This window comes from Piliocolobus tephrosceles, chromosome 1 (genome assembly GCF_002776525.5).
Source record: "Piliocolobus tephrosceles isolate RC106 chromosome 1, ASM277652v3, whole genome shotgun sequence".
NCBI lineage: Eukaryota > Metazoa > Chordata > Mammalia > Primates > Cercopithecidae > Piliocolobus > Piliocolobus tephrosceles.
The window spans coordinates 190,388,244-190,458,426 of NC_045434.1; the positions used below are offsets into that span (position 1 = coordinate 190,388,244).

Below are 70,183 nucleotides of genomic sequence, written 5' to 3' on the forward strand. Positions count from 1 at the left end.
ACAGGCTTCAGGCTGCATCGCACGATGATCCTGGGGCCGACTTGTGCCAAGGCTGGGCTAAGAGGGAAGATGGCCTGGATGCACAGCACGATCCTGAGTCCCCTCTCTGTGGATGACAATGAGTTACCTTTGCCCTCCTTCCTGAGATCTCTATGGTTCTGCCCTTCATTCTCCAAATAAAATCGCCGTGGCCTCACTCTGGCTCTCTCTACTTTGAGGGGATGATCTCGGTTTTTCCCATTGACACACACTGAGTTGGCCAAACCTACAGGGCTGGGAGAGCCTCTGCCATCACCCCTGGACCTTCCCACTATGCCCACCCCAACCATGAGCTCCCGGGGAGGAGACTGGATGAAAGAGGGCTGGTTCCTACTCTCCTGACTCTCAAAGTGCCACGGAAAGAGGAGACATGCACCAGCTGAGTACAGTGTCACAAGAGGGTGACATTAGTTTGGGGCACAGTGGGTCAGGAGAGTCTTCTGGAGGGGTCCCTGGAGCTGGATCTTGACAGGTGGGCGGGCACTGGGGTGGGCATGCCCGGGGAGCCGCATTCCAGGCAGAGGGGGCAGCGTGGAGAAAGGTTTGAGGATTTGTGAGACTGGCAGCCAAGCGGGCTCTCCCTAAAATAAGGCCAGCTAGGGCATCGCTTGAAAGACCTTGAAAGCCAGTACAAGGGGTTATCCAGGCAGAAACAGGGAGCCATGAACAGGTTTAAAACAGGGGAGGGGCTGGGTGTGGTGGCTCACGCCTATAATCCCAGCATTTTGGGAGGCCGGGGTGGGTGGATCTCTTGAGGTCAGGAGTTCGAGACAGCCTGGCCAACACAGTGCAACCCTGTCTCTACTAAAAATACAAAATAGCTGGGCTTGGTGGCATGCACTCGTAATTCCAGCTACTCGGAAGGCTGAGGCAGGAGAATCACTTGAACCCAGGAGGTAGAGGTTGTAATGAGCCAAGATCACGCCACTGCATTCCAGCCTGGGAGATAGAGCGAGACTCTGTCTCAAAAAAGTAATAAATAAATAAATAAACAAATAAATAAAGCAGGGGAGGGACGCGGTCTGGTGATTGGTCCCCGGCCCTCAGTTAGGTCCGAGGCCTAGCTGTCCTTGCACCCTCTCTTACCCACTCTCCCAGGTCCTGTCCAGGACTGTGGCCTGGAGGGGTTCCCCCCAAGCCTCCGTGCAAAGGTCTGGCAGAGGTTGCTGATGACTAGAGGAAAGAGCTGCCCTGACTTACCCACTCACTGCTCAACAGAAGCCCCCCTCCCCCACACATAAGACCCCCGCTATGGGCCGGACGCGGTGGCTCATGCCTATGATCCCAGTACTTTGGGAGGCCAAGGCAGGCAGATGGCCTGAGGTCAGGAGTTTGAGACCAGTCTGGCCAACATGGCAAAACTCTGTCTTTACTAAAAGTACAAAAATTAGCCGGGTGTGGTGTCGGGCACCTGTAATCCCAGCTACTTGGGAGGTTGAGGCAGAATCACTTGAACCCAGGAGGCAGAGGTTGCGGTGAGCCAAGATCACGCCACCTGAATCCAGCCTGGGCAACAAGAGCAAAAGTCCATCAAAACAAAACAAAACAAACAAACAAACAAAACCTTATGACCCATCCCCTGCCCTCTGCGGGGCTCTCAGTCAAATAAACAGGTAAGATTGGCAGCCAGGTGGGCTCCTCCTCAAACAAGGCCAGCTCAGGGCAGCCCCATGCCCAGCTCTCCAGGGCAGCCCCATGCCCAGCTCTCTGGAGCAGCAACCATGTCCCTCCCTCCTCCAGCCCCTCTCCCTTCACGCAGAACCTAGTCCCCATCTCTGGGGCTCTCTGCTCTCAGAATGTCTCTAGACTTCATCCTCTCCTCTTTTACCCTCTTCCCTCGCCTAGTTCAGGCCACCATTGCCTTTGTCTGGACAAGTCCAACTGACTTTTCCCTGGGTTTCCTGCCTCCAACTCTGTCCTCTCTGATCTGTGTCCATGGGGCCTGTTTGTCTGTTTTACAGGTCCCTATGGGACATCCAGGGTGCCCTCCAAGTTCACTGGGAGTTCTGGACAGAGATCTAGGCTGGAGATAGACTTCAGAGTAGCATATAGATGAGCTCACGGATACGGGAGAGAGAAAAGAGAGAGAGAGAGAGGGTGGTTGGGGGTCTCATTTTTTCTCTCTCTCCAACACAGACTTCTCTCTCCAGGCCATAGATCTAATGACATCCCAGAGCCACCTCAGTTTCACCTGGCCCAAACCGACCCCTCTGTTTCCACGCACACGCCGCTGCTCTTCCTCAGGCTTCCTCCGTGGCACTTGGCACACCCTTCCGCCCATTTTCCCAAGCCAGACCTTCGGTCCCCCTCAGCCCTCCGACCTCCCCAGTCCCACACTGAGTCCTTCCCTGAGTCCTTCAGCTGCTGCTCCTGAATGTCCCCCCATGCTCCTTTCCCTCCTTTCCTCTGCCTTTCAGCGGCATTTAACATGGTGGATCACTCACTCCTTCTGGAAGGCGTTTCTTCCCCCAGCCTTGAGGACACCCCTGCTCCTGGCTCACTGGTCATCAGCTGATCCCCAGTGGGAGTCTAAATGTCTTCTGCCTTCTTTTTTGTTTGTTTCTTTTAGAGATGGGGGTCACGCTACGTTGCCCAGGCTGGTCTCGAACTCCTAGGCTCAAAGTGCTGGGATTGCAGGCGTGAGCCGCCGCACCCAGCCTGACTCTGCCTTTCTTGAGCCACTCTTTCTAATGGATCCGGTTGAGCCCTTTGGCTTCAAATTTGGGATCACCCCAAACAATGGGGCTTCTCCTCTGTAGTCCAGACTCATATATCCACTAACTGCCAGCCTGATGTCTCCATGGGGACTCTAATAGGCACCTGGAACTTCAATTCCAAGGCTACCCTCTTAAGCCCCAGCACTGACAGCAGGGAGAACGCTGAGCTCAAGACACCTGGGTGCTGGCCAACTCTCCCTTCCGCATTGAGTTCAGGCCCCATCATCTCTGGCCTCGATTACTGCAATAGCAGGGAAAGACAGCCAGGCAGAGGGGACTGCCTGTGCAAAGGCAGAAAGGAGAGTAAGGTTATGGCCTGGCCAGAAGCCCAGAGTATGTTGTGGGGCTCAGATAGCAAATACCTTAAATGTAAGGCTCGGGCCTGGTCCTGAGAGCAATAGGGAACCACTGAACGGTTAAAATCCAAGGGGAGCACATTTGTTTTTACATTTCTGTCACGCCTTCATTCATTCCTCCTGTCGTTTACTTTGTCTTTCAACAAATAGCTGCTGAGCACCCTCTATTAGAAAGTGACCCTGAGACAGTGGAGAATGTCTGGAGGGGCAGGACTGCTTGGCAGAGAGATCAGTGAGAAGCAGATGACATAGCCCAGCCCAGGTGAACGAAGGGTCTTCCGCAGTGCGGAATGGAGAGGAGCAATGAGCTGCGATCAGTCCAGGTTCCTGGCTTGGGCAGTGGAGGACGTAAGTAAGGTGTGAGAGGTGCCGAGCCCAAAGCCCAGAGCAATGGAGTCTGTGGTGGGAAGAGCCAGTCCTTCCTCCTGGGGACTCTGGAAAGCTCCTTGGGAGTGGTTTGATCTGGGTTTTAAAAGAAGAGTAGGCCGGGAACAGTGGCTTACACCTGTAATCCCAGCACTTTGGGAGGCTGAGGTGGGCGGATCACCTGAGGTCAGAAGTTCAAGACCAGCCTGGCTAACATGGTGAAACCTCGTCTCTACTAAAAATACAAAAATTAGCTGAGCGTAGTGGCGGGTGCCTGTAATCCCAGCTACTCAGGAGGTTGAGGCAGGAGAATTGCTTGAACCCGGGAGGCGGAGGTTGCAGCGAGCCAAGATTGTGCCACTGCACTCTAGCCTGGGTGACACAGTCAGACTCCATCTCAAAAAAAAAAAAAAAAAAAAAAAAGAGAAGAGAAGAAATTCAGAAAGTAGAGAGGAATGCTGGGCAGAGGAAACAGCATGTTCAAAGGCCCTGAGGCAGGACAGAGCTCAGCACTCAGAGGAACTGAGAAGCCAGTGAGTTGAAGCTCGGCAGGCTGAGTGGAGTGCTATGACTTGAATGTGTCCCCCCAAAAGCATGTGTTATATTCCTGGCATATTCCCCAATGCAACGGTGGTGAGAGCTGAGGCACTGGGGAAGGGTCGCCAGGGATATGATACCTCTTTGAGTAAACAGAAGAGGAGGGGAATTTAGGCCGGGCGCGGTGGCTCATGCCTGTAATCCCAGCACTTTGGGAGGCTGAGGCAGGCGGATCGCCTGAGGTCAGGAGTTCAAGACCAGCCTGGCTAGCATGGTGAAACCCCATCTCTACTAAAAATACAAAAATTAGCTCGGCATGATGGCAGGCACCTGTAATCCCAGCTGCTTGGGAAGCTGAGGCTGGAGAATCACTTGAATCTGGGAGGCGGAGGTTGCAGTGAGCTGATATCACACCATTGCACTCCAGCCTGGGCGCCAGAGCGAGACTCTGTCTCAAAAAAAAAAAAAAAAAAAAGAGAGAGAGAGAGAGAAGGGGAATTTAAGGAGGGGCTGGGAGAGGACAGAAAGATGAAGTATGTGTTTGGGTGCAGGTGGGGGGCCACTCCACATTATATTTCTCTGGAAAAAGGTACTAAAAGGAGGTCCCAGGAGGACACTTACGGGGTGCAAGAGGAAAGGGAGAGAATCTTCAGGATTCTGAGAAAGAGGCACATTCCTTTCTCATTAAGAAATTAACTGAGGCCAGTGGCTCACACCTGTAATCCCAACACTTTGGGAGGCCAAAGTAGGAGGATCACTTGAGTCCAGGAGTTCTAAGGCCAGCCTTGGGCAACATGGCGAGACCCTGTCTCTATGGAAGAAAAAAAAAAAAAAAAAAAGCTGGGCATGATGGTGTGCACCTGTAGTCCCAGCTACTTGGGAGGCTGAGGTGAGAGGATCACCTGAGCCCAGGGAAGTCGAGGCTGCAATGAGCTATGATTGCACCACTGCACACGAGCCTGGGTGACAGAGCAAGACCCTGTTAAAAAAAAAAAAAAAAAAAAAAAAGGAGAGAAGATAGGAAATAAGGGAATTTATTGAAGCCAAATACATTCCCCCCTGAACAATTCCCATCGTTGGGACAGCCCAGTCAGTGCCTTCACCACCTGCCCCAGAGGAAAGATGATGAAGGGCCACAGGGCTGACTCAGGGCAATCCTAGGCTCCCAGCTCCCCTCCCCAGGGCAGAAAGAGAGGAGAGAGAGAAGACAAGAATGGGAAACTGTTAGGCACCAAGTTTGCGTCTGGCGCCTGCCCCGGAATTTTATGTAACAGCCCTGAGGAACATTATTGAAATCTTCCAGTGTGGTCTGCACCTCAAATGCACGGGTTTTGTGTTGTGTGTGTGTGTGTGTGTGTGTGTGTGTGTGTGTGTTTTGTTTTGTTTTTTGAGACACAGTCTCCCTCTGTCACCAGGTTGGAGTACAGTGGCAGGATCTCGGCTCACTGCAACCTCTGCCTTTTAGGTTTAAGCGATTCTCCTGCCCCAGCCTCCCAAGTAGCTGGGATCTCAGGTACGTGCCACCATGCCCAGCTAATTTTTGTATTTTTAGTAGAGACGAGGTTTGTTGGGCAGGATGATCTCGATCTCTTGACCTCAGGTGATGCGCCCGCCTCGGCCTCCCAAAGTGCTGGGATTACAGGCGTGAGTGACCGCGCCAGGATACTCTGTTTTAAGGGCTTTCCTTGATGCTTCCAATTCATTTATTTCACAATAACCCCACAGAATGAGTCCTATTATCATTCTCTTTTTTTTTTTGGAGATGGAGTCTCACTCTGTTGCCCAGGCTGGAGTGCAGTGGTGCGATCTAGGCTCACTGCAAGCTCCGCCTCCCAGGTTCACGCCATTCTCCTGCCTCAGCCTCCCAAGTAGCTGGGACTACAGGCGCCCACCACGACACCCAGCTAATTTTTTTGTATTTTTAGTAGAGACGGGGTTTCACCATGTTAGCCAGGATGGTCTTGATCTCCTGACCTCGTCATCCGCCCACCTCGGCCTCCCAAAGTGCTGGGATTACAGGTGTGAGCCACCACGCCCAGCCTATCATTCCCATTTTATAGATGAGGATACTGAGGCTCAGAGAGGGCCTAAAGTCACGCAGTGGCAATGGAGCCAGCTCTTTACCACGAACACCACCTCAACACAAGAATACCTCACCCAGCCCTCACAACCACCTGAAGTGGTTCCCAGTGTCTTCATTTTAGAGTGGGCGAGTGGGGCTAGCAAGGGGAAGGGACCTGTCTAGGGCTGCAAAGCTGGAAGGCAGCAGTAGTGTGGGCTCGGATCATCTGGGGGCAGAGGCAGAATAGGAGAGGTAGTGGGATGGGGTTGGGGTGATGTAGAAAGGGGTGGGATTGGGGAACTAGGCTAGGAGGGAATTTCAGTTTCTCTTTTTGATGTTGTTGTTTTGAGACGGAGTTTCGCTCTTATCGCCCAGGCTGGAGTGCAATGGAGTGATCTTGGCTCACTGCAACCTCCGCCTCCCTGGTTCAAGCGATTCTCCTGCCTTAGCCTCCCGAGTAGCTGAGATTACAGGAACATGCCACCATGCCCAGCTAATTTTGTATTTTTAGCAGAGACGAGGTTTCCCCATGTTGGCCAAGCTGGTCTCAAACTCCTGACCTCAGGTGATATGCCTGCCTCAGCCTCCCAAAATGCTGGGATTATAAGCATGAGCCACCCGTGCCCGGCCCAGTTTCTCTTTTGAAGGGACTTCCCCTAAGTGGGGGATTTTGGTTGGAAAGTTGTAAGCAACCCGCATTCCACTGATTTGGCCACTCCTTTCCCAGAGGTACCCAGGATCTGTAAAGAAACTGAAAGTCAGGAAGAGGTGAGGAGAAGGGGGTAGGCTCCGGGCAGCCCAGATAAACTGGGTTGAATTTCTGGTGACCTCATCAAGCCTGGGGGAGGTCAGCAGACAAGCTGGAATTACAGGCTTCTTTGCTATTGGGGAAACTGAGCCCCAGAGAGACAGCTCTATCAGATAGTGGCTGGGCCTCATCCAGTCTATGCAACCACCATACACACACATGCGTGTGCACACATGCACACACAACCAGGGGAAGCAGGAGGGGAAGGGAGAAATGAAAGGTCTGGGTGGCCTAGAATTCTGAAAAGGAACTTTCGAAATCCCTGTCCTTATGATTTGGTCACTGTCTGGATGGTAGCTCCCAGTGAAGGGCCCCTGAGGTGTCCCCGTATCCAGAGCAGGGTTCAAGGCCTGTCACTGGCAGGGACACAGCACACCTGGGTCTTGCTGACAACCAAGCCGGGAGCCAGGGAGCCCAGGCACATGAGAAGCAGCGCTGGTTCTGCGGTGTCCAGCCCCTGGGGCAGGCTCTGCAGCTGCCTTGGCTTTCCTTGTCAGCACCTCTGGCATCTCCTCTCAGCCTGGAGCTTAGAACCCTCTCTGGAAGCCTCCAGCTGACCCTAGCACCACACACACCTCAGAGCTCTTAAAAACCACCTTCCCAGGCCGGGCGCGGTGGCTCAAGCCTGTAATCCCAGCACTTTGGGAGGCCGAGACGGGCGGATCATGAGGTCAGGAGATCGAGACCATCCTGGCTAACATGGTGAAACCCCGTCTCTACTAAAAAATACAAAAAACTAGCCGGGCGATTTGGCCAGCGCCTGTGGTCCCAGCTACTCGGGAGGCTGAGGCGGGAGAATGGCGTGAATCTAGGAGGCGGAGCTTGCAGTGAGCTGAGATCAGGCCCGCTGCACTCCAGCCTGGGCGGCAGAGCGAGACTCCGTCTCAAAAAAAAAAAAAAAAAAAAAAAAAAACCACCTTCCCCTAGTCCTGGCCTTGTTTTCTGCTCTGGAAATGGGGACAGTGGTGGGACACATCTCACAGGGTCAGAGGGAACATATGGAAAGCAGTCAGCACAAGGCTTGCCATACAACAGGCACGCAATCACCACCGGCAGCAATGATGGTGATTACTCTCTGTTCTTCCTGCCTTTAAAAACATTTACTTTTTACTTACTTATTTTTGAGACAGTCTTACTCTGTTGCCCACACTGGAGTGCAGTGGCGCAAACTCAGCTCACTGCAACCTCCACCACCCCGCCATCCCCCAGCCTCCCAAGTAGCTAGGATTACAGGCACACACCACCACACCCGGGTAATTTTTCTATTTTTAGTAGAGACAGGGATTTACCATGTTGGCCATGGCTGGTCTTGAACTCCTGGCCTCAAGTGATCCGCATGCCTCAGCCTCCCAAAGTGCTGGGATTACAGACATGAGGCACTGTACCGGCCTATCTTATTTTTTGTAAAGATGGGGTCTTGCTATGTTACACCCCAGGCTGGTCTTAGACTTCTGGGCTCAAGCAATCCTCTGCCTTGGCCTCCCAAAGTGCTGGAATTACACGTGTGAGCCACTGCACCCTGTCCCTCTTCCTGCCTTTTTCTTTTTTTTTTTTTTTTTAAGACAGATTCTCATTCTGTCACCCAGGCTAGAGTGCAATGGCACAATCTCTGCTCACTGCAACCTCTGCCTCCTGGGTTCAAGCAATTCTCAAGCCTCAGCCTCCCGAGTAGCTAGGACTACAGGCATGCACCACCACACTCAGCTAATTTTTGCATTTTTTGATAGAGGTGGGGTTTCACCATGTTGGGCAGCCTGGTCTCGAACTCCTGGCCTCAAGTGATCTGCCCACCTTGGCCTCCCAAAGTGCTGGAATGCACCCTGCCCCCTTCCTGCCTTTTAAAGATTCTTCCCATTGGTCTGCACTCCGGGCTTTCTCCTGCCCCTAGTCTGCTGCTGGCTTCTTCCCAGAGCCCTCTCCTGCTGCTGCCCACCAATGCAGTGCTCCTGCCACCCAGGCACCTCCCGGGCGTCCTATGCATGACTTGGCTGCCGTTACCCTCTTATTGGCAGTAATCAGAGGCCTAGATTTTCAGGGGTCAGTCCTGACTTAAAACCTTCTGTCCGTTGTCCCTGCAAGGTCACTAGCCAGCCTTTAGGCTCTAGCCTTTGGCTCAGGAAATGTGATCACATGTCTATGTGAAGTATATAGACTTCAGGCTGCCTTCTGGACATCCCCCTGAATCTTCCTTGGACATCGCAAATGTAACAGGACTAGATTCAGCAACTCCCTCCCACGTTCTTTTTCCCTTTGATGGCCTATCTCAGTTGACGGGTCCATTTCACCCACTGTCACCCCAAACAGAAAAGTGGGCGGCATCAGCATCTGGTCCCGGCACCCAGCCAGTTAACAAATCCTAGGGATCCCGCCTCCCAAACCTTGTTCCAGAAAAGGCCTCTGCCTCCCTCTGCACCCTCACACCTACCACTCCTGTTCCCACTTTGTCCTGCTCTGAGCTCTTCTCCATGCTCTTCTTCCTCCAGGCAGCCCACAGGTCCTTCATCTAATGCTAGGTCTGGCTTTCTTCTCCCTAAGATACGGCCTGTCTCTTCTCTCCCTCCCCTCATGGGAAACCCCTGAGGGCTAGGACCCTGCCTGACTCACCACTTACTCTTGATGTCTAAGTGTGAGCAGAAAGAGGAACTCCAGTCAGTATCTGCAACTATGAGTCACAGAGCCCAACCTCTCACTGTACAGATGAGCAAACTGAGGCCAAAGAGGAGAGAGGACTGGCTGATGGTGACAGCAAGAAGAGGCCAACCTGGGGCAAGAACTGAGGTCTCAGGTCCAGCTGATGCTCCCTAGAAGGATATGGGGACTGGGGCTATGCCAAGTCGCCATTCCCTAGGGCCTCCGTTGGAACCTCTGATGATGTCCCTTCCCATCTCGAGGCCTTTACATATGCCGGTCCCTCCGCTAGGAAGGCCCACGCCTCCATCTCTGACTACCTATTGCCCATTCACACCTCCCCTGGCATCTAATCCAGTCCTCAGCACAAGGCTCTGGGGCCTGACAGGCCTCAAAGTAGCCCCTGCAACCTCCTTCATGGGGCATTGGTTTCTGCTGCCCCCTCCCATCTTTAGCCCTGCTCTGCGTCTCTCCAGAGGTCCCAGGTTTCCTGCCAGGGAAATTCATCCCCTGCTGTCCCTGCCTGATTCATGGTGGGGCCGGGAGCATCTCAGACCAGGGCCAGGGCCACAGCCCTTACTAGGAGAACTGGGACAGATGAGGAGTTGTATGAACGTGGGGTCTCTGGTCTCTACAGCTTCCCTTCCCCCATCCATTTCAGAGTCACCCTGTCCTTTCCATTCCTCCTTTCCCTGTCACTCCATTCTGGCAAATGCCCACACCTCAAAGGTTCTAACCACCACAGCCACAGCCTCAATGACACACTGAGGCACACACAGCCCCCCTCAGGAACACTGACCCAGACATAAAGGAGCCGCTCTTTGCTCCACACACTCAAATGTTCCTGAACTCTGGGCTTAAGCAAGCTTCCCGCCCCAGCCTCCCAAAGCACTGGGATTACAGGCGAGAGCCACCACACTGGCCCACTGATATTCTCTCATACAGCCACACACTCACAGTTTCACACCCAGTCAGACACAGTCACCAACAGTTTCAAGGAAGGGCAGGCACATACCCAGCAAGTCTCAGTTACCAGGATCACCAGGCTCTCTCCTTCACCCTTGAATATACAGGGCCAAACAAAGATCCAGGCGCACGCAACCACAAATGTGCACACCTGGGCACGCGCGCACACACACACACAGCCAGAAAGTCTCACACACACAGACACAGAGCAATACACACAGTCACACACAGAGAGAAACAGATACACGCAGTTGCACACAGGCTCCCGGAGACACAGAACAATGGGCGCATTGTCTGGGTTGGCAGCAGCTGCGGAGGAAGGAGCCGCCGTGTGGACCGAGGAGGCCATGGGGCTGCTGTACCCTCCCACCCCCACCCTAAAGCATCCTAAACCTCTTGCCTCTTCCAGAAGTCAGATTCTGCTGGGACCTGGATTTGCTGAGGGATGAGGCTCCCAGGCGCCCCCTCCCCAGCCTCCTGGGATGTCTGGTGGGGATGCAGGGCCTCCCCAGGGGACCAGGCTCCCTCTGGGGCTCTGGGGACTCAGGGTCTTTCACCCTGATGCTCCTCGATGCTACTCCTGGGATCCTTGGGAAGATTTGCCTCTCATCCCCGCCAGGCAGTGCCTGGAGATCAGAAGCCTTAGGTTCTGCTCTTAACCTCTGACCCCAACCCCTCCAAGACTCACACACCCTCCCTCCATCTGAGCCCAGCCAGCTGGTGCAGGCAGCGCCTGGCAGCATTGTGGGTTCCCTATTGTGGCTGAGACAGAGAGCAGGTCATGACATCCGTCCCTTAGTGGCAAGCTGTGGAGAAGTCACAGTACTTTCAATGAGCTGCAGTGGGGGCACGGTGCCTCTCCCTGTCCCAAAAGTAGCCCTTGCCTCCCACTCTGACCAGGCAGCTCCAGATCTCAACAGAAATTTCTGCCAGGGGATTCCTTACAGCCCTTGGCCCATGTTATCAAATCTCTCCAAACCTTTTCTCACCCCCAGCTACTGGAGCTGCTGTGTGCCCTTGGGCATGTCACTTTCTCTTCCTGAACCTCAGTGTCCCAGTCTGTGAAATGGGGTGGGGGGTGGAGGGTGAGTGAACCTGAGATAGCTGAGGGTATTCTGTAGTCTCAGGGTCAGGGTGGGGATGGAGGATACAGGAGTGAGTGCAGAATGTAGAAGCCCCTCAGCCCTCCCCGCCCCAGATCTCTGGGGAGTTCCCAAGTTCTCAGGCCCTGGGGTGTCTCCACACTTCACAGCCTCAGGCCTCCCAGGAGGCTTCACCGTAGGAGGGAGGGGAGGGACTTGCTGAGCTGGCTGGGACACAGCCTTGCATTTGCAACACTTTGCTTCCTTCCAGCCCCCATCCCTTTCCTCCTGGGGGCTGAGGGCTGGCAGCCGGACACAGACATCCGGGGCCGGCCAGGACTCTGGGGTTCCCACCAGCCTATCCAGGCCAGCGGAAGGAGAGGTGGCAGAGGACCAGAGCTAGGGAGTCTCCAGCCACCCCCACCCTGCCTCCAGGCTCCCTTACTTTCAGGCAGGGTGGGAAGCTGGGCTGGGCAGCTTTGAGGGCTGTCCTCAAGGGGCTGTCTCTTGGAGGGACCCTTGGTGGCATCCTATCCCTCCCCTTCAGAAACTGGGGTGTTTTGAGGTTTGAGTCCCCGGCTGGGGTTTCTCTGCCGGCCTGGGACACCCTGATGTAGGGGAGCAGAGTTGTGTGTCCAGGTAAAGAGGAAGGACCAGAGTAGGTCAGACTGGTTGTCAATGCCGCTGAGGCTTGGCCTTTCAACGGGGATGGAGATGCCCTTCAAGGTCACAAAATACCCCATGTGGGACTTTGCAGTGCGTCCCAGCTGAGGGCGGGAGGGGCTGAAGGCAAATCTGTCTGTCCCCACTCAGAATGACTGGCCACCAAGGGACTGAAAGGAGGAATGAGGGAAAGGCCTCACTAGTCTGACCAGAGTGACCCCAAGGCAAGTCAGAGCCCTCTGCTCCACGGCTGGCCACGGCAGGCAGGCAGACACGTGGGTGGGACCTCTGACCGCTCTTCAGGCCGGAGCGGGTGCCGAGCCCAGCGCAGTGGCCCTGAGGCTTCTATGACCACATTTTCTAGAGTATATAATTCAGGACCAGTCATCTGACGGGTCTGGTCGTGTGAGCCCTTCGAAGGGTTCAAGCGGGGAGACTGACAGCGGCTGCAGGACCAAGGCGTTCGGGGCCGCTCCAGGATGCGGGGGCGCCCACCGAAGAGGTGGAGCGGAGAGAAAGGAATGACTGCCCGTCCCCTTCCTCTAGGCCCCCCGCCCCGCCCCGACCCGACCCGCCCCGCCCAGCTCGGGGAAGGACCGGCCTCGCTCCTGCCCACACCGGACTCTACCTGCCCCTGGGATTCAGGAGGGGTGGGGGGTACCCGACCGCCAGCGTCGCCTGCTGCGCAAGTGGGGCCTGCGAGCCGACCCCGCCTTCGCCCCTCGATTGGGCGCGTATTTAAATGTCCGGCCCCGCCCCGAGCTCCGAGCGCTTATATATAGGCAGCTCGGCGGGCGGCGGGAGGCATTCTGGCGCGGAGCGGAGCGGCGGCGGGTGCAGCTAGCGGGTCGGCCGCGGAGCGGAGGTGCAGCTCGGCTTCCCCCGGCACCCCTCCCCCTCGGGCGCCAGCCCCACCCCTCCGCCGGCCGGGCCAACCCCGCCGTACTATCCCCTGCGGCGCGAGCCCGGGGCGGCTCCGAGCGCCCCCCAGCAGACCCCCATCATGGGCAGCCAGAGCTCCAAGGCTCCCCGGGGCGACGTGACCGCCGAGGAGGCAGCAGGCGCTTCCCCCGCGAAGGCTAACGGCCAGGTGGGTACGCTTGGCGCGGCCGGCCCCAGCCCCTCCTCTCGCACCTCGCCCCCTCTAGGGCCCGGGGCTGGGGCCGCGCGCTTTGTCCGGCCCGGGACACGCGGCGCCCCCTCCCCCGCCCGGTCCCTTTGTTCTCGGCGCCGCAGCCCCCGCGGGCGAAGCGAGGGGAGGGGCGGGGAGGGGGCGCCGGCCGGGCCCCGCCGCGTTCTTTGTTCACGGCCCCGGCCCCCGGCGCTGCCCCCCGGCCGCCCCGAGTGCCGCGCGGGGAACAAAGGCGCTGCTGGGCCACGCCAAGGGGGCGCCCAGGGGCCGCGGAGCTGGGCCCCGGCGGGGAGCGCACTCCACCCGCAGACCCGACCTCGGTGGCCCATGGTCTTTTTTTTTTTTTTTAAGGGGGGGCCGAGATGTGGGAGAGCCGGGGGGGGGGGGGGGCCGTTTACACAAAGCGGGAGGCTGGGAAAATAGGCCGTCCAGGTGCAGAGAGACAGCGCCCTGGGGCGGCTTCCCGCCCAATGTTGCCTGGAACGGCTCGCCCGCCTGCCCGGGATCCGCACAGCAGATCCGGAGCGGTTCCGCGCGGAATAGAGAGCGCGCCCCGGGGGACGGGGGTGGGGGCCACGGGACCCCAGCGCCTCCTGCCGGTCGCGGCCTCTGCGTGCTCGGTGCCCGCGCGCCCGTGAGGGGCGAGAGGGAGGTAGGTGTTTGACGGGATCCTGGGCCAGACTTTCGGGTTGCAGTAGAATCGAATCGGGGACCCCCTCCTCTAGAAGGGATCAGAAGCGGGCTGGGGGAGGGGGAGCCCCTGCCCTCATTGCTGTCCCCTCTGCCCTGCAGGAGAATGGCCACGTGAAAAGCAATGGAGACTTATCCCCCAAGGGTGAAGGGGAGTCGCCCCCCGTGAACGGAACAGATGAGGCAGCCGGGGCCACTGGCGATGCCATCGAGCCAGCACCCCCTAGCCAGGGTGCTGAGGCCAAGGGGGAGGTCCCCCCCAAGGAGACCCCCAAGAAGAAGAAGAAATTCTCTTTCAAGAAGCCTTTCAAATTGAGCGGCCTGTCCTTCAAGAGAAATCGGAAGGAGGGTGGGGGTGATTCTTCTGCCTCCTCACCCACAGAGGAAGAGCAGGAGCAGGGGGAGATCGGTGCCTGCAGCGACGAGGGCACTGCCCAGGAAGGGAAGGCCGCAGCCACCCCTGAGAGCCAGGAACCCCAGGCCAAGGGGGCAGAGGCTAGTGCGGCCTCAGAAGAAGAGGCAGGGCCCCAGGCTACAGAGCCATCCACTCCCTCGGGGCCGGAGAGTGGCCCTACACCAGCCAGCGCTGAGCAGAATGAGTAGCTAGGTGGGGGCAGGTGGGTGATCTCTAAGCTGCAAAAACTGTGCTGTCCTTGTGAGGTCACTGCCTGGACCTGGTGCCCTGGCTGCCTTCCTGTGCCCAGAAAGGAAGGGGCTATTGCCTCCTCCCAGCCACGTTCCCTTTCCTTCTCTCCCTCCTGTGGATTCTCCCATCAGCCATCTGGTTCTAAGGCCAGTTGAAGATGGTCCCTTACAGCTTCCCAAGTTAGGTTAGTGATGTGAAATGCTCCTGTCCCTAGCCCTACCTCCCTCCCTGTCCCCACCCCTGCATAAGGCAGTTGTTGGTTTTTCTTCCCCGATTCTTTTCCAAGTAGGTTTTGTTTATCCTACTCCCCAAATCCCTGAGCCAGAAGTGGGGTGCTTATACTCCCAAACCTTGAGTGTCCAGCCTTCCCCCTGTTGTTTTTAGTCTCTTGTGCTGTGCCTAGTGGCACCTGGGCTGGGGAGGACACTGCCCCGTCTAGGTTTTTATAAATGTCTTACTCAAGTTCAAACCTCCAGCTTGTGAATCAACTGTGTCTCTTTTTTGACTTGGTAAGCAAGTATTAGGCTTTGGGGTGGGGGGAGGTCTGTAATGTGAAACAACTTCTTGTTGTCTTTTTTTCTCCCATTGTTGTAAATAACTTTTAATGGCCAAACCCCAGATTTGTACTTTTTTTTTTTTTTTCTAACTGCTAAAACCATTCTCTTCCACCTGGTTTTACTGTAACATTTGGAAAAGGAATAAATGTCGTCCCTTTAGTGGTGCTTTAATGAGTGGTCTTCTGGGGGTAGGGTGAGAAGATTGGTGGAAAGTAGTTCACCTCAAACCTCAAGGGAGGAGTTAAGGCAGGCAGGTAAGTTTATGGGGTTTTCTTGTTCAGGGGGTTGCCCCAATACTCATGGACACCAGAAGGGCAGGGAAGTAAGAGTTGAAACCAACCCAATGACACGTAGGAAACGAGCTCAGGAGGATATAGAAATGTACCATTTTATTACAAAGAGGCTCACAAAAATGAAAATAGTTATTATCTCAAAAAGGAAACTAGACTAGCAACCTCCACCTGCAGAATTAGGAGAAGACAGGGGGCAGGCAGTGTTTCTTGGCTCACTTGAGGCCAGTGGGAAGGTATGAAAACAGAACCAATCTAAAAATGGCTGATGTTACCTTAGGAGCCTGAAAAGAACAGGAGATCCTTGAAGACCCAGCCACCCCTTCTAGAATATTCAATAAGGGCACCTTTCCAAAGCTACTAAGCAGGCACTTCGCATTTCAGGATTTTGTCTTATGGTTGCATAAAAGCATCCCTTTCACCCAGACCTGGCACCCTTTATGGTTCAAAGTTAAGAACTGGGGAAGAATGGGTGGCAACGTGGCCCCTGGAAGAGTTCACCCAGCACAGCTGCCCTGGGCTCGGGGCCTTGGTTTCTGTCCCTGGGGATATTTATATTTAATAAATTTTTATATAAATACACAGAGAAATAGAAAATATAAAATCTGAGGGGTTGGGGGAGAAAGGTGAGGGACTCAGCAGGAAGCCAGAGCTGGAGAGGTCTGTTCAGGCCAACTTGACCTCCTCCTTGACCCTGTGGAGAGAGCAGAGACTGGCATGAGATGACCCAGCCCAGAGCCTCGGGGCAAAAGTGCAGAGACAGTGACTTCCACAGGATCCCAGGTGACTACTGGGGGCTGGGGCTCCTAGCTCTGCCTAGAACTGCAGAGCTGGACAGACTGGTCCCTGAAAGAGGCCTTTGTAAGCTGGACCAGCTGTCCCTGTGCCTTTCTTCAGAGTGGTGGGACAAAGGGGCTGGTGCTCCAATGCCAGGGAGATGGCTGCAGGCAGCTCCTTCCTCACCCTTTGGCTTCTGGCTTTTCCTCCTTGGTTTTCTCCTCTTCTGTGATTTCTAGAACACAAGAGTACAGGGATGGCCAAGGGCAGCACCTCTGGAAAGACCCATGAGGTCTTCATTTACCGAGACCCCTTCCCCAACACTACGCTCACTGGGCATGAGAGAGAGAGAAGCCCATCCGCGGTCCTCCCAGTGAGCCCTGTTGAGAACAGGTCGGACCGGTTTCCCAGCCTGCTACAGCCAGAACCTGGTGGGCGGAGGCAGCCCCCTGGGAAACTGGGGTGCAGTGCTGGGAAAAGGGCTTGGGTGGTATGTGAGAGCCGTGCTTGGTCAGTAGAGGTTCGTTGTTTTGTGGGCCCTGCCACTTCTGGGAGCCATTGAAAGGCTCAAGGAACTGAGGAAGAGCCCCACAAGAGCTGGCAGGGCCTGAGTCACTCCCTCCTCCCACTGCCCTACATAGATTCATCCTCTCAGGCTCAAGACCCAAGTCCCGGCTGAACCCAAACCCACCTTTCTTCTCCTCTGGGTCTTTCTCTTTTTCATCCTCTGTTTTGACTCTCTTGGCTTTTTTGAAGTTGGAAGAGTTCTTGCGGCCCCCCTCTCCCTCCTCTTCAGAATCGGAGAACTCTTCCTCACAGGCAATTCGTTTGTCGGAGGAGCAGACTGGGAGGGAGTGGGAAGCACGGGTGAGAGAGCAGGCGGGTGCCGATCCAGCTCAGCATCTGCCCAGTGCTTCCCTGCAGGCCCTCCAAGAGACACCAAGGGAAAGGGAACCAGAGAAGAGGGAGGAACTCAGGCTCCCTAACCTGTTCCTACAGGCACTGGAACTGGAAACAGATTTCTCCAAGGTGGGGAGCTTGGAGAGTGTGCAGCCAGGAATGGTGGTGGAAGTGGGAGCTGCCTACTGAGTGGAAGGCATAGGGCTCTTGGTCTAGGTCTTACTCGAGATGCGCTTGTCAGGGTCTTCTTCGTCCTCATCGCCACTCTCCTCAGGGATGGCGTCCTCAGGAATCGCCTGCATTTGGACCCCAGGTGCATGCGGCAGCATTCTAAGGTTCTCAAAGAGCCGCTGTCTGTGGCCAATGGGAGAGAGTAGCAGGGCTCTGGTCAGGGACAAACCAAAGTCAGGAATGTTCAACCAAGGGGTGGCCGGAGGATATACTCACTTGATCTTTTCCAGGTACTCATTCGTGTTCTGGTTAGTCATGTTGGAAGGACTGATGTGGAGCTTGAAATCTGGTCCAAAGTATTCAAAGTAGTCGTTGTATGGAAGCTCTGATTGGGGCAGGGGAGAAGACGGTTAAAGAGACCTGGTTACCGCACCCGAACCATTTGCACGTAAGCACCCTAAAGCATTTGTAGGTTTCTCTGGGCCCGTTGATCCATCTGTCAAACAGAGGAGAATGCCTCCAAGACACGGTGAGACACGGGTACCTATGGGATTTCCATCTTTTTAACATCACTCTCCTAGGTCTATACCAGTGGTGTATATGTCGCTAGGAGAAGGTCCATGTTCCTGGTTGAGGACACTTGAGCCCGTGCTCGTTATGAACGTTCCCTTCACTCACTACTCCAGTTACTCTACAGAGCAGAAATTCCAAAGCTGTAAATTACCACTGAGAACTTTGTCCAGACCAAAAGCAGGAGGGAGAGGGGACAGAGCTAAAAAGGACTAGCGAAAAAGTGATGGTTATGGTCTGCTGATCACAAGAGGACAGGCAGGGGACTCAGTGACTAGTATCAGAAGAACAGTAGTCACATGACCAACGGGGAAGGGGTTATAAACTTAAGGACAGATGAGCTCCAGCTCCCACCCAGCCCAGCCAAACCTGGCCCTGCAGCTATTACCATTAGGGATTTCCGTATCCAGGGCCACAGCTGTCTCGTATGTCCAGCACCGGGCAACATTACGAATGGTGTAACCACCACCTCCCAGCATCAGCATAGGCAGGTTAAAGCTCTTGACAAATTCCACACACTTGGCATGCCCTTTGGTGGAAGAAGGGGTGCTGAGTTACAGGAGCACCAAGCAGGACCCCGCCCACCCATCCTTGTGCTACCTGGTCTCACCTTTGATGGTCAGATTGAAGCAACCTAACCGATCCCCAGACAGGGAGTCTGAGCCACACTGTAAGACCACCGCGCTAGGCTGGAACATCTCCATTACTTTGGACATGACCTAAAATGATACATCCTGGTCACCAACCTCAAGAAAGCAATAGGAGGTTTGGGGTGGAAAGGCTGGGTGCAACACTTTCCCAGCCACTCCTACCTTTCCCCTCTCCCTCATGCTACGTGGGAGAGAAAAGGGAGTGCCAGGCTGAAGCTCTTGCTTCCCCACTTGGGATTTCAGTTTTCCAATTTGAAAAGTTCTCTAAGACCCTTCTAACTCTAATAACACTGAACCTAGAATGGCCTCCCTGTCAACTCCCTATATCTCTTCTTCTATTGCCCAAGCTCTAGCGCCACTTCCTTCAGGAAGCCTTCCTGACCCTTAGCTGCATCTACTCTACTCATTCGGTTTTACAGACTTGGAGCCTTACATTATGAGCAAGCACTATTAGTTTATCTTATTCTCACAAGCAGAGTCTAACATTACTGAGACCGAGACCACAACTCCCACTTCTGTAGCCCTTATTAAATACTAGGCACGTAGTAGGTAGTCAGGGTTTGCTGAATGACTACCTGACCTTATCAGGTTAAACAGTTTCTTATTGTTTATAAGTGAAGATTTAACTCCTCGGCATGGCATTCAAGGCTCCCTTTGAAATAGTGAGCCCAGCATATACTTCCCACCACCTCCTTCAGCATTCCTCCCGTATACCACACTGGCCTACATGCTGCCACACTGGCACCTCTGCACTTCTGCTGGTGCTGTTCCTTCTACTAAATGCCACCCTTACTGCCATCACCTCTTTCTTCACATGGGCACCTCCTCGTTTTTCAAAGTCCAGCTTAAACATCAGCATCTCTGTGAAATCATCCCCGGCTACCCTCCTGCCAGCCCAGGCAGTAGTTCGTCTTTCATTCCTCTGATCAGCCCTCAAAAACACAGGCACTAGGCCAGCCTGCCCATGGAACATGCCAGATAGCCTTTCCAGAATCTCTGGATGGGCTGACTGGTGAAGGGCTTTCCCAGACAAAGCCAGTCTGCAGATTGGAGTGAGTCCCTACTTCTTCAAATGTGCAGACATCAACGTAAGGCAATGAGGAACACGAAAAACCAAGGAGACATACCACTACCAAAAAAACACAATAATCTCCCAGTAGCCCAAAGAAACAGAGATATAAAAACAGTACTAATCACAGACTACCGGGTATGTTCCTGCCTTCCCCACTGTAGTCCATGAGGGCAAAGATCATGTCTAGATGTATTTGTATCCAGCAGAAGACCTGACCCATAGAAGGAAACAACAAATATGGGTGTCTGTTCCCCTAACTGACCACACAACAATCCAGGGTTCAAACACTTCTATCTCCCCACCAGCTTTAGTAAGGAGAGACTCCTGAGGTATGGTGGGGGCGCTTTGCTCCCCCCGACCACCAACCAATCCCCTGTTTGTAGCCCAAAGGGTGGATAAAGCCACTTACCGGCTTGAAAATGGCCTCATAGGACTCGTCATCAATCCCGTCTCGGAGCGGGTAGTTAACAGCATAATACTTGCCTTTTCCAGCCCCGATATCCTAATTAAGAAGGACATTAAAGTAAAACTGAAGGATGAAGCTTGAAGGAAGGTCAAGGATGGGGGCTGGAGGGATAAAGGAAGATGTTCTAAGAGAGACAAGCTAGGCCCATGATGTGGGCCAGGACAGAACAGGGGTATCTTGCTAGAACCATTCTCTTCACTGGCAAATCTAACTTCACTGACAAATCATCTCTGGACATAGCGTTCAGCCTACACCCTGGCTGAGAGCTGTTGATGGGACCAGAGATTGAATATCCTACCCTATAGCACAAGATTTCTACCTTGGGATTGGGTTAGAGCTGGCTGGCAGGTGGGTCACAGAAATAACACCCATCCTTGACAACCCTTTCCACTCCAGAGGGCTCTAATGCTCACTCCTCTTCCCCCATGCTCCCTCTCTAGGGTGCTGTGGAGGGAAGGAGAGAGGTAAGAAAGTCCTTCCCAGTAACCTCAAAACAGTGAATGTGCCTGTAAGTCCAGCACTTTGGGGGGCCGAGGTCGGTGAATAACTTGAGGTCAGGAGTTCAAGACCAGTCTGGCCAGCATGGCGAAACCCCATCTCTACTAAAAATACAAAAATTAGCCGGGCAGAGTGGCACACACCTATAATCCCAGCTAAATCCCAGCTATTCGGAGGCTGAGGCACAAGATCGCCTGGAGGTGGGAGGCGGAGGCTGCAGTGAGCCGAGATCATGCCACTGCACTCCAGCCTGGGTGACAGGGAGAGACTGTCTCAACAATAACAACAACAAAAAAGTGAATGCTCGTTTATTCTAACGTTTGCCATGGCAAACAACTGAATTAGTGCCTTTTTTTTACCCAAAGGCCACTGGGCGTGGCAAAGCAGCTGATTTCACCACATTCATGCTAACAGAAGCAGATGGAACAGTTCAAGGAAGTAGCTTCCAAGGATTCTTATCCTAAGGTTCATGGATGGGCTTTTCAGTAAGGGGACTTGTCTATTACCTGTTCTATATCAGATGTAAAATCTCAAGTACTTTTCTGGAGAGAGAGTCCATAGTTTTCAGTCAAAAGGCAAAATGGGAAAGTGACCCAAAAACATTGTCCTTCAGAGTCCCAATTCCTACCCCCAAACTCAAGGCTTATGAGACACAAGAATAGTGTGATGCAACCCAGCTGTGGCCAAGAGGAAAGTACAGTGAGTCAGGAGACCCCTCTCCTTTCTCTGGCCCTTTATGTCCCATCATTCCCTTCCTCCAGAATAAAGAAGGGAAAGAGATCAGGGCAAGAGCTTCAGATTGGGACATGGTATTCTGAATGGCAGAAGAGGCAGGAAGCAGTTTTTAGTGGCATGAGATAGGACAGAGAAGTAGAGCTGCCAGCTGAGGGTGAGCTGGTTGGCTCCTAAAGGGCGTTCTCACCCGCAGGTCCCCAGTTCCTGGGAAGTACTCTCCATACTTATGAAAGGACACAGTCATGACCCGGTCCGTGGTATAGAAGGCCTCTTCCACGCCGTCGCCATGGTGAATATCAATGTCAATATACAGCACCCTCTGGTGATACCTAGGGTCAAAAGGGGGTCAGGGGTCTGGGGGCTCTTTGGGGATGGGACGCGCCAAGGGCGCCAGGTCCCAGCTTACCGGGCTGGCTGCCTCCCTCAGGTATCTCTAAGCACCAGAGACGTGGAAACTGGCTGAAGGAAGGTGGAAGAGCGGCCAGGTGTCTCCAGAGGCCTGACCAAGCCGACCAAGTCCGATCTTCCTACTCTACAGCCAGGGTCAACTCCAGCCACACAGGGACACTCTGGAGGCAGGATCTGAGCAGCACCTGCCCCTGATCATGCCGTGGCTCAGTTCAAACCAAGACCCCATCAAGGAGATGATGGCCAGAGACACTCACCGAGCACATCCTAGCCAGCACATCGGTAGGAAAAGCAAACTAGGGAGGCAAGCCCAGGGGGAAGGGGAAATGGGAACCTGGCCTAAGGTGCTCGTCCAAGAGACAAGGCCAGGCAGGCATACTTTAGCAGTTCCAGGATGGCCAAGACGATATCATTGACGTAACAGAAGCCAGATGCCTCAGACTTCTTTGCATGGTGCAGGCCCCCAGCCCAATTCACAGCGATGTCCGTCTGCTGCTTATTAAGTTTCACAGCACTTGCTGGGCATGGGAAGAGAGAACATAAGCTCGTTACTAAGCCACTCTCCCCTTCTTCCAAGAAGCCCAGGGAACCGAGTGAGAGGTTAAGACCTGCCTATTCAACAGCTGTATTGTACAATTCATAGATTAGTCCCCTCCCTCCCACCCTACTCCAGCAGGAAATAAACATGATACTGGCTACTCTTAAAATACTATTTTCCAAACTGAGGGTAGTAACCCCTTAGCAGGCCTTAAAATTGATTTAGTGCATCATCATTAGTATAAATATATATTTAATGAAATATCATAGAAAAAAATATCAGAGTAACAGTAAAGGTAACTGCTCTTTTGTAAAACTCTGGTTTCAGAGTGTGTGCATGCATGCATATGTGTTATATGTATCCTGGATTGCATGTGTAAATTTATTTCTTACTATGGCTCATGGTCAAGGAACTTTGAAAAAATACCAAAGATAGGCTACGTGCGGTGGCTCACGCCTGTAATCCCAGAACTTTGGGAGGCCGAGGTGGGCAGATCACCTGAGGTCAAGAGTTCAAGACCAGCCTGGCCAACATGGTGAAACCCTGTCTCTACTAAAAATACAAAAAAAAATTAGCCGGGCGTGGTGGTACACATCTGTAGTCCCAGCTACTTGGGGAGGCTGAGGCAGGAGAATCGCTTGAACCCAGGAAGCGGAGGTTGCAGTGAGCCAAGATCACGCCACTGCACTCCAGCCTGGGTGACAGAGGGAGATTCTATTTCAAAAAAAAAAAAAAAGAAAGAAAGAAAAAAAATTGACCAAAGATAGTGCCGATACACTAGGTCAAAAAGCACTAGCACAAATAGGTCCCAGAAGAAGTAAAAGAGAAATACACACCCATGTGTGCAAGTGCATTTGTGGCAGTGTTAATTTTTTGTTGTTGTTGTTTTTTGAGATGGAGTCTCACTCTGTCACCCAGGCTGAAGTGCAGTGGCACGATCTCGGCTCACTGCAACCTCCACCTCCCAGGTTCAAGCAATTCTCCTGCCTCAGCCTCCCAAGTAGCTGGGATTACAGGCGTGCGCCACCACGCCTGGCTAATTTTTGTATTTTTAGTAGAGATGAGGTTTCACCATGTTGGCCAGGCTGGTCTCAAACTCCTGATCTCAGGTGATCCACCTGCCTCGGCCTCCCAAAGGGTTGAGATTACAGGCGTGAGCCACCGTGTCTGGCTGCAGTGTTGATTTTAACAGCAATAAAAGCATAGATAGAGCCAAATTATCAAGAAGAGGGACAGATTAGATCAACTCAAGTAAATCCACAACATGGAATGATCATAGAGCCACAAGAAAGCAAGCTGTAGAAAACTACAGACAATTTCGTGAAGTAGGAAATGCAGGCATAAAACCATATATATGTGATATGTATATAACCCACTTTTATAAAATATAGATGTTGTATATGTGTTATACAGATATAAACACACACACCAAAGAATGGCCAAACGCCAACAAGGTAACAGAGGTTATCCACCAACCCTGTGACTATCGGTGACTGTGTTTTTTTCTGTGCACTTCTTTGTTTTCTGTGATTATACTGGCGGGGCAGCGGGGGTGGACACAATGATTATATTGGTGGGGGATCACAGGAAAATAAATATTTAAGAAAGGGTTTAGAGTAATCCTGGAGATAACCCAAAAGTTGCAAATGGAAGTGGGAGATACGTGGGGAGTATTTCTGACCTCTAAAGGTAATTACCATACTTTTTCATAGGACAGATTCACAGATGATGACACTTCCATTTTTATAGCACTTTGCAGTTCACAAATTGCTTTTACATACGGCATCTTAACAACCCCAGGAGGTCTGCAGGGAACTCCTGCACATAAGATCTCTTAGTAGGAGAGGACAGTCAAGGACACCTGTCAGTACCAAGTCAGAGATTGAACTTAGGCTGGGACTGAACCAGAAGGACATTTTAGAGACTTTTTAAACTTTTTTTTTTTTTTTGAGACAGAGTCTTGCTCTGTTGCCCAGGCTAGAGTGTAGTGGTGTGACTACGACTCACTGCAGCCTCAACCTACTGGGTTTAAGCCTCAGCCTCCTGAGTAGTTGGGACTACAGGCACGAGCCACCATGCCCAGCTAATTGTTTTTACTTTATTTTTTTGTAGAGACAAGGGTCTCACTATGTTGCCCAGGCTGGTCTTGAACTCCTGACCTCAAGCAATCCTCCTCCTCAGCCTCTCAAAGTGCTGGGATTACAGGCGTGAGACATTATACCAGCCACTTTAGAGATTTAAGTAAAAAACCACAGGACCATTCTACATGGTTTCAGATCAGCCAACTAGGATAGCAACCTAAAAGGCAGACCTCACTGGAACAACCCAGTCTACCCCTGGGGGGAGGATGAATATTCCTTACCTACAGAACCACCAGTAGACAACTGACAGAACTCAAACAGGCCATCGAATACTGGACAGTCCTCACCAACGTTGACTTGAAAGAAATAAGTAAAAGGTTAGTTTCCACAATTTCCTTTAGTTTACATATTTATGAGCTGATGGAAAAAAACATAGACTTTAAATTCAGGAGGTGTGGGTTCTAGTCCAGGCTCTACTACTTACTGGCTGTCTGATTGCATCAAGTTGTTTAACATCTTTGAGCTTTAGTCCATTATTATTTTTTTCTTTTTTAGAGCCAGGGGCTTGCTCTGTTGCCCAGGCTGGAATGCAGTGGTGCAAACATGGCTCACATGCAGCAGCCTTGACCTTCACCTCCTGGGCTCCAGAAATCCTTCCACCTCAGTCTCCTAAGTACTTTGGACTACAGGTGCATGTCACTATGCCCCGGCTAATTTTTTTCTTTTTTTTTTTTGTAGAGTCTTTTTTTGACAGAGTCTCACTATGTTCCCTAGGTCTCATGCAGTCTTCCTGCCTTAGCCTCCCAATAGGCATGTGCCATCACATCTGGTCTTAGCCCATTATCTATAACAAGCAATACTGATATCCCACCTCACCCACTGCTCAGAAAATTAACAAAAATCTAATATGGAGAAGCAGTTAGCAACTTGGAAAACGTTGGTTCGTTTCTGGAGGGAGAAAAATTTACCCTCTGGACCTCACGCCAGCTGACAAACAAGGGGCAAGAACAGAGACTCAGAGAACATTGTTCACTGGGCACTTACAATGCGTCAGACACTGCGCTACATGCGTTAAATACCCGAGATCATCCATCTTCACACAAGCTTCTGAGGTAAGATTTGGTCCCATCTTATAAGTAGGGAGACAGGGCCTGGCGCAGTGGCTCACACCTGTAATCCCAGCACTTTGGGAGGCTGAGGCAGGAGGATCACTTGAGGCCGGGAGTTCGAGACCAGCCTGGGCAACATGGCGAAACTCCATCTCTACCAAAAACATAACAGCCAGGTGTGGAGGCAGGTGCCTGTAATCCCAGCTACTTGGGAGGCTGAGGCACAAGAACCGCTTGAACCCGGGAGGCACAGGTTGCAGTGAGCTGAGATCACGCAACTGTACTCCAGCCTGGGCGCGACAGAGACTCTGTCTCAAAAAAAAAAAAAAAAAAAGAAAAAAAGTAGGGAAACAGGTTCAGAGAGGTGAACTGTTAGTAAATGGCAGAAGCAGTATGCAAGCCTCAAGCTTTGGTTTGTCTGTTTTGTTTTGTTTTGTTTTTGAGACAGAGTTTCACTCTTGTTGCCCAGGCTGGAGTGTAGTGATGCAATCTTGGCTCACTTCAATCTCTGCCCTCAAGTTTCAAGCGATTCTCCTGCCTCAGCCTCCCGAGTAACTGGGATTACAGGCACCTGCCACCACCACGCCTGGCTGATTTCCTCATTCTTAGTAGAGACGGGGTTTCGCATGTTGGCCGGGCTGGTCTCGAACTACTGATCCTGTGATCCGCCCGCCTCGGCCTCCCAAAGTGCTGGGATTACAGGCGTGAGCTGCCGCGCCCAGCCGGTTTGTCTGTCTTAAAAGCCTATGAAAATATATCCTGGCCCTTTTCTAAGTCCTTTCACATATACAACCTTGTGTGATCCTCACAAATCTATGAGCTGGACAAGACAGATATCAACTCCACTGTGCGGAGGAAGACATACTGAGCAGTTAAGTGATTTGCCCAAGGTTATAAAACTAGGCAGTAGCAGAACCAGAATCAGGGTCCCAGTGTCTTGACTCCCATAGTCCAGTGTCTTACTGCTACATTCACAGTGACAAATGGAGTAAAGTTATTTCGAGCCTAATGGGGTAAAAGTACCAAGTAGTACATAATGTGGAAACATATGCAAACAACAAGGCAAATGAAATGAACACAGGAAGGAAAGCACACCTGGAGGTTGTAGACTCAGACCTAGAGAAACCTTATAGCTCCAAACCTCTTACAGAAAAGGTAACTGCCGGCCGGGCGCGGTGGCTCACGCCTGTAATCCCGGCACTTTGGGAGGCCAAGGTGGTTGGATCACTTGAGGTCAGGAGTTCGAGACCAGCCTGGCCAACATGACAAAACCCTGTCTCTACTAAAAATACAAAAATGAGCCAGGCATGAGCCTGTAATCCCAGCTTCTTGGGAGGCTGAGGCAGGAGAATCACTTGAACTCAAAAACGCAGAAGTTGCAGTGAGCCGAGATCGCACCCCTGCACTCCAGCCTGGGCGACAGGGTGAGACTCCGTCTCAAAATCAAAAAACAAAAAAAGTAACTGCTGAGACATCGATGAGCTACAGGAAGTCAGAGGCAGGAAGTATGGGCCTGCATACTTATTCTCTTGCCCAGCCTTCTACTGTACCTACTGTTACTGACAGGAGTTCCAAAAGCAGAGGAAGGAGCAGCCCTGGGGTGACAGCAGAAGAGCCCAGTTTGGACCGTGCTGCTAAACTCTCAAGACACAGTTGAAGCTCAAGAGCTACAATGACCACAAGAGTTACCAGCTCTGGTTCTGCCCTAAACTTGGAGGGTGCCAAGATCTGGTGCTCTGCGGAAGCGTGGCTGCATGAGGGAGTGCGCAGCGGGTGGGTCTCTTCCTCACTTCCTGGGTAAACACTGGGAGGCTGTGTAAATAAGAACTTTGGTCCCTGGGCCCCGGCTGTTTATCCATTGGCGACTGATTTCCCTCTCTGGCCACTTCCTCCTGCACAGGGTTTGGCCTGCCTGTGTTTCCAAAGCTTTGTTTATACTCTTATTTGGGATATGGAGCCTCCATGGGAAGGAATGGGTGTTTTGGACGTGAGAAAAAAAAATATTTTTCTTCAGGCCCCAAACCAACATGTGGCTGAAATGACCAGCCCATTTATTCCCAGTCAATAAACTATGTGATTAGAGATGGAAAGGGGGCAAATGGAAGAGCAGACACTCATGTGAGCTAATCTGTGAGGCTAGGGAGGACTTTTCTATGGGTTTCTCTCTGTCCACTATAAACACTTTTCTCATTCTCAGGCTAGTTTTAGACTAAAGGGAAGCAATACTGGGTGAGAGGTGGAGGCAGAGAAGGCAGTCAAATGCTCATTGTAGAAAGAGATGTGGGGATTAAACACTAACCTCAGGATAGTGCTTATACCTTGGCAGTGCTGGTAATGGGGTGGGGGGCTGGGGGAGTGGGAGAGAAAGGGTATGTGATCAAGGAAAGATGCCCAAGGGGGCATCAACTGTATTAATAATGTTTTCTTTCTCAGGCTGGGTAGTAGGCACATGGATGTTCATTACATTATTATTATTATTTTATTTTTATTTTTTTGAGACAGAGTCTTGCTCTGTTGCCCAGGCTGGAGTGCAGTGGCGCAATCTCAGCTCACTGCAAGCTCCGCCTCCCGGGTTCACACCATTCTCCTGCCTCAGCTTCCCGAGTAGCTGGGACTACAGGCACCCACCACCACGCCTGGCTAATTTTTTGTATTTTTAGTAGAGATGGGGTATCACCGTGTTAGCCAGGATGGTCTTGATCTCCTGATCTAGTGATCCATCCGCCTCAGCCTCCCAAAGTGCTGGGATTATAGGCGTGAGCCACTGCACCCAGCCGATGTTCGTTATATTATTTATTTATTTATTTAGAGACGGAGTCTCACTCTGTCGCCCAGGATGGAGTGGGGTGGCACCATCCCAGCTCACTGCAAGCTCTGCCTCCTGGGTTGACGCCATTCTCCCGCCTCAGCCTCCCGAGTAGCTGGGACTACAGGCGCCCGCCACCACACCCAGCTAATTTTTTTGTATTTTTAGTAGAGACGGGGTTTCACCGTGTTAGCCAGGATGGTCTCCATCTCCTGACCTCGTGATCCGCTCACCTTGACCTCCCGAAGTGTATTATTTTTTATGCTTTTTGTGTGTGTCTAAAATATGTTTTTTCTTTTTTTTTTTAATTTGAGATGGAGTCTTGCTCTGTTGCCCAGGCTGAAGTGCAGTGGTGCGATCTTGGCTCACTGCAACCTCTGCCTTCCAGGTTCAAACAATTCTCATGCCTCAGCCTCCTGAGTAGCTGAGATTACAGGCACACGCCACCACACATGGCTAATTTTTGTACTTTTGGTAGAGACAGGGTTTCGCCATGCAGGCCAGGCTGGTTTAAAACTCCTGGCCTCAAGTGATCCACCTGCCTCAGCCTCCCAAAGTGCTGGGATTACAGGCATGAGCTACCGTGCCTGGCCTGTGTGTCTAAAATATTTTATATACACTATATTTTTTAAAACTCCAGAATTGGGGGACTAGAGTTCCATTCTGCATTCTATCATCACCTTGCTGTGTGACTGGGAAAGTTTACATGTCTGTAAAATGGATGAGAATGTCTCCTAATTCTTTACCAATCCTTTTTATCATGTTTTCACCGTAAGCCCCCTAAATGCATTTATTTGTGTTCCTATTTTCACTTGCTAAATACTAGGTCAGAACTTCTGGTCAAGGCTCTCAAAGTGACCAGAAAGGGTTTATTACATTTCAGCCACAAGCAAGGAAACCTGACTTACTCGATCTTATCACAAGCATAACTTCCCAGGTTAGGTGTGTGGGATGTTTTTGTGTGTGTGTGTGTGTGGTTTATGTTTTGGTTTGTTTGTTTTTGTTTTTCGAGAAGGAGTCTCGCTCTGTCGCTCAGGCTGGAGTGCAGTGGCACGATCTCAGCTCATGGCAAGATCCGCCTGTCAGGTTCACGCCATTCTGCTGCCTCCCGAGTACCTGGGACCACAAGGGCCTGCCACCACTCCCGGCTGATTTTTTGTATTTTTTTAGTAGAGACAGGGTTTCACCGTGTTAGCCAGGATGGTCTCCATCTCCTGACCCCATGATCCGCCCGCCTCGGCCTCCCAAAGTGCTGGGATTACAGGCATAAGCCACCGCACTTGGCTATGTGTGTTTTTTTTTTATTGAGACAAGTTCTTGCCATGTTGCCCAGGCTGGAGTGTGGTGGTGAAATGAGACCGTATCTCAATGCAGGCTTGAACTGGGCTCATGGGATCCTCCTGCCTCAGGCTCCTGAGTAGCCAGAATCACAGGCATGTGCCACCATGCCCAACTAATTTTTTACTATTTTTTTTAATGAGACGGGGGGGTCTCACTATGCTGCCCAGGCTGGTCTTGAACTCCTGGCCTCAATCTATCCCTCCTGCACTGGCATTACAGGTGCATTCTACTACATCCAGTGCCTAGGTTAGATACGGGTACATATTCTAAAAGGGCAAGTTAAGGAGTAAGAGGAATTTGAGGCTGGGGGCAGTGGCTCAAGCCTGTAATTCCAGCACTTTGGGAGGCCGAGGCGGGCGGATCACGAGGTCAGGAGATCGAGACCATCCTGGCTAACACGGTGAAACCCCGTCTCTACTAAAAATACAAAAAATTAGCCGGGCGTGGTGGTGCGTACCTGTAGTCCCAGCTACTCAGAGGCTGAGGCAGGAGAATGGCATGAACCCGGGAGGCAGAGCTTGCAGTAAGCCGAGATCGCGCCACTGCACTCCAGCCTGGGTGACAAAACGAAGCCCCGTCTCAAAAAAAAAAAAAAAAAAAAAGAGGAATTTGAGGCTGCAGTGAGCTATGATCTTGCCACTGTACTTACCCTGGATGACAAAGCAAGACCCCATCTCTAAAAACAAGAATAAAAATAAAAATAATTATTTTTTTAAAAAGAGCTCATTACTGTCTTGGTAGATATCCCAGGTTATAAAGCACTGTGTTAAGTGACATCTAAAGTCTTTGTCTACTCTGACCCTCCATAACCCTATGAATCAACTCAGTGAGGTACTCTGAAGTCCTTAGAGAGGCTTATTCTTCCTACCCCCATTTCTGATGACAGAAAAATCTAAGACCTAATTATTTTAATTAGAAAAATTTTTTTTTAGAGATCAGGTCTTACTATATTGCCCAAACTAGCCTTGAACTCCTGGGCTCAAGCAATCTTCCTGCTTCAGGCTCCTGAGTAGTTGGGACTATAGGTGCCCAGACCAAATTTTTTTTTTTTTTGAGATGGAGTCCCGCTCTGTCACCCAGGCTGGAGTGCAGTGGCACTATCTCGGCTCACTGCAACCTCTGCCTCCTGGGTTCAAACAATTCTCCTGCCTCCGCCTCCTGAGTAGCTGGGATTACAGGCATGTACCACCAAACTAAGCTAATTTTTGTATTTTTAGTAGAGACGGGGTTTCACTATGTTGGCCAGGCTGGTCTCAAACTCCCGACCCCAGGTGATCTGCCTGCCTTGGCCTCCCAAAGTGCTGGGATTATAGGTGTGAGCCACCATGTGCCCAACCAGACTGAATTTTTTAATGTACAACTTTAGAATGCTGGATTCAGAAAAATTGGAGCACCAGAGCAGAACCCGCACACTCCTAAGGGCATAGTATTTTGTCTGCCTTGATAAGTTTGTAAATAATAAAAATAGTAAGCTATAATAGCAAAAGCGATTACACAACAGCAAAATATCAAAAGCAATTCATTGAGGGTAGATACTTTAAATACATTATCTTCACTTATCCCCCCATCCTTCACTATGAAATAGGCACTAATGTCTTTTTTTTTTTTTTGGTCTTACTCTGTTGCTCAGGCTACAGTGTAGTAGTACAATCATGGCTCACTGCAGCCTCGACCTTCCAGACTCAAAAGATCCTCCCTCCTCAGCATCCCGAGTAGCTGGGACCACAGGTGTGCACCACCATGCCCAGCTAATTTTTTAATTTTTTTGTAGAGATGGGGGTCTCACTATATTGCCCAGGCTGGTCTCAAACTCCTGGCTGGGCTCAAGCAATCCTCCCACCTTGGGCTCCCAAAGTGCTAGGATTACAGGCATGAACCGCTGTGCCTGTCCTGTCTTCCTCTTAAAGAGGGAAAACAGGTCGGGCACAGTGGCTCACACCTATAATCCCAGCACTTTGGGAAGCCAAAGCCGGTGGATCACCTGAGGTTGGGAGTTCGAGACCAGCTTGACTAACATGGAGAAACTTAAAAATACAAAATTAGCCGGGTGTGGTGGCACATCCCTGTAATCCCAACTACTCGGGAGGCTGAGGCAGGATAATCACTTGAATCCGGGAGGCGGAGGTTGTGGTGAGCAGAGATCGCCCCATTGTACTCCAGCCTGGGCAAGAAGAGTGAAACTCTGTCTCAAAAAAAAAAAAGGAGGGGGCGGGGAAATAACATCAGAGGGGCTAGGAGACCAAGGATTCAAACTAAGACATGAAAGCTTATTTTCTTACTTTAATAGCAAGCTGCTCCTCTAGTGACAGCCCACGCTGCTGAGAATAGAGCCTGATCCTTGGCCTAAATGGGTTATGGAAACCTCTAAAGCTATCTATAGGAAAGGCATGAATTTGCCTCATCTAGGAGGGAAATAAGACCCTGCAATTCAGAGAGCAAACACCTCACTCACAGCGGCTGGCAGCTCCCAGAGTTGTCGGTAGCAAAGAAGCTTAATGCTTCAAGAAAGGTCTCTGTGGTTCTGTCATCAATACTACTGTACAGTTATTATTTGTTATAATAAGTTATAAATAACTTTCTTCCTTGGGAATAAGACTACCTTGTGGTCAGCAGCAATAAACAAGTGCCGCATATTTTCTGACACTTCAATCTAAGCTGTCATAAATTAATCAAAACTTCTTCTGGACAATGCTGTTACACTATATGAAGTCTTAGGTGCTAAGAGATAATTTCTAAAATAACACAAGGGGGAAGTCAGGTATGATAGTTTTGTTCCAAATTTGAATACTTTTTCCCCCCCACAGCTAAAATAATTCCCACAATTCCTACAAACTAAGCGTGGCTTCCAAGATGAGACCTGCTCTGAAGTTTCAAGTCCAAGGGGCCAGGGGCGCAATCACCTCATCTCAAAGATTACACCATCTAGAATCTGTCCTGAGTGGCCTCTAAATTCTCAATCAATACCCACCAAGTTAAAACAGTTACAGTTGGACAGAAATCAGAGATCACATGGCCCAGTCTGCTTTACAAAAATCTGAGGAGAAGTGACTTGCCCAGTCAGCTGAGAGTTAGAGTTAAATTTTACTGTATCTACTGCCTCCTCGTCCCAGGTCAGTGCTTTTTCCACTACAATAATTACAGTACTCTTGGGACAGTGTTGTGAACATAACCAGAAAAAGTACTACCTCTATCGTTCACAAATCAGGAAACATGAAAAACCCGACTTGAGGGGAAAAAGCACTCTGGCACCTTTAGGAGGTAGGGGAAGTCTGGTGTCCACTGAATGGGAGGTGCAAGGACAGCAGAGCGAGCTTCTGCAGTGGAAAGTAAGATGCAACTGGGGGCTTGAGAGTGTGGAGGAACAGAATGGACTTACATCTCTGCATCTGCTTGCTGTACTCCGACATGTTATCTGGACGGATGGAGCGCAAGAATTTAATGTAGTCGTCACTATGGTACTTGGTCATCTCCTCAGCATTGGCTTTGTGAGGGCGCTAGAGGGCAGAAGGGAGAAAGGGCAAGTTATTTTTGACCACAGCCAGTCCACTCAATCTAGTTTGAATATTTCTATTTCCTGCGCAGCACGGAGCTAGGTGCTATAAAGAATAAAAAGAAATAACTGATTAGATTCAGGCCTCAAGAGATTTACAAGCTAACTAGGCAAACAAGATTACCAAAAGACACAGAGTATCAGAAGGCCTAGAGTAACTCAAGCTCTGTTGCTTAGGCAAGTTACTATCTCTTGAACCTCCATTTCCTCATTTATTAAACAGGGACAACATGGACCACACAGGGAAGTTAAGAGAATCAGAAGAGGTTGTTAAATCTCTTTGTAAACTGTAAGGCACTTTACAAAATTATTATTAGTATTATTATTATTATTTGATACGGAGTCTCACTCTGTTGCCCAGGCTAGAGTGCACTGGGACGATCTCGGCTGACTGCAAGCTCCGCCTTGTATTTTTAGTAGAGACGGAGTTTCACAGTGTTAGCCAGGATGGTCTGGATCTCCTGACCTTGTGATTCGCCTGCCTCGGCCTCCCAAAGTTCTGGGATTACAAGCATGAGCCACCGCGTCAGGCCCTTTTTTTTCTGTTTTCTTTTTTTTTTTTTTTTTTTTTTGAGGTAGAGTCTCACTCTGTCACCCAGGCTGGAGTGCAATGGCGCGATCTTGGCTCATTGCAAACTTCGCCTCCCAGGTTCAAGAGATTCTCCTGCCTCAGCCTCCCGAGTAGTTGGGATTACAGGTGCCCACTACCATGCCAGCTAATTTTTGTATTTTTGGTAGAGATGGGGTTTTGCCATGTTGGTCAGGCTGGTCTCGAACTCCTGACCTCAGGTGATCCGCCAGCCTCAGCCTCCCAAAGTGCTGGATTACAGGTGTGAGCCACCGTGCTTGGCCTACAAAATTATTACTTTTTATTATTAAATATTATATAAAACTGGCCGGGTGTGGTGGCTCACGCCTGTAATCCCAGCACTTTGGGAGGCTGAGGCGGGCAGATCACCTGAGGTTAGGAGTTCAAGACCAGCCTGACCAATATGATGAAACCTGGTCTCTACAAAAAATACAAAAATTAGCTGGGCGTGGTGACATGCACCTGTAATCCCAACTACTTGGGAGGCTGAGACAGGAAAATCGCTTGAACCCAGGAGGTGGAGGTTGCAGCAAGCTGAGATTGCGCCACTGCACTCCATCCTGGGCAACAAGAGCGAAACTCCCTCTCAAAAATTAAAAATATATATGTATACATATGTATTATAAAATTATGGACAAAATGGCTCCAAGAGTTCACAAAAAAAGGGTATCTAATGACAACTGAAACAGATGGGAAATCCTTTATAAGTCATCACATCAACAATTTTTATCACATCCTCCCCTTGCCACTTCCTTGACAAGATAATTTCCTGGTTATCCCAACATTCTGATTCCTCCTTCCCTCTTTTTAAAATTCTCTTCTTTTCCTCTCATTCCTTAAAGGTAGGTCTTCTTCAGAGACGACCCTCTGCCTCTCTAATTACCAATACAACAAAAGTCCTCACTTAATGTCATCCACAAGTTCCTGGAAATTGTGACTGTAGGCAAAACAATGTATAAAGAAACCAATTGTACCATAGGATAATTGATAAAAACAAGAATTTAAGCTCCTACAGCATATTTCTGTCACAAAAACATCACTAAAATTCTAAATAAAGACCCAAAACACTTCAAACATTAAATACTAAAATAAATGTGAACTATCCCTATATTTAAGAAAGATTTATAAAAATAAGGAAGATGATTATTGGGCTGGGTGCAGTGGCTCACGCTTAAAATCCCAGCACTTCGGGAGGCGGAGGCAGGTGGATCACTTGAACCCAGGAGTTTGAGACCAGCCTGGGCAACATGGTGAAACCCTGTCTCTACAAAAATATAAACAATTGGCCGGCTGTGGTGGTACTTGCCTATAGTCCCAGCTACTCAAGAGGCTAAGGTGGATCACCTGAGCCCAGGGAAGTCAAGGCTGCAGTCAGTTGTAATCTTGCCACTGCACTACAGCCTGGGCAACAGAGCAAGACCCTGTCTCAAAAAATATATACATTATTATTTACCCAATTTTTGGTGAATCAGTGAGTGATGGTGGTTGTGGTGGTGGTGGGTTAAATCACATAATAAATGAATGCAAAGTGAAAATTGCAAGGAGAACTTCTACCATCATGCAGTTCAAAAACGAACAATAATAAATACGGCAGGCTGGCTCATTGTTTCTGTATCACATCTTTTATTGTTGTGCATCTGTATGATTATTGTCTACTTTATGAATTTTTGTTGTTGTTGTTGTTGTTGTTGTTGAGACGGAGTCTCGCTCTGTCGCCCGGGCTGGAGTGCAGTGGCGGGATCTCAGCTCACTGCAAGCTCCGCCTTCCAGGTTTACGCCATTCTCCTGCCTCAGCCTCCGGAGTAGCTGGGACTACAGGCGCCCGCCACCTCGCCCGGCTAGTTTTTTTTTGTTTTTGTTTTTGTTTTTTTGAGACGGAGTCTTGCTCTGTCGCCCAGGCTGGAGTGTAGTGGCCGGATCTCAGCTCACTGCAAGCTCTGCCTCCCGGGTTTACGCCATTCTCCTGCCTCAGCCTCCCGAGTAAGCTGGGACTACAGGCGCCTGCCACCTCGCCCAGCTAGTTTTTTGTATTTTTTAGTAGAGACAGGGTTTCACCGTGTTAGCCAGGATGGTCTCGATCTCCTGACCTCGTGATCCGCCCGTCTCGGCCTCCCAAAGTGCTGGGATTACGGGCTTGAGCCACCGCGCCCGGCATACTTTATGAATTTTTATTTGACAATAATTTGAATTAAATCATTCATTTCCAAGGGTGACCAGAGCCTGTCCCTGCAGCTCAGCACAAGGAACCAACCTTGGACAGGATGCCATTCCATCACAGGGTGCACTCACACCCATATCCACACTTGCTCAGACTAGGACCATGAAAACATGCCAACTCACCTCACATGCACATCTTTGGGATGTGGCAGAAAAATGGAGTACCCGGAGAAAACCTACACAGGCAAGGGGAGAATGTGCCAACACCACACAGATAGTGGCCACGCCAGATATCAGTTATTTTTCTCAACATTATAATTAAATGATGCTGAATGAAGTGATGTTATTTGAGAACCTGCCATATTTTCTGTAGTTTATAAAGCATTTTCAATACACAGCCAACATTTATTGTTTCCTCTATGACAGTCACTCTTTCAGACACTTTAAATGCTATCTCATATGATTCTCACAACAACCTTTTAAAGATCTAAGCCCTGGAGGATCACTTGAGCCTAGGACTTCAAGGCTAGCCTGGACAACATAGTGAGACCCTGTCTTTTTCTCTTTTTAAAAATAATTATCAGGGTCAGGCACAGTGGCTCACACCTGTAATCCCAGCACTTTGGGAGGCTGAGGTGGGCAGATCACCTGAGGCCAGGAGTTTGAAACCACCCTGGCCAACATAGTGAAACACCATCTCCACTAAAAATACAAAAATTAGCTGGGAGTGGTGGCGGGTGCCTGGAATCCCAGCTACTCAGGAGGCTGAGGTAGAAGAATTGCTTGAACTCAGAGACAGAGGCTGCGGTGAGCTGAGATCATGCCACTGCATTCCAGCCTGGGCAACAAAGCGAGACTCCAGCTCAAAAAAATAAATAAATAAAATAAAATAAAATAAATTATCGGGCAACCTCTCCTAGCCAGAATAGATTCAGACTCCCAAGACCCCATCTCTGAAAAACAAAACAAAACAAAAAAAACACCTTTTAAAGTTCATGGCCAGGTACGTTGGCTCACGCCTATAATCCCAGCATTTTGGGAGGCCGAGGCAGGAGGATTGCTTGAGGCCAGGAGTTTGAAACCAGCCTGGCCAACATGGCAAAATCCCATCTCTACAAAAATTAGCTGGGCACAGTGGCGGGAGCCTGTAATCCCAGCTACTCAGGAGGCTGCAGTATGAGAATCACTTGAACTCAGGAAGCAGAGGTTGCAGTGAGCCCAGATCGTGCCACTGCACTCCAGCCTGGGCAACAGAGCATGACTCTGTCTCAAAAAAAAAAAAGTTTGGCCGGGCACAGAGGCTCACATCTGTGATCCCAGCACTTTGGGAGGCGGAGGAGGGTGGATCAAGAGGTCAGGAGTTCAAGACCAACCTGGCCAAGATGGTGAAACCCCGTCTCTACTAAAAATACAGAAATTAGCCGGGCGTGGTGGTATACACCTATAATCCCAACTACTCAGGAGGCTGAGGTAGAGAACTGCTTGAACCTGGGAGGCAGAGGTTGCAGTGAGCCAAGATGGTACCACTGCACTCCAGCCTGGGCGACAGAGAGTGAGAATCCGTTTGGAAAAACAAAAAACAAACACAAAAATGTTCATGGCCGGGCACAATAGCTCATGCCTGTAATCCCAGCACTCTGAGAGGCTGAGTGGGGCAAATCACTTGAGGTCAGGAGTTCGAGACCAGTCTGGCCAACATGGTGAAACCCCATCTCTACTAAAAATACAAAAAATTAGCCGAGCGTTGTGGCAGGCACCTGTAATCGCAGCTACTCAGGAGGCTGAGGCAGAGAATCGCTTGAATCCAGGAGGCAGAGGTTGCAGTGAGCCGAGATCATGCCACTGCACTCTGGGCAACAGAGTGAGATTCCATCACCAAAAAAAAAAATACTATTATTATCCTTATTTCACAGGGAGGAAACTACAGAAGAGAGAGGTTAAGTAATTTGCCTGGGGTTACACAGCTGGTATCTGGCTCCAAGTACTTTGACTCTCATTTAATCCTCACTTAATTTAATGTGGCATACAAGACTGAACGACAGATACTGTTTTATCAAAAACAGCCATAGTGAAGCCAGGTGCAGTGGCATGTACCGTAGTCCCAGCTGCTCAGGAGTCTAAGATGTAAGGATCACTTGAGCCCAGGAGTTCAAGGCCAGCCTGGGCAAACAGTGAGACCCTACCTCTAAAAAGGCAAACCAAAACACCCACAGTGAGAGAAATACCAAGTTGTTTTTACTATACTAAGCCCTTTACCCTCTTCCTAATGTCATCAAAACTCTGGTCTGGCTATCCCTTCTACACAGATGACTGCACAAACTCCATTTTGATCTTAGTTCTGAGCTCCAGATTCATAGGTCCAATAGCTTCTCGGTCTGCTCCACCCACAAATCCTAAAGGCACTTCAAATTCAACTGGACTAAACAATTTGTTGTTGAGAGCCTAGAAGCACTCAAATTCCACTTAACTTCCAGAAGTTCTCTTTCACTATTTCTGTTAATGATACCAACGTCTACTCAGGCTGAAAACCTAAGTGTCATTTTAAACTCTGCCCTTTTCTGCTTTCCCGTTTCAATCCATTGCCAGTCTCTCTCGTGCCTCCATAATCTTGATTGCATCTACTACCCTATTTTTCCTATGCCCCTCTTTCCCAGGTTTCCTATTCTCAGCACCAACCACCTAGCTGTTCAAGATCGAAGCCAGGGCATCACCTTTGTTTTTTTTGTTTGTTTGTTTTTGTTTTGTTTTGTTTTTTGAGACAGAGTCTCATTCTGTCGCCTAGGCTGGAGTGTAATGGCATGATCTCGGTTCACTGCAACTTCTGCTGCCCAGGTTCAGCGATTCTTCTGTCTCAGCCTCCTAAGCAGCTGGGATTACAGGCGCCCGCCACCACGCCCAGCTAATTTTTGTATTTTTAGTAGAGATAGGGTTTCACCGTGTTGGCCAGGCTAGTCTCAAGCTCCTGAACTCAGGTGATCTGCCGGCCTCGGCCTCCCAAAGTACCAGGATTACAGGCATGAGCCACCACGCCCGGTCGGGGGTAACATCTTTGATTCTTCTTTTTTCATCCACTACATTCAGCTTCTCTTGAAACTACCATCAATGTATTATCTGTCAAATCTGTCCACTTCCATTCCGGGGCTACTACTCTTTTTGACTTGGATTCTGGCAACAATCTCCTAACTGGTATCCTAGCCTCCCTCTTAACCATTGTTAATTTATGCTCAATACTACAGGCAGACTTTTCTGTCTGTCTGTCTTTTCTCTTCTCTTTTCTCTTTTCTTTTCTTTCTTTTCCTTCCTTCCTTCCTTCTTTCTTTCTCTTTTTCTTTCTTTCTCTTTCTTTCTTTTTCTCTCTTTCTCTCCCTCTCTCCCTCTCCCTCTTTCTTTCTCTGTTTTTTTCTTATTGAGGTAGAGTCTCTCTCTGTCCCCCAGGCTGGAGTGCAGTGGCGCAATCTCGGCTCACTGCAAGCTCCGCCTCCGGGGTTCACGCCATTCTCCTGCCTCAGCCTCCTGAGTAGCTGGGACTACAGGCACCCGCCACCACGCCCAGCTAATTTTTTTGTATTTTTAGTAGAGATGGGGTTTCACCGTGTTAGTCAGAATGGTCTCGATCTCCTGACCTTGTGATCTGCCCGTCTCGGCCTCCCAAAGTGCTGGGATTACAGGCATGAGCCACCGCGCCCGGCCTTTTTTTTTTCTTTTTATCACCAAGTTTCACTCTTGTCACCCAGCTGGAGTGCAACAGCACGATCTTGGCTCACTGCAACCTCTGCCTCCCAGGTTCAAGCAATTCTCTTGCTTCGGCCTCCCGAGTAGCTGGGATTACAGGCGCCCACCACCACGCCCGGCTAATTTTTGTATTTTTAGTAGAGATGGGGATGTTGGCCAGGCTGGTCTCAAACTGCTCACCCCAGGTGATCCACCCGCCTCAGCCTCCCAAAATGCTGGGATTACAGGCGTGAGTCACCACGCCCGGCCTGTCTTTTTCTTTTTTATTTAGAGACAGGATCTCCCTATGTTGCCCAGGCTGGTCTCGAACTCCTGGGCTCAAGTGATCCTCTTGCCTCACCCTTGCTAGTAGCTAGGATTACGAGCTTGTGTCACTGTGCCTGTTATAGAGTTATCAGTCTTAAAATGCAAACTGAATCATGTCACTCTCCTCTAAAAACACTTCAATGGCTTCATTACTCAAAATATCAAGTTCAAACTCTTTAACCTGGCTTGGAAAACCAGAATAATCTGCCTGCTCACCCTACTTGCACTCCCCTAAATATTTTGTGTTCTATCCCAGGGAACACCAAACTCAAAGCACTCATAAGGGCCAGTCAGTTTAGCTAATTTGGTGTTTAAAACAAACATAAACAAAACACTGGTGAGCAGAGGACAGCCTTTATTTACATAGCTCTAACTGATGACTGCCATGAGGGAATTTGGGCCCAACTGCCAGATCCTTTCTGGACAGATTTCATTTTTTAAAGGGTTGGTCACTAACCTAAAGCCCTTAAAATACTTAGTGAGTTAAATAAAATATGTTTGAGAGGCTGAATTGATCTCATTCACTGTGCCAATCTGCCAAGCACCATTTTGCTTGCAGTTCCCCAAGGGCCATCTCTCTCACCTTTAGGCCTTTATACATGCTATGACCTAGAACACTGTTCTCTTCACACCCTCTACTCAACCTCTAGATTGCAAATTAAAAGTCAACCCAGGCACACACTTGTAGTCTCAACTACTTGGGAGGCTGAGGCAGGAGAATCACTTGAGCACAGGAGTTTGAGGCTATAGTGCATTATAATCTCACCTAGGAATAGCCACTGCATTCCATCCTTGGCAACAAAGCAAGGCTTTTTTTTTTTTTTTTCTTTTTGAGACTCGCTCTGTTGCCTAGGCTGGAGTACAGTGGCGCAACCTCAGCTTACTGCAGTCTCCGCCACCCAGGTTCAAGCGATTTTCCTCCCTCAGCCTCCCGAGTAGTTGGGATTACAGGCATCCACCACCATGCCCAGCTAATTTTTGTATTTTTAGTAGAGACAGCGTTTCACCGTGCTGGCCAGGTTGGTCTCGAACTCCTGACCTCAGGTGATCTGCCTGCCTTGGCCTCCCAAAGTGCTGGGATTGCAGGCGTGAGCCACCACACCCGGCCAAGGCTGTCTTTTAAAAAAGAGAAAGAGAAAGAAAGAAAGAGAGAGAGAAGAAAAGCCAATTCCCCCAAAAAGCTGTCGTTGACCTCTCAGAATCTCAGTTAAGTAACTCTCTGAAATGCTACCCTGAGAAGCCTGTACTTCCCTTATCATTTCACTCACCAAACTGCATAGAAATTGCATGTTTGCTTGGTCTACTCTGGGAGGCCAGGAGCAGGTTCTACCTTTATTTGAAGCAACAAGCATGATGCCTGACATACAGCAGCTGCTCAATAAGTAACTGTTGACCTAACCAATTAAGTCTTGGCTGGGTGTGGTGGCTCATGCCTACAATCCTAACACTTTGGGAGGCCAGGGGGTGCAGACTGCTTGGGCCCAGCACTTTGAGACCAGCTTACACAACAAGGGGAAATCCCATCTCTATAAAAAATACAAAAATTAGCCAGGTATAGTCGCACACAGTGTAGTCCCAGCTACTCAGGAGACTGAGGTAGGAGGATCACTTGAGCCCAGGAGGGTGAGGCTGCAGTGAGCTGTGATCACATCACTGCACTCCAGCCTGTATGACAGAGCAACACCCTATCTCAAAAAATAAAACAGGTCGGGCGCCGCGGCTCACGCCTCGGAGTCCAGGGCAGGCGGATCACGAGATCGAGACCATCCTGGCTAACATGGTGAAACCCCGTCTCTACTAAAAATACAAAAATACAAAAAATTAGCCAGGCATGGTGGCGGGCGCCTGCAGTCCTAGCTACTCGGGAGGCTGAGGCAGAAGAATGGCGTGAACCCGGGAGGCGGAGCTACAGTGAGCAGAGATTGCGCCACTGCACTCCAGCCTGGGCGACAGAGCAAGACTCCATCTCAAAAAAAATAAATAAGTAAAAAGAAAAAATAAAACAAAACAAAACCCATACATAAATTAAATCTCACATGGAGTATTTTTGCCTCCTAATTGGTCCTATTTCTATCCAGCCTTATCATCTTCCATCTTCCATACTGGTATCACAAAAATCTTAAAACGTTAATGTACTGCTCTCATTCAATGACACCCCGTTGACGAAGTAAAGATTCTAAGCTCTTTGATATAGCAATCAAGAAATTTCACATGGTTCCCTTCCCAATGCAACTGCCCCATTCTCTTTCACAAATATTATACTCCAAACAACTCTTCCTTAAGATCTGGAGAGCTATAGAGCTTTTCAACAGTGTTTGTGCTCATGTTCTTCCTATTATCTGAAATTTATCCCTTATCCCAAATCTCTGAAGGAAAGAGCCACCTCTTTTACAAAGTAAAAGCAAATCACCTTCTAACAACCCATCTTCATCCCAGGACTCAAAGTTCCAAAGAATACAGCAGTGCCCTCTTATCTTCAGTTGTGGTTTCTACAGTTCTAGTGACACACAATCACTGTCCAAAAATATTACACGAAAAATGCCAGAAATAAACAATTCATAAGTTTCAAATTGTGAGCCATTCATGATAAAATTCTGTAACATCCAGGTCTGTCCCCTGGGTGTGAATCATCCCTTTATCTGGCATATCCACACTGTATACTACCCACCTGTGAGTCACTTAGTAGACTTCTCAGTAATCAGGTCAGTTATCAAGGTATCACAGTGTTTCTGTTCAAGAAACCCTTATTTTACTTAATAATGGCCCCAAAGTACAAGAGTAGTGATGTTGGCAATATGCCAAAGAGAAGCTGTGCTGTGCATCCTTTACATGAAAGGGTTGAAGTTCTTAATACAATAAGGAAAGAAAAAAATCCTGTGCTGAAGTCGCTAAGAGCTAAGATCTACAGTAGGAATGAATCTTCTTTTTTTTTATTTTTGGGAAGGAGTTTCTCGTTGCCCCGGCTAGAGTGCAATGGTGCGAACTCAGCTCACTGCAACCTCTGCCCCCCAGGTTCAAATGATTCTCCTGTCTCAGCCTCCTGAGTAGCTGGGATTACAGGCATGCGCCACCACATCTGGCTAATTTTGTATTTTTAGTAGAGATAGGGTTTCACCATGTTAGTCAAGGTGATCTCGAACTCCTGACCTCAGGTGATCCACCAGCTTTGGCCTCCCAAAGCACTGGGATTACAGGCGTGAGCCACCACGCCTGGCCAGGAATGAATCTTCTATGCATGAAACTGCAAACAGTTTATTGTTATAATTGTCCTAGTTTATTATTATTGTTGTTAATTTCTTACTCTACCTAATTTAAAAATTAAGCTTTATCAGAGGTATATACATATAGGAAAAAATATAACATATATAGGGTACAGTACTATCCATGGTTTCAGGCATCTACTGGGGGTCCTAGAAAGTATCCCTGCTCAGATAAGAGTGGGCTACTGCATTACCCCACAGTCAAAAATCACAAAATACACAGGAAACACAGTCCAGGATCCTACAGAAACAACAACAAACACCACAATCAGATCTAAATAGACCTTGGTGAATTAGTGAAACACATATCAAAATCACAATTAAATTAAAAAGAAGTGCTACTCAGGAGGCTGAGGAGGGAGGATTACTTGAGTCCAGGAGCTTGAGGCTGCAATGAGCTATGACTGTGCCACTGTACTCTAGCCCAGGCAACAGAGTAAAACACTGTCTCTAAAAGAGAGAAAAAGAGACCGGGTGCCGTGGCTCACACCTGTAATCCCAGAATTTGCGAGGCCAAGGCGGGCGGATCACCTGAGGTTGGGAGTTAGAGACCAGCCTGACCAACATGGAGAAATCCCATCTCTACTAAAAATACAAAATTAGCTGGCTATGGTGGCGCATGCCTGTAATCCCAGCTGCTCAGTAGGTGAAGATTGCAGTGAGCTGAGATTGCACCATTGCACTCCAGCCTGGGCAACAAGAGCAAAACTCTGTCTCAAAAAAAAAAAAGAGCGAGAAAAAGAAAAAAAAAGTGAAAGGGCAAATAGCCAAATCACTTTTTCAGAAGAACAAAGTGGGAGAACTGTGCTACCACATAACAAGACTTACTATAATATAAAGCTACTGTAATTAAGCCACTGTGGTATTGGCATATGGGTCAATAAGCAGACCAAGTCAACCAAACAGAGAGCCCAAAGCCAGACACACACATACTGCCTGGCACAAAATAGGTGCTTGATGAGTATATATGCAATGAATAAGTAAAAATGGACATTTAATATATAAAAGAAATGGGTCAGGCACTGTGGCTCATGCCTGTAATCTCAGCACTTTGGGAGGCCAAGGTGGGCAGATCACTTGAGCCCAGGAGTTTGAGACCAACCTGGTTAACACAGCAAAACCCCATCTCTACAAAAATACAAAAATTAGCCAAGTGTGGTGGCATGCACCCGTGGTCCCAGCTATTCAGGAGGCTGAGGTGGAAAGATGGCTTGAGCCTGGGAGGCGGAGGATGCGGTGAGCTGAGATCGCACTGCTGCACTGCAGCCTGAGTGCCAGAGTGAGACACTGTCTCAAAAAAAAAAAAAAAAGACAACCAAATAGGAAAATGGGCAAAAAGGTTGAATAGGAATCGGGGAATACAAATTAAAGATAATAAGATACCATTTCATGTCTACCTAAATTAGCAACAAAATTGAAATCTGACAAAATCAAGTTTTGTCAAGGACACAGAGCAACTGCAATTCTCCTACATAGCTGGCAATTGGAAACTATTTTGGCTTTATCTAATACAGGTGAATATTTTCATATGTCCTGACCCAATTCTACTCCTAGTATATCCTTTAGTGAAACTTTAGCATATATGTATCAAGAGACATGTTCAAGAAAGTTCATGGCAGCAGTATTTGCAATAGACAAACCCCAGAAGCAAATCAAATGCCCATCAATGAGATAACAGACTAGAATACATTTATTTCAAGGAAATACAGTAAAAATAAATACAGCAGCCAGGCGCGGTGGCTCACGCCTGTAATCCCAACACTTTGGGAGGCCGAGGTGGGCAGATCACGAGGTCAGGAGATCGAGACCATCCTGGCTAACACAGTGAAACCCTGTCTCTACTAAAAAATAGAAAAAATTATCCAGGCATGGTGGCAGACACCTGCAGTCCCAGCTACTGGGGAGGCTGAGGCAGGAGAATGGTGTCAACCCGGGAGGTGGAGCTTGCAGTGATCCGAGATCGCGCCACTGCACTCCAGCCTGGGTGACAGAGCGAGACTCTGTCTCAAAAATAATAATAATAATAAATAGATAAATAAATAAATAAATACAGCTACACATACCAACATGGGTGAGTCTCAAGAACATGTTTAGCAGCCAGGCACAGTGGCTCAAGCCTGTAATCCCAGCACTTTGGGAGGCCGAGACGGGCAGATCACAAGGTCAGGAGATTGAGACCATCCTGGCTAACACGGTGAAACCCTGTCTCTACTAAAAAATACAAAAAACGAGCCGGGCGAGGTGGTGGGCGCCTGTAGTCCCAGCTACTCGGGAGGCTGAGGCAGGAGAATGGTGGAAACCTGGGAGGCAGAGCTTGTAGTGAGCCGAGATCTGGCTGCTGCACTCCAGCCTGGGCGACAGAGCGTGACTCCGTCTCAAAAAAAAAAGAACATGTTTAGCAAAAATAAGAAAGTCACATAATAAATACTGTGTGGTTCCATCTATATAACAATCAAACATGTAAAACTAAAACATACTGTGCTTGGAACTGCAGGTAAAAAATAAAAATCATTTTTATAATTTTTTAAAAAGAATACAGGCATGGTGGCTGATGCTTAAAGTCTCAGCACTTTGGGAGATTAAAGTAGGAAGATCTCTTGAGGCCAAGGGTTTGACGCCAGCCTGGGCAAAACAGCAAGACCCTGTTTCAACAAAAAAATTTTTTTGAATTAGCTGAGAGAGGCTGGCTATGGTGACTCACGCCTGTAATCCCAGCACTTTGGGAGGCCAAGGCAGGCGGATTGCTTTGAGTTCCAGAATTCAAGATCAGCCTGGGCAAAATGGTAAAACTCCATTTCTACCAAAAAATTAGCCAAGCATGGTGGCTTACACCTTTAAATCCAGCTACTTGGCAAGCTGAGGCTGGAGAATCACCTGAGCCCAGAAAGCAGAGGTTGCAGTGAGCTGAGATCGCACCACTGCACTCCAGTCTGGGTGACAGAAGGAGACCCTGTCTCAAAAAAAAAACAAACAAACAACAACAAAAAAAAAACAGGCATGGTGGTGCCTGCCTGTAGTCCTAGCCACTTGGGAGGCTGAAGTGGGAAGATAACTTCAGCTCAGGAGTTCAGGGCTGTAGTGAGCTATGATCACGCCACTGCACTCCTGCGTGCAGGGATAGTCTGCTCCCTAGAGTACCTAAAAATATCTTCTGCCTTTTCCGTTTTTCATTCCCAGCTGCCTTCATACCTAAAAAAGCTCTATAGTCCCAAGGTCTGTCTACTCCTCTACTTTCCTTCCCTGCTTCCCCAGTTGCCTCCACTGGCTCCATAGACATGACAAGGCCATCTAGAAAAGAACACTCATCTCCTTTCAGTCTCTGGAATGGGTGACAAAAATACCACTGTTGTTAGATTACTCAAGCTGTAGAAACAGACTTTAACCACAGATTCTTATGCTGTAAGGCAACATGCACCCCCAGTCCCTCTTTATTTTCTCATTTGGACTCTTGTAACAGCCACTCACCTAGCCTCCCTGCTTCTAAAATGCATGCCTGTTCCTATCTCTCTTTCATTAAAAACCCTTCACTTGTTCCTCCTCACTGTCTCCAGAGAGGTTAAAACTGGGAACCATTGGACCTATTTGGTCTACAGATGTACTAATATGTTTGGTTTGTATACATGCTTCAAATAAAAACCAAAAAGCAAAAACTCTGGGTTAACTTTTTTTTTGAGACAAAATCTCATTCTGTCACCTGGGCTGGAGTGCAGTGGTGCAATCACGGCTCACCGCAGCCTTGACCTCCCAGGCTCAAGTGATCCTCCGACCTCAGCCTTCCAGATAGCTGGGACTACAGGTGCAGGCCAGCATGCCAGCTAATTTTTTTTTGTATTTTTTGTAGAGACAAGGTTTCTTGGGATAACATTTTAAACCTGGGAGATTTTACATAATAATCTGGATTTCCAGCATCTCTTTTTTTTTTTTGAGATGGAGTCTCGCTCTATTGCCCAGGCGGGAGTGCAGTGGCCGGATCTCAGCTCACTGCAAGCTCCGCCTCCCGGGTTTACGCCATTCTCCTGCCTCAGCCTCCCAAGTAGCTGGGACCACAGGCGCCCGCCACCTCGCCCAGCCAGTTTTTTGTATTTTTTAGTAGAGACGAGGTTTCACTGTGTTAGCCAGGATGGTCTCGATCTCCTGACCTCGTGATCCGCCCGTCTCGGCCTCCCAAAGTGCTGGGATTACAGGCTTGAGCCACCGCGCCCAGCCCCAGCATCTCTTTAAAAACTCGAAGATCAGTGAAAAGTCACCTGTAGCTGAATCTACAGGTTAGACAGAGTCTATCCTCTCTGATAACTAGAGATTTGGCATCTACTTCAACACAGTCCTACTCACTCTTATTTAGGCATTAAAGTTTTGGTTTTTTGGTTTTGTTTTGTTTTTTTGAGACAGGGTCTCACTCTGTCTCTCAGGCTGGAGCACAGTAGTGCAATAACGGATCACTGTCACCTCTGCTTCCCAGGCTCAAAACGATCCTCCCACCTCAGCCTCCTAAGTAGCCGGGACTACTTGCCACCATGTCTGGCTATTTTTTTGTAGAGACGAGGTTTTGCCATGTTGACCAGGTTGGTCTCAAACTCCTGGGCTCAAGCAATCTGCCCATCTCGGCCTCCCAAAATGCTAGGATGACAGGCATGAGCCACCACACCTGGCTTTGTTTTTTTGTTTTGTTTTGTTTTGTTCTTGAGATGGAGTCTTGCTCTGTCACCCAGGCTGGAGTGCAGTGGTGCAATCTCAGCTCACTGTAAGCTCTGCCTTGTGGGTTCACACCATTATCCTGCTTCAGCCTCCCGAGCAGCTGGGACTACAGGTGCCCGTCACCACGCCCAGCTAATTTTTTGTATTTTTAGTAGAGACGGGGTTTCACCGTGTTAGCCAGGATGGTCTCGATCTCCTGACCTTGTGATCCGCCCACCTCGGCCTCCCAAAGTGCTGGGATTACAGGCGTAAGCCACCGTGCCCAGCCTAGCTTTTTTTTTAAGACAGAGTCTTGCTCTGTCCCCCAGGCTGGAATGCAGTGGTGCAATCATAGCTCACTGCAGCCTCAACCTCCCAGGCTCAAGCAGTCTTCCCACCTCAGCCTCCCAAGTACCTGAGACCACAGGCACATGCCACCATGGCCAAATTCTGTTGTAGAGACAGGATTTCCCTATGTTGCCCAGGCTGGCCTAGAACTCCTAGGTTCAAGAGATCCTCCTGCCTCCACCTCCTGAAGTGCTGTGATTACAGGTGTGAGCCACCATGCCCAGCCAAAAAGCTTTATCATTTATTGTACCTGCCTTGTAACAGCAGTCAACATGTAAATGAGTGGTGGAGAAAACGAGATAATGAATGGCATATGGGGAACCAGAGCAGATGCAGTTAGGGAATAATAGCACAGCTGGTAACTCACATAGATTTCCATTTTTCGGTAGAGACCATAGTTGAGCAGCAAATTATGAGTCATGCGGATTCGGTGAGGCTTCATTGGGTGGCCTTGTCCATAGTAGTAATTTCCAACATCCCCTGAAGAAGAGACAGTGACAGCTTCACTAAACGGTTAGATATACACTCCCACGAGAACCCAGGAATTTTTTTTTCTTTTTTTTTTGAGATGGAGTCTTGCTCTGTCACCCAGGCTGGAGTGCAGTGGTGCGATCTTGGCTCACTGCAAGCTCCGCCTCCTGGGTTCATGCCATTCTCCTGCCTCAGCCTCCTGAGGAACTGGGACTGCAGACACCCGCCACCACGCCTGGCTACTTTTTTTGTATTTTTAGTAGAGACGAGGTTTCATCGTGTTAGTCAAGATGGTCTCGATCTCCTGACCTCATGATCCGCCCATCTCGGCCTCCCAAAGTGCTGGGATTACAGGCGTGAGCCACCACGCCCAGCGAACCCAGGAATTTTTACAGCAAACTCCCAGTCAAATTCTTTCTGGCTCATTTCTAGTTTCCAAGATTCTCTCCTACCTTTTGAAGGGTAACTCCAAAAGAAAAAAAGAAAAAAAAGCAGGGATCCTAGTGAGGTCAACATTTAAGGTTCAGGCCGGGCGCAGTGGCTCAAGCCTGTAATCCCAGCACTGTGGGAGGCCGAGATGGGCGGATCACGAGGTCAGGAGATCGAGACCATCCTGGCTAACCCGGTGAAACCCCGTCTCTACTAAAAAAATACAAAAAACTAGCCGGGCGAGGTGGTGGGTGCCTGTAGTCGCAGCTACTCGGGAGGCTGAGGCAGGAGAACGGTGGGAACCCGGGAGGTGGAGCTTGCAGTGAGCTGAGATGGCGCCACGGCACTCCAGCCTGGGGGACAGAGCGAGACTCCGCCTCCCGGGTTTACGCCGTTCTCCTGCCTCAGCCTCCCGAGTAGCAGGGACTACAGGCGCCCGCCACCTCGCCCGGCTAGGTTTTTGTATTTTTTAGTAGAGACGGGGTTTCACCGTGTTAGCCAGGATGGTCTTGATCTCCTGACCTTGTGATCTGCCCGTCTCGGCCTCCCAAAGTGCTGGGATTATAGGCTTGAGCCACTGCACCCGGCCTCTTTTTTTTTTTTTTTGAGATGATCTGTTGCCCAAATTGGAGTGCAGTGGTGCAATCTCAGCTCACTGCAACCTCCGCCCTCTGGGTTCAAACAACTCTCCTGCCTCAGCCTCCCAAGTAGCTGAGATCACAGGCATATACCACCATGCCTGGCTAATTTTTATATTTTTAGTAGAGAAGGGGTTTCACCTTGTTGGCCAGGCTGGTCTCAAACTCCTGATCTCAGGTGATCCACCCACCTTGGCCTCCCAAAGTGCTGGGATTACAGTTGTGAGCCTGTGTGCCTGGCCAGCATTGAATCAAGGACTTTCTTTCTTTTTTTTTTTTTTTTTTGAGACGGAGTCTCTCTCTGTTGCCCAGGCTAGAGTACAGTGGTGCTATCTCGGCTCACTGCAAGCTCCCCCTCCCAGGTTCACGGCATTCTTCTGCCTCAGTCTCCCGAGTAGCTGGGACTACAGGCGCCCACCACCATGCCCGACTAATTTTTTGTATTTTTAGTAGAGACTGGGGTCTCGATCTCCTGACCTCGTGATCCGCCCACCTCGGCCTCCCAAAGTGCTGGGATTACAGGCATGAGCCACCGCACCCGGCCAAGGACTTTCTTAATCTGCCTTTCCAGTTTCATCTCCTGCTACCACCCTTTCCCACAACACACACACACACACATACACACTCTCTCTCTCTCTCTCTCTGCTCTAGACTGGAGTAGGCAAATTATGGCCCTTGGGCCAAATACAACTAGCTGCCTGCTTTGGTAAATAAAATTTTATTGGAACACAGCCATGCCCATTTGTTTACAGTTCCTCTATGGCTATTTTCACACTATAGTGGCAGAGCTGAGCAGTTTAGTTGCCACAGACACCCATGCGTATGGCAAAATAAAGCCTAAAATATTTACTATGTGGCCTTATACAGAAAAAGTTTGCCAACCTGTGCTCCAGACACACCAGATTATAATCAGTATCCTGAACATGACATTCACCTTCACACCACAGTATCCTTTGTGCAGACTGTTCCTTCGACCTGAAATGTCCTCCTTTCTCTGATGATGCTTGTACTACAAAGCCCACCTCAAGCTCCAAACCCTTTCTTGATCAAAATAGATGGTCTTTTCCTCTACATGTAATTTGTATACAGCACTTCATTAGTTTTCTTTTTTTTTTTTTATTATTTCTTGAGACGGAGTCTCACTCTGTTGCCCAGGCTGGAGTGCAATGGTGCTATCTCGGCAGCTCTCTACAACCTCCACCTCCCAGGTTCAAGCAATTGTCCTGCCTCAGCCTCCTAAATTGCTGGGATTACAGATGGGTGCCACCAAACCCAGCTAATTTTTGTATTTTAGTAGAGGTGGGATTTCACCATGTTGGCCAGGCTGGTCTCAAACTCCTCACCTCAAGTGATCCGCCCAGCTCAGCCTCCCAAAGTGCTAGGATTATTTTATATCTAAATTATTTACATGACTATATCCACAAGACTGGGTACCCCTTGAAGGCAAGGATTACTATGCCTTGTATATCACAGAGGCTCAATAAAGATTCAATGAATTGAATTGAGTCTCAGAGAAGTTAAGTGCCTGCTCAAGATGACACAGCTAATGGATGATCTGCAGCCCACTCTTCTGACTCCAAATCCAATATACTAAAAGCTACATTGGGTTTCTTTTTCTTTTCTTTTTTTTTTTTTTGAGACGGAGTCTCGCATTGTCCCCCAGACTGTAGTGCAGTGGCCGGATCTCAGCTCACTACAAGCTCCGCCTCCCGGGTTTACACCATTCTCCTGCCTCAGCCTCCCAAGTAGCTGGGACTACAGGCGCCCGCCACCTCGCCAGGCTATTTTTTTTTTTTTTTGTATTTTTAGTAGAGACGGAGTTTCACCGTGTTAGCCAAGATGGTCTCGATCTCCTGACCTCATGATCCGCCTGTCTCGGCCTCCCAAAGTGCTGGGATTACAGGCTTGAGCCACCGCGCCCGGCCTTTTTTTTTTTTTTTTTTTTGAGACAGTCTCGCTCTGTCGCCCAGGCTGGAGCGCAGTGGCACAATCTTGGCTCACTGCAAGCTCCGCCTCCTGGGTTCACGCCATTCTCCTGGCTTAGCCTCCCAAGTAGTTGGGACTACAGGCGCCCGCCACCACACCCGGCTAATTTTTTGCATTTTTTTTTAGTAGAGACAGGGTTTCACCATGTTAGCCAGGATGGTCTTGATCTCCTGACCTTGTGATCCACCCGCCTCAGCCTCCCAAAGTGCTGGGATTATAGGCATGAGCCACTGTGCCCGGCCCTACATTGGGTTTCTCAGGTACTTACTTTAGTTTGCACTTAATCTAGAGGGCCCTATAAATCTACCTGGTAGAAAGTTCCTTGAACACTGTTGCAAAATCAAGTGAACTACACACCCAAAGATCTCTCCTTAGAGGTTTATTAGGATGAGGCAGAGCTTTCGGCACCCAGTGAATAAAAGGCATGAGCCTTGATCCCTAGCAACTCCCTTGCCTATCAAGCCTGCATCCAGCCAAGGCTCAGACCTGGGGGACTAAGACACCTTATCCAGAAGGTTAAGGGAGTATCTGAGGTGAGGGTACTGAGGGTGGGGCTCTGAGACACCATTCTTTTCTTTTTATGTTTTTTTGTTTGTTTGATGTTTTCGTTTGTTTGCTTGTTTGTAGAGATAGCATCTTGCTTTGTTGCCCGGGCTGGTTTCAAACTCCTGATTAGCCTTCTAAGTGCTGGAATTACAGATGTGAGCCTCCAATAGTGCAGGCCAACCATCCTTTTCTTTTTTTTTTTTTTTGAGACAGAGTCTGGCTCTGTCGCCCAGGCTGGAGTGCAGTGGCCGGATCTCAGCTCACTGCAAGCTCCGCCTCCTGGGCTTACGCCATTCTCCTGCCTCAGCCTCCCGAGTAGCTGGGACTACAGGTGTCCACCACCTCGCCCGGCTAGTTTTTTGTATTTTAGTAGAGACAGGGTTTCACCGTGTTAGCCAGAATGGTCTCAATCTCCTGACCTCGTGATCAGCCCATCTCAGCCTCCCAAAGTGCTGGGATTACAGGCTTGAGACACCGCGTCCGGCAATCTCCTCCTCTTCAAACTTACCTCCATTTGAACTTTTCCTTGCCATTTACCCTCGCATCACAAAGGATTTTGTTAAAGGTTGGTGTCTCTACCTGGGCTATGGTTTCCATTTCCCCTGGTCACCTCAGGAAGCTCCATCACTACTAGTCCCTATCCTGTATCTTCACCCTCTCCCTCTCTTCTGGCTGTTTTCTGTAAGAATTATTTCAATATGCTCAACTTTTAGCCACTACATCTCCCTTATCAATAATCCTCTCTCTCTACCTCACACAAGCTTCCCTTTGAAAGGGTTCAACCAGCTGGGCATGGTGGCTCACGCCTGTAAACCTAGCACTTTGGGAGGCCGAGGCGGGCAGATCACTTGAGCTCAGGAGTTTGAGACCAACCTGGGCAACATGGTGAAATCCTGTCTCTAAGCAAAAGACAACCGTTTGTCTTCTAAACAAAAAATACAAAAAGGGTGCACACCTGTGGTTCCAGCTACTTGGAAGAGTGAGCTGAGATCGTGCCACTGCACTCCAGCCTGAGTGACAGAGTGAGACCCCGTCTCCAAAAAAAGGGTTCAACCCAATGTCTCCTCTTCATCTAGCCATCCATGTACTGCAATCTACCACAATCTAGCTTCTGCCCCAATTGCTGCCAACACTTGCCCAATCCCTCCCTTCTTTAGCTTCTGCAACCCGGTACTTTATGGTTCACTTACCTCTCTGGCCCCTCACTCTATATTGTTATACATTTAATCAACACATATTTATTGAGAACCTACCATGAGCTAGGCATTGTTTTTGGTGCTGGGGATAGAGGTAAACAAGGCATGGCCCCTTTCTCTAAAGAGCCTCCTGCCTACAAGAAATATGACCAAGTAAATGGGCAATTCCGCTACACAGTGACAAATACTATGGTGAGGGTGTACACAGCATGAGGGGTACTAAACTTTTCCTCAATCCACTTCCTTAGAATTCCAGCCTGGAATTCTATATAACTTCTTGGGTGACTGCATCCTTTAGGACTAAATTTACTATAATTAAAATTGCTACCAGCCAGGAATGGTGGCTCATGCCTATAATCCCAGCACTTTGGGAGGTTGAGATGGGAGGATCACCTGAGCCCAGGAGTTCAAGGCCAGCCCGGACAACATGGCGAGACAACATCTCTACAATAAATACATAAATAAATAAATAAATAAATAAATAAATAGAATAAAATAACTATCCACATGCTGATTGCTATGGTCTGAATGTGTCCCCCAAAATTCATGTGTTGGAAACATAATCCCCAGTGCCAACAATGTTTGGAAGTGGAGCCTTTTGGGAGGTGTTTAGGTCTCAAGGGCTCTACCATTCTAATACATTAATGGCCTTATAAAAAAAACAGAGAGTTCATCCTTTTTTGCCTTTCCACCTTCTATCATAAGAAGACACTGAATTCAAAGCACCATATTGGAAGTAGAGACCAGACCCTCACCAGACACCAAATGCTGGCACCCTGATCTTGGCCTTTCCAGCCTTGGACTTCTCAGCCTCCAGAACTATGAGAAATACATTTATGTTCTTTTTTTTTTTTTTTTTGACACAAGGTCTCACTCTGTCCCCCAGGCTGGAGTGCAGTGGTGCAATCATGGCTCACTGCAAAGTCGACCTCCCAGGATCAAGTGATCCTCCCACTTCAGCCTCTCTACAGGCACATGTCATCATGCCCAGCTAATTTTTTTACTTTTTGTTGAGACGGGGTTTCCCTATGTTGCCCAGGCTGGTCTCAAACTCCTGGGCTCAAAAGAACCGTCTGCCCCAGCCTCCCAAACTACTGGGATTATAGGCATGAGCCACCACATCCAGCAATTTCTGTTCTTTATAAACAGTGGTCTGTTACAACAGACTAAGATACTGATGACTACCAAAAAAATTTCTATCTTCTAAACTACCTACTAGATGCCTCTACTTGAATGTCCCCTAAACATCTTAACAGTTATCAATAGTTATTTCTAAACAAACAAACACCAACCAAAAAAAACAGTGGCTTATGCCTGTAATCCCAGCACTTTGGGAGGCCGAGGTGGCAGGATTGCTTGAGGCCAGGCCCAGGAGTTCAAGACAAGCCTGGGCAATATATTGAGACCCCATCTCTAGAAGTTTAAAAAAAAAAAATTATCAACTGACATGGCATTCTCCAAACCAAACACTCACCATCAAATTGCCACACCAGAGGCCAGGAAGTGTGGCTCACGCCTGTAATCCCAGTACTTTAGGAGGCTGAGGCAGACAGATCACTGGAGGTCAGTTTGAGACCAGCCTGGCCAACATGGTGAAACCCCATCTCTAATAAAAATACAAAAATTAGCCAAGCATGGTGGCGTACACCTGTAATCCCAGCTACTCAGGAGGCTGAGGCAGGAGAATCCCTTGAATCTAGGAGGTGGAGGTTGCAGTTGCAGTGAGCCAGTATCATGCCACTGCACTCCAGCCTGGGTGACAGAGCTAGACACTGTCTGTCTCTCTCTCCATATATATATGTATTGCCCACACCAGGAACTTGGGATCCATGCCTTCTTCCTTACCCCTACAATCTGAATTTCTTTTTTGGTTTGTTTTTGTTTTTTTGAGACCAAGTCTCAATCTTCTGCTCAGGGTGGAGTGCAGCAGTGAGAACTCAGCTCACTGCAATCTCCGCCTCCCAGGTTCAAAGAATTCTCATGCCTCAGCCTCCTGAGTAGCTGGGACTACAGGCATGTGCCACCACACCTGGCTAATTTTCTTATTTTTTTGAGATGGAGTCTCACCCTGTTGCCCAGGCTGGAGTGCGGTGGCGCAGTCTTCGCTCACTGCAACCTCTGCCTTTCAGGTTCAAGTGATTCTCCTGCCTCAGCCTCCTGAGTAGCTGGGATTACAGGTGTGTGCCACTACGCCCAGGTAATTTTTGTATTTTTAGTAGAGACAGGGTTTCACCATGTTGGCCAGGCTGGTCTTGAACTCCTGGCCTCGAGTGATCTCCTGCCTCGGCCTCCCAAAGTACTGGGATTATAGGCGTGAGCCACTGCACCTGGACCCCATTACTTTGATTTCTTTCTCTTTTTTTTTTTTTTTTGGAGACGGAGTCTCCCTCTGTCGCCCAGGATAGAGTACAGTGGCATGATCTCGGCTCACTGCAAGCTCCACCTCCCGCATCCACACCATTCTCCTGCCTCAGCCTCCCAAGTAGCTGGGATTATAGGCGCCCGCCACCACGCTCGGCTAATTTTTTTGTATTTTTAGTAGAGACGGGGTTTCATCAGTTAGCCAGGATGGTCTCGATCTCCTGACCTTGTGATCCGCCCTCCTCAGCCTCCCGAAGTGCTGGGAGTACAGGCGTGAGCCACCGTGCCCAGCCCATGACTTTAATTTCTAAGGTATAAACCTGATGATGTCACTAACCTGCATAAAACTTGAATCATTCACAAGTGCCCTCAATAAAGTTCAACTTCCTTGGGACAGCATGCCCAGCCCTTCATGGTCTGGTCCCTATTTACATTTTTTTTTTTTAGACATAGCCTTGCTCTGTTGTCCAAGCTGGAGTGCAGTGGTATGATCTCGGCTCACTGCAACCTCCACCTCCCGGGTTCTAAGGGATTCTCCTGCCTCAGGCTCCAGAGTAGCTGGGATTACAGGTGCACGACACCATGCCCGGCTAATTTTGTATTTTTAGTAGAGACGGGGTTTCACCATGTTGGCCAGGCTGGTCTCGAACTCCTGACCTCAGATGATCCACCAGCCTTGGCCTCCCAAAGTGCTGGGATTACAGGTGTGAGCCACCTCACCTGGTCGGTCTCCATTTACTTCTGCAACCTCATTATTTGCAACCCTTCCCTCACCTCGGGTCCCAACCTTCTACAACAGGCCCCCAAATCTATGTGTCAGCCATATTGTTACAAATGCCTGTTTTTCTTTCTTCCTTTTTTTTTTTTTGAGACAGAGTCTTGCTCTGTCACCCAGGCTGGAGTCCAGTGGCCTGATCTCATCTCACTGCAACCTCCACCTCCCAAGTTCAAGCGATTCTCCTGCCTCAGCCTCCCAAGAAGATGGAATTACAGGCACGCGCCACGACGCCCAGCTCCTTTTTATATTTTTGTAGAGACAGGGTTTTGCCATGTTGGCCAGGCTGGTCTCGAACTCCTGACCTCAAGTGATCCGCCTGCCTTGGCCTTCCAAAGTGCTGGGATTACAGGCGTGAGCCACCGCGCCCGGTCAAATGCCTGTTTTTCAAAGGTGCTGTCCTCTCTCTTGCCTCTGAAACTTGCTGTTATCTTTGCCTTCCCTGTGCCTGGCTAAGAACTCCTGTTCTTCAGGTCCTGAGACGTCCCCTCCTTCGCTGACTCCTCAGGTGGAGTTCGGTGCCTATTCTCTGTGCTCCTCTAACACTCTGAGCTCTGACACGGAGAGAACTTCGGCCATTGGGACCCGATCATCCCCACCGCCCCAGCCCCTCAACACTTCCTCGAACACAATAACCTGCTTGAGAGATTAAGTGAGAAGTCTGTTTTAACAGGTTGCATCCTTCTCCTTGCAACCCCTGGCGCCCCACGTCGCAGTAGCAACCGCAGGCCCCGCTCAGAGGCTGGGGGAGGGGAGGCGGGCGACCAGTCGTGCAGGGCTCTTCCCCCAGAAAAGATGAGGAAGAGACGGGGCAGGGAAGAGCTTTGGGTTCTCGGCAAGAAAATGTATCCTTGCAGCCATCTCCATCAGATTCAGCCTCCCTGCTAGGACGCACCCTCCCCTCTAGGAGTCCCACTCAAACTCTCCACATCAAACTCTCCACATCAGACTTCCTCAGAATCTTCCCACCAAGATTACCTCAGGGTTCCCCCACGCGATCCCCTCGATCTCAGCCTCGATCTCCTTTCCTCACAGCCTCCTCCCTCAGCCTCGACTTCCCCCTCGCAGCCTCCCCTCCGAGCCTCTCCCCAGCGCCTCAGCCTCCCGCAGCCTCCCATCGGCGCTCCAGCCTCAGCCTCCAGGTCCCCGGTTCGGCCCGGCCCCGCCCCCGCCGCGAGGACGGTGCTCACCGTCGTAGTAGTAACAGACTTTCCTCCGGGTGCCCTGCGTCTGCGCCATCTTGCTCGCCTCCCGTCCCTACCGTCAGTCGGTCCGTCCGCCCTCCCGCCCGCGGCTCAGCTCAGCGTCCGACCCAGGGGGGAGGGGGCGGGTCTCCGGTCCGCCCCGCCCGTCCCCTCCTGAGCTCACCTATAGCCGCGCAGCCCGGGCACCGCTCCAGCCAATCAGCTTGCGCAGACACGGGCCCGGAACTCGGCAGGGGGCAAGGGCAGCCCGGAGAGGCCGCCGAGGGCCCCCTGGGCCTGTACCAAGGTCTGCGACAGATGGGTGGGGAGCCGCCCGGGGACCGTACCATCAGTCCCGGGGGAGGAAAGCAGCTCCGTAAACTTAACAGTCTCACTTGGTCGTGAAAAGCGTGCTTGGAGATCGGAGGCCAACTTTCTGATTTTACGGAGAATAAACCGAGGCCTACAGGGGAAAAGTGACTTGCACAAGGTCACTCGGCCAATAAAAGGGCTGAACCTGGGTTAGAAAGCGAGTTTGTGATCGCAAAGGAGGGCTACAGAAAAATAATTAAATTAAAAAGAAAAGCAACACGCTGGTTTTGAGAGGAAGAAACTGACAAGAAAGGGAAAGAAAGCTGTTTGTCAAGGGGCTGCTGTGTGCCAAGTACTGTGCGATAGTTCACCAATGTTATTTCAGTTTTTCCTCAAAACACCTCTCGGCCAAGGGCTTTTTACCTCCATTTTACAGGACAGGATAAAGAAGTTCAGATTTCTGTGAATTACTCAAAGTTACACAAAGTAATTAAATTCAGTTTTTCAACTGTACAGCGTTTTTTGAATGCCTTCTTTGCACCAGAGGCACTGTAACAAAGTGACAGAACCCAGCCTTTCTGACTCTAAAACCTACCTCCCTGAAGCAGTCACCCAGGATGACTTAAGTAGGAGTCTCTTTAGACAGGAGGAAATGGGATTATCCTATGATAGGAGGGCAGATTTTCCTTTCCTTTCCTTTTTCTTTTTTTTTTAAGACGGAGTCTTGCTCTGTCGCCCAGGCTGGATTTGGAGTGCAGTGGGCGATCTCGGCTCACTGCAAGCTCCGCCTCCCGGGTTCCTGCCATTCTCCTGCCTCAGCCTCCCGAGTAGCTGGGACCACAGGCGCCCGCCACCATGCCCGGCTAATTTTTTGTATTTTTAGTAGAGACGGGGTTTCACCGTGGTCTCGATCTCCTGACCTTGTGATCCACCCGCCTCGGCCTTCCAAAGTGATGGGATTACAGGCGTGAGCCACCGCGCCCGGCCCTTTCCTTTTTCTTTTCCTTTTTCCTTCCCTTCCCCTCCCCTCCCCTTCCCTCCCCTCCCCTTCCTTCCCTTCCCTTCCCTGAGGGTAGTTCCGCTTTAGTTGCCCTGGCTGGAGTACAATGGTGTGATCTGTGCGGTGTGATCTCGGCTCACCGCAATCTCTGCGTCTGGGTTCAAGCAGTTCTCCTGCCTCGGCCTCCGGAGTAGCTGGGCTTACAGGCATGCGCCACCACGCCCGGCTAATTTTGTATTTTTAGTAAAGACGAGGTTTCTCCGTGTTGGTCAAGGTGGTCTCCAACTCCTGAGCTCAGGATCCGCCCGCCTTGGCCTCCCAATGTTACAGGCGTGAGCCATGGCGCGCGGCCTAGGAGGGCAGGTTTCTCAGCCTGGAAGCTAATGACATTTTGGGCCAGGTAATTCTTTTTTGTAGGAAGCTGTTCTGTGCCTGGGCAAGTAGAGGGAAACTCTTGTCTCCAAAAAAAAAAAAAAAAAAAATTAAGCAGCATCCTTAGCCTCTACCCACTAGATGCCATAGCACCTTCCCCCCAGTCTGTGACAACCAAAATTATCTCTAGACATTGCCAAGTACTGTGCAATAGCTTTACCACTGGGTTGGGGGGAAGATTAGTGAGGTGTAAGGGAGTGTAAAACTGCCCCCAACTCTCCCATTGAGAACCACTCCACCAGATCATCAATTATCAACTGATCATCACTGAAAGCGGAAAGACCTAAAAGTGCAATGCTGGGCTATTAAAATAACTAAAATAATGTCATTATTTAAAATGTGTTTCCTATATGCCAAACATTGCGCTAAGTTAGCCACCTACTCGTGGTCCTACATTCAACAAGAGGCAGGGCAGGCTCATGTCAGTAATTCCAACACTTTAGGAGGCCAAGGCAGGTGGATCACTCTTGAGCTCATGAGTTCGAGACCAGCCTGGGCAACACGGCAAAACCCCATCTCTACAAAAAATAGAAAAATTACCCGGGTGTGGGGGCACGCTCCTGTAGTTCCAGCTACTCAGGAGGCTGAGGTGGGATGATAGCCTGAGCCCAGGAGACAGATGTTGCAGTGAGCCAAGATCACACCACCACGCTCCAGCCTGGGCAATAGAGCCAGGCCTTGTCTCAAACAAAACAAAACAAGATACATCTTTATGCCTCTTTAAAGAGTGTTTGGGACCTGTGTTTCTCACTCAGAAATTGCATTTGAGTCATTAATTATAAGGTAATAGAAAATCTAAGGCTGGGTGGCTCTATAATAGAAACAGCAAAGGGCCAGGGAACAAATTCTACTCCGAGTTCTCTGCTGCTAATTCTCAGCTAGCCCTGGGTGGGTTTACTTAACCGTTCTGGGCCTCCATTTCCCTTGTTATAAAATGGGGAGGAGGCCGGCTGCTGTGGCTCACGCCTGTAATCCCAGCACTTTGGGAGGCTGAGGCAGGCAGATCACCTGAGGTCAGGAGTTCGAGACCAGCCTGGCCAACATGGTGAAACCCCGACTCTACTAAAAATACAAAAATTAGCTGGGTGTGATGGTGCACGCCTGTAGGTCCCAGCTACTTAGGAGACTGAGGCAGGAGAATCGCTTAAAATCGGGAGGTGGAGGTTGCAGTAAGCCGAGATCAGGCCACTGCATTCCAGCCTGGATGACAGAGTGAGACTCTGTCTCAAATAAATAAAAGAAATACAATAATAAAAATGGGGAGGATAGGAATACAAAATTCACCGACGCTATGGCAGCACACAGTATCCCAAAGAGAAGGAGCGTGGGGATCAGATGAGATCATGAGGTGTGGCAGCAGGTCAGTCAGGTGATAGATGTGATAGATTTATGTTATTATGACTCAGATGCCCTTTGTTTGCTTTTTTTTTTTTTTTTTTTTTTTTTGAGAGACGGAGTCTGGCTCTGTTGCCCAGGCTGGAGTGAGTGGTGCAATCTCGGCTCACTGCAACCTCCACCTCTCCGGTTCACACCATTCTCCTGCCTCAGCCTCTCGAGTAGCTGGGACTACAGGCGCCCGCCACCACGCCGGGCTAATTTTTTTTATTTTTAGTAGAAATGGCGTTTCACCGTGTTCGCCAGGATGGTCTCAATCTCCTGAGCTTGTGATCCGCCTGCCTTGGCCTCCCAAAGTGCTGGGATTACAGGTGTAAGCCACTGTGCCCTGCCTTTTTTTTTTTTTTTTTTTAAGATGGAATCTTGCTTTATTGCCCAGACTGGAGTGCAGTGGCGCCATCTTGGATCACTGCAAGCTCCCCCTCCCGGGTTCATGCCATTCTCCCACCTCAGCCTCCTGAGTAGCTGGGACTACAGGCACCCACCACCATGCTCGGCTAATTTTTTGTGTTTTTAGCAGAGATGGGGTTTCACAGTGTTAGCCAGGATGGTCTTGATCTCCTGACCTCGTGATCTGCCCTCTTCGGCCTCCCAAACTGCTGGGATTACAGGCGTGAGCCACCACCTTGGCCTCCCAAACTGCTGAGATTACAGGCGTGAACCACTGCACCTGGCCCTTTGTTTGCATATTTTAAAAATTAGAGGCCGGGCATGGTTGCTCAAGCCTGTAATCCCAGCAATTTGGGAGACTGAGGCGGGCAGATCACCCAAGGTCAGGAGTTCGAGCCCAGCCTGGCCAACATGGTGAAACCCCATGTCTACCAAAAATATAAAAATTAACTAGACATGGTGGCAGGCGCCTATAATCCCAGGTACTAGGGAGGCTAAGTACCAGGAGAATTGCTTGAAGCCCGGAGGTAGAGGTTGCAGTGAGCTGAGATCGTGCCATTGCACTCCAGCCTGGGGGACAAGAGCAAAACTCTGTCTCAAAAATAAAATAAAACAAAAATAATAAATAAAATTTAAAAATTAGATTTTTTCCCTTTAATAAAGAAATATGATGTTCCCCCACCTTTTTTTTTTTGAGACAGAGTTTTGCTCTGGTGGTTCAGGCTGGAGTGCAATGGTGTGACCTTGGCTCACCACAACCTCTGCCTCCCGGATTCAAGCAATTCTCCTGCCTCAGCCTCTCGAGTAGCTGGGATTACAGGCTCCCACCACCACACCTGGCTAACTTTTCGTATTCTTAGTAGCGACAGGGTTTCACTATGTTGGCCAGGTTCATCTTGAACTTCTCACCTTGTGATCCACCTGCCCAGGCCTCCTAAACTGCTGGGATTACAGGTGTGAGCCACCGTGCCTGGCTGACGTTTCCCCATCTTTCATCAAACACTCTGCCATCCTCAGGTATCTTTAATTTTCTCACTTTTTAATGGAAATGTGTGTGCAAAAAAACCATTTTCTTTATTATACCATAATGTAATTTTCTTTATTATACCATTTATTAAACCACTTCTCTTTATTATAAGAACAACAAGCACGAACTTGATGATAAATAACTACTAACACTCAGTTTCATTGTCTAAGACCAACAGGGAGTGGAGGGGACTCTGGCAAAGGCAGAGTTCATGCCCTACCTGGAGGGGTGGCCATTATTCGGCTCCATGAGGACAGGTAAGTCCAACATAGCTAAATCTTCCTTTTTTTTTTTTTTTTTTGAGATGGGGTTTCACTCTCTTTTTCGCTCAAGCTGAAGTACAGTGGCAGGATCATGCTCACTGCAGCCTTGACTTCCTGGGCTCAAGCCATCCTCCTAAGTAGCTGGGAATACAGGCGTGCCTCCTGAGTAGCTGGGACTACAGGTGTGTGCCACCACACCCTGCTAATTTTTTTTTTTTTCTTTTTTGCAGAGACAGGGTTTTGCCATGTTGCCCAGTCTGGTCCTAAACTCCTGGGCTCAAGCAATCTGCCCATCTTGGCCTTCCAAAATGCTGGGATTATAGGAGTGAGCCAACGTACCTAGCCCCTATTTTACAAGAGAAGGCAGAAATCTGGAGTTTTATGTAAAATCTCCCCAATTTTATAAACTGACTAACTCAGTCTATTTTCAAGACAGCAGTAAGAGCCATCCTTTTAAAATGTAAGTCAGGGCCGAGCGCCGTGGCTCACGCCTGTAATCCCAGCACTTTGGGAGGCCAAGGCGGGCAGATCATGAGGTCAGGAGATCAAGACCATCCTGGCTAACACGGTGAAACCCCGTCTCTACTAAAAATACAAAAAAATTAGCCGGGCTTGGTGGTGGGCTCCTGTAGTCCCAGCTACTCAGGAGTGAGGCAGGGAAAGGCGGAGCTTGCAGTGGGCCAAGACTGCGTCCCTGCACTCTAGCCTGGGCGACAGAGTGAGACTCCGTTTCAAAAAATAAATAAATAATAGAAATAAATAAATAAATAAAATGTAATTCAGATCATACCAGCTTTGCAAAGATTCCTGCAAACTTTCCTCAACATGGCTTCTGCAGAGGTCACAAGGCCCCAGGCCTGTAGGATCTATCCTCCTCTCTGAGCTTGCCAGGTAAACGCCTGCCTCACCCTATTCCCTCTGGCTGACTGCTCCTCCCCCTCCTCCATACAAGGCTCACTCCTTCACCTTGGAATCTTTGCTCAAAAGCCACCTTCTCAATGAAGCCTTCCTTTTTTTTTTTTTTTTTTTTTTTGAGACAGGATCTCCCTTTGTCACCTACTCTGGAGTGCTGCAGTGGCACAATCATATCTCAAGCAATCCTCATGCCTCAGCCTCCTGATCTGCTAGGACTACAAGCGTGAGCTACTATGCTGGGCTAAGTGTGTTTGGTTTTTTTAAAACTTTTTTTGGAGACCAGGATCTTACTGTGTTGCCCGGGCTAGCCTTGAACTCCTGGCCTCAAGAAAGTAGTCCCAGGTACTCGGGAGGCTGAGACAGGAAGATCATTTGAGCTGGAGAGGTTGAGGCTGCAGTGAGCCATGGTCATGCCACTGCACTCCATCCTGGATGACAAAGTGAGACCCTGTCTTAAAAAAAAAAAATCTGAGGATAGTTACAGATTTATTTGTTCCTCCTCCACTCCCACTGATTCATCTGACTAGCCTTAAAAAAACAAAATCTGGGCTGGGCGCGGTGGCTCAAGCCTGTAATCCCAGCACTTTGGGAGGCCGAGGCGGGCGGATCATGAGGTCAGGAGATCGAGACCATCCTGGCTAACACCGTGAAACCCCGTCTCTACTAAAAAATACAAAAAACTAGCTGGGCGAGGTGGCGGGCACCTGTAGTCCCAGCTACTCGGGAGGCTGAGGCAGCAGAATGGCATAAATCAGGGAGGCGGAGCTTGCAGTGAGCTGAGATCCGGCCACTGCACTCCAGCCTGGGCAACAGAGCGAGACTCCATCTCAAAAAAAAAAATATATATATATATATATATATATATGGTCAAATATAGCCCTTTAATCAGTTAAAAATGCTGTTGCCCTTTTATAATGGGGAGGAAGGTCCTGTGACACACCCATTCCCTAAGGGATTCCAGGCAGGAGTCTCCCTGAATCCTTTGGGGAGGGGTTAGGAGCACTGACCCATTTGAAGGGGTCTGCAGAGCCCCCAGACGTCCACTCATCCCATCTTTCACCCCAACTCAGGGTGACCTAGTTACCATTTTCTTAACCCCCACTGCCCACCCACAAAGAGTAGACAGTAAAGAGATGTACAACAGTCATCAACAGACATTTATTGAGCTCCTGATGTGTGCCAGGCCAGGCACCAAGGAGGAGCACACAGAGGTATTAGATAAGGTCCTGGCCCTCGAAGAACTTCTGGATAATCTGAGGAAAGAAAAGTAGGTGGGCAGAAGCTTCTGTCTATCCCAGGCTTCTTCCCTCTCTCTGTGGTCTCAGGAAATGGGAGAGCCAAAGGGGTACCTTGTACAGCGTCCAAGACATACACGCACAGGCTACACGTGTACAAGACACATGTGCAGAGTCCACGCAACTACAGGACACGTGTACAGACACAAGGTGCATATGTGTCACATGTGGGCGAGATTCATGTGCAGAGTCCATATGTGCATAGGCCGTGTGACTATGGCACAAGAACTCCATCTCCCCAAGTCATGCTGGAGAGAAAGGGGGAGGACTCCAGGGCCTCTCAAGGCCTCTCAAGGCTGAGGCTGGTACTGGCCCTCTGTGGCCGTGAAGAAGTCCTCCAGCACACTGCGCAGGTAGTCAAAGGTGGGCCGGTCCTCCGGGCGCTCCTTCCAGCACAACCTCATAAGTTGGTACAGCTCCTCTGGACAGTTTTCAGGGCACGGCATGCGGTAGCCTCGCTCCAGGTTCTGAATCACCTCCGGGTTGGTCATCCCTAGGGGTTGATGGGAGAAAGGACATTAAGGTCAGGCACTGGAAGCCCACAGGCAGCGGTAATGTTCGGAATATTTAACTGGCACAGTATGAGCACCAATCCAAAAGAATCTTGGTCTTCATCAATGGTAAGGTCACACAAGTGGTACTTGCTGAATGTCACTCACACCACTTGGAGTGCCTGGTATAGATTATTTCCTTTTTTTTTTTTTGGAAATGGAGTTTCACTCTTGTTGCCCAGGCTGGAGTGCAATGGCATGATTTCAGCTCACCACAACCTCCACCTCTCAGGTTCAAGCGATTCTCCTGCCTCAGCCTCTGGAGTAGCTGGGATTACAGGCATGCACCACTACACCGAGCTAATTTTGTATTTTCAGTAGAGACGGGTTTCTCCATGTTGGTCAGGCTGGTCTTGAACTCCCGACCTCAGGTGATCCGCCCGCCTCGGCCTCCCAAAGTGCTGGAATATAGGGGTGAGCCACCATTCCCAGCTGATTACTTACTTAAAAAAAAAAATGTTGGCCGGGTGCGGTGGCTCACACCTGTAATCCCAACACTTTGGGAGGCCAAGGCAGGCGGATCACGAGATCAGGAGATCGAGACCATCCTGGCTAACACGGTGAAACTCCATCTTTACTAAAAATACAAAAAATTAGCCGGGCATGGTGGCACGCGCCTGTAGTCCCAGCTACTCTGGAGGCTAAGGCAGGAAAATGGCATGAACCCGGGAGGTGGAGCTTGCAGTGAGCCAAGATCGCACCACTGCACTCCAGCCTGGGCGACAGAGCGAGACTCCATCTCAAAAACTAAATAAATGAATAAATAAATAAATGAACAAAAACAAAAATAAAAAAATGTTTTAGATACGGGATCTCACTATGTTGCCCAGGCTGGAGTGCAGCAGCTGTTCACAGGCACAATCATAGCACATGGTAGATTTGAACTCCTGGGTTCAAGTGATCCTCTCACCTCAGCCTCCTAAATAGCTGGACAACAGGTGCACACCACCATGACCGGCTCCCCTGGTATAAATTAAATGCTCAATAATACACACATGTTAGTTGTGGGACCTTGGGCGAGCCCAGTTTCCTTATTTGGAAAATAGAGTAAAGAGTAAATAGCTGTTCCTACCTGACAGAATTGTTATGAGGATTGAATGAGGATTGATGAGAAAGCATCAAATATAGTGCACAAGCCAGGCATGGTGGCTCACGTCTGTAATCCCAGCACTGTGGGAGGCCAAGGCAGGCAGATCACTTGAGGCCAGGAGTTCAAGACCAGCCTGAACAACATGGCAAAACCCCATCTTTACTAAAAATACAAAAATTAGCCGGGCATGGTGGTACATGCCTGTAGTCCCAGCTACTTGGGAGGCTGAGGCACAGTAATTGCTTGAACCCAGGAGGTGGAGGTGCAGAGGCTGTAGTGAACTGAGACTGCGCCATTACGCTCCAGCCTGAGCAACTCAAGCCAGACTCTTGTCTCAAAAAATAAAAAATAAATAAAAATAATATATATATTATTATATATATATATCACAGAAAGCATCGAATCTATCCAGGCACAGAAAGTCTGGATCGGAGATGCTTCATAGAGGGCACCTGAGGCCAGGTGCGGTGGCTCACGCCTGTAATCCTGGCACTTTGGGAGGCTGAGGCAGGTGGATCACCTGAGGTTAGGAGTTTGAAACCAGCCTGGCCAACATGGTAAAACCCTGTTTGTACTAAAAAAAATACAAAAATTAGCTGGGCGTGGTGGCATACACCTGTAATTCCAGCTACTCGAGAGACTGAGGCAGGAGAATCACTTAAACCCAGGAGGTAGAGATTGCAGTGAGCTGAGATCATGCCACTGCACTCCAACCTGGGTGACAGAGAGAGACTCCGTCTGAAATACATACATAAATAAATAATTAATAAAGGGCACCTGGGATGATTATTATTTGGTAGGAATGATGAGATGCTCAGGCCCCAGGGCAGCATGGGCACCCACAACCAAGACAGTGGTGAAGTCTCTCCAGTTTTAAGACCAGGCACATGACATCCTGCATCAGGAAGCCAAACGGACCCTGGGCCTCAGCAAAGCAGACCTTATTTGGTCTTGAGAAGGTTCCCCAGGCCCCTCCATGACCCAGACGAAATAGTCTTTGAGCTGGTTCCCTCCCTTTATGCTGGTCCTGGCCCCTCTGGCAGGCGTTTGGCATGTAGACCCCAAGAAGAACTGCTCTGGAGAACTATGTGATCACAGCAGTAACACAGCTCCCTCCTTCCCTGTTTCAAATTGCTCATGTAGTATCTGGTTTCTCCTTCAGTCTTCTCAACAAAGATTGTGACAAGCAGTTCCCAAAGACCAAAAGCTTATAGGGTATTTACAAAATCAAAGTTTTGCTCCTGGAAAGTTTGGGACTAAAGCCTGGTCAACAGAGATCCTTTTTCCCCAGGACTTGTACAAGGGAGGCCTCTACCTATGGGACTCTCACAATTTTATTTTTTTTTCTTTTTGAGACAGAGTCTCACTGTATTGCCCAGGCTGGAGTGCAATGGTATGGTCTCGGCTCGCTGCAACCTCCACCTCCCGGGTTCAAGGGATTCCCCTGCCTCAGCTTCCTGAGTAGCTGGGACTACAGGCACATGCCACCACACCCACCTAATTTTTGTACTTTTAGTAGAGATGGGGTTTCACTATGTTGGTCAGGCTGGTCTCCAACTCCTGACCATGTGATCTGCCCATCTCAGCCTCCCAAAGTGCTGGGATTGCAAGCATGAGCCACCATGCCCGGCCAGGACTCTCACATTTTAAAATTAGGGCATAGGAGGACATAGGCCACAGAACTAAACAGCCATGGCCAGAGTTAGGGGATGCAAGCCCACAGGTTAAATCCAGCCAGAGTATGGCCCACAGATCCACTTTGGATTGGCCCTAGAGTGGTTTTATTTATTTATTCATTTATTTAATTATTTAATTTATTTATATTTATTTTTGGGATGGACTCTCACTCTGTCGTACAGGCTGGAGTGCAATGGTGTGATCATGGCTCACTGCTACCTCTGCCTCCAGGGTTCAAGTGATTCTCCTGCCTCAGCCTCCTTAGTGGCTGCGACTACAGGTCCCACCACTACGCCTGGCTAATATTTTTGTATTTTTAGCAGAGGCAGGGTTTCACCATGTTGGCCAGGCTGGTCTCGAACTCCTGACCTTGTGATCCGCCCACCTCAGCTTCCCAAAGTGCTAGGATTACAGGCTTGAGTCACCGTGCCCAGCCCCTAGAGTGCTTTTAAACAATTTGACTTGATCGCCAATAAATGGAAATGAACAAATTTTCCTAAAACTCCAAGTTTTGGCTTCTCTTAAAAAAACAAAAGATCTGGTTTTTTGGGTCCCCCACGCCTTAATTGCAACCATCTGCTGGAGCAGCTGCAAGTTTACCAAGGTCCCCATTTCTCCCCATTGTCTCCCTGACCCTAATGCTACATGTCAGTTGCCATTTATCATCATGCTTTCACTGCCTATTTTCTTCTAATAGATACATTCCCTACGGGTTTGCTTCTGTGGGAACAGGCGAGGAGCAGTGAGGACCCCTGGCAGGATAACTGGAGAGTATTTCCGTGTTTCCAGCTCCAGCACTACCCCTGGACTTTGGGTTGGGGCAAGCCCAGGGCAGGGAAGCCCCTCAGCTTTTCACCTGTCTCCAAAGTGTTTTTTTTGTTTTTGTTTTGAGACGGAGTCTTGCTTTGTCGCTCAGGCTGGAGTGCAGTGGCACGACCTCGGCTCACTGCAACCTCTGCCTCCCGGGTTCAAGCAATTCTCCTGCCTCAGCCTTCTGAGTATCTGGGACTACCGGTGCGCATCACCACGCCCGGCTAATTTTTAATTTTTTTTTTTTTAAGTAGAGACGGGATTTCACCATGTTGGTCAGGCTGGTCTCAAACACTTGACCTTGTGATCCACCAGCCTTGGCCTCCTAAAGTGCTGGGATTACAGGCGTGAGCCACTGCATCCGGCTTTCCGAGGTGTCTTTACCTTCCTTGGAGCAAAGGTCTGTTCACCTTACTCTGGGGATATGGGAAGCTTCTACAAATTTAGCCACTGTGCCGCATGACCTCCCTACTCCTGTCTTTGTGCTCCATTTCCTCTCGCCAGAGTTTCTTAGCAAGTTCCTTTCAAAAAATTCCATCCCTGTCTTGGCTGAATTCAGGGGTAAAGGGCTTTGTCCAGGAGATGGTGGGGGAGTCAGTGTATACTGACAACCTACTATGAGTCAGGCTCTTTCACAAATGGTCTCTCATTTTTCCTTTTTTTTTGAGACAAATTCTCTCTCTGTTGCTCAGGCTGAGTGCAATAGAATGATCATGGCTCACTGCACCCTCAACCTCCTGGGCTCAAGCGATCCTCTCGCCTCAGCCTCCCAAAAAGCTGAAACTACAGGTGTGTGCCACCATGCCCAGCTAATTTTTAATTTTTTCTTTTTGAAGAGATGGAGTCTCTCTTTTTCTTTTTTTGAGACAGGGTCTTGGTCTGTTGCCCTAGCTGGAGTGCTATGGCATGATCTTGGCTAGAACTAGAAGTGAAGTGACTAGTTCAAAGTGATGATTGAGGCCGGGCGCGGTGGCTCAAGCCTGTAATCCCAGCACTTTGGGAGGCCGAGACGGGCGGATCACGAGGTCAGGAGATCGAGACCATCCTGGCTAACACAGTGAAACCCCGTCTCTACTAAAAAAAAAAATACAAAAAACTAGCCGGGCAAGGTGGCAGGCGCCTGTAGTCCCAGCTACTCAGGAGGCTGAGGCAGGAGAATGGTG

General features: G+C 49.5%; 3 protein-coding genes across 5 annotated transcripts in view; 1 reads left to right on the top strand and 2 right to left on the bottom strand.

Annotated features, from left to right (window-relative positions):
• The first annotated feature begins 13,022 nt into the window (after positions 1 to 13,022).
• Positions 13,023 to 15,414, top strand: MARCKSL1 (MARCKS like 1). The gene is made up of 2 exons (XM_023219342.3): positions 13,023 to 13,314; positions 14,149 to 15,414. Exons 1-2 carry the CDS (start codon positions 13,228 to 13,230, stop codon positions 14,647 to 14,649), a joined length of 588 nt encoding a protein of 195 aa, XP_023075110.1. The 5' UTR covers positions 13,023 to 13,227; the 3' UTR covers positions 14,650 to 15,414.
• Positions 15,415 to 15,612: 198 nt separating this feature from the next.
• HDAC1 (histone deacetylase 1) lies at positions 15,613 to 58,005 on the bottom strand. The gene is made up of 14 exons (XM_023219341.2): positions 57,870 to 58,005; positions 48,645 to 48,757; positions 33,038 to 33,155; positions 24,687 to 24,761; positions 22,166 to 22,304; positions 21,566 to 21,707; positions 20,089 to 20,181; positions 18,568 to 18,676; positions 18,346 to 18,486; positions 17,664 to 17,772; positions 17,440 to 17,570; positions 17,008 to 17,160; positions 16,503 to 16,551; positions 15,613 to 16,233 (listed from the first exon to the last, which is right to left on the bottom strand). Exons 1-14 carry the CDS (start codon positions 57,916 to 57,918, stop codon positions 16,206 to 16,208), a joined length of 1,449 nt encoding a protein of 482 aa, XP_023075109.1. The 5' UTR covers positions 57,919 to 58,005; the 3' UTR covers positions 15,613 to 16,205.
• A 6,728-nt stretch (positions 58,006 to 64,733) lies between these two features.
• Positions 64,734 to 70,183, bottom strand: part of LCK (LCK proto-oncogene, Src family tyrosine kinase) — a 32,585-nt gene continuing 27,135 nt past the window's right edge. For all 3 annotated transcript variants that reach the window (XM_023219344.2, XM_023219343.2, XM_023219345.3), the window contains one exon: positions 64,734 to 65,385. In XM_023219344.2, the coding sequence (XP_023075112.1) occupies positions 65,183 to 65,385 (203 nt within the window). In that variant the 3' untranslated portion in view covers positions 64,734 to 65,182. The remainder of the gene's footprint in view (positions 65,386 to 70,183) is intronic.

Excerpts from the sequence above, each read along its gene's own strand:
- MARCKSL1 (XM_023219342.3), top strand. The coding sequence starts at position 13,228 with ATGGGCAGCCAGAGCTCCAAGGCTCCCCGGGGCGACGTGACCGCCGAG. Across the intron at positions 13,315-14,148 it reads CCGCGAAGGCTAACGGCCAG|GAGAATGGCCACGTGAAAAG; the intron begins GTGGGTACGCTT and ends TCTGCCCTGCAG.
- HDAC1 (XM_023219341.2), bottom strand. The coding sequence starts at position 57,918 with ATGGCGCAGACGCAGGGCACCCGGAGGAAAGTCTGTTACTACTACGAC. Across the intron at positions 24,762-33,037 it reads CAGCAAGCAGATGCAGAGAT|TCAACGTTGGTGAGGACTGT; the intron begins GTAAGTCCATTC and ends ATTTCTTTCAAG. Across the intron at positions 18,487-18,567 it reads CTTCAATCTGACCATCAAAG|GGCATGCCAAGTGTGTGGAA; the intron begins GTGAGACCAGGT and ends CTTCCACCAAAG.